The 61,519-nt window shown below is 36.0% G+C and overlaps 3 protein-coding genes across 6 annotated transcripts; all 3 read right to left on the bottom strand.

Annotated features, from left to right (window-relative positions):
- Positions 1–8,016: 8,016 nt before the first annotated feature.
- LOC122290382 (GDSL esterase/lipase At5g62930-like) lies at positions 8,017–17,109 on the bottom strand. Of its 3 annotated transcripts, XM_043098027.1 has the most exons (6): positions 16,917–17,107; positions 16,722–16,799; positions 14,331–14,471; positions 9,459–9,535; positions 8,800–8,964; positions 8,017–8,405 (listed from the first exon to the last, which is right to left on the bottom strand). In XM_043098027.1, the coding sequence occupies exons 1-6, from the start codon at positions 17,013–17,015 to the stop codon at positions 8,237–8,239; spliced, it is 729 nt and encodes a 242-aa protein (XP_042953961.1). In that variant the 5' UTR covers positions 17,016–17,107; the 3' UTR covers positions 8,017–8,236. The 3 variants fall into 3 exon arrangements, 2 of the variants coding, with proteins under 2 accessions (XP_042953961.1, XP_042953962.1); XM_043098028.1 differs by lacking the exon at positions 16,722–16,799 and having other exon boundaries at positions 16,917–17,109; XR_006236371.1 differs by lacking the exons at positions 8,017–8,405; positions 14,331–14,471; positions 16,722–16,799; positions 16,917–17,107 and adding an exon at positions 10,191–14,324 and having other exon boundaries at positions 8,844–8,964; positions 9,459–9,549.
- Positions 17,110–36,721: 19,612 nt separating this feature from the next.
- Positions 36,722–42,641, bottom strand: LOC122289853 (probable boron transporter 2). Of its 2 annotated transcripts, none has more exons than XM_043097201.1 (12): positions 41,289–42,641; positions 41,018–41,062; positions 40,673–40,865; positions 40,446–40,584; positions 40,006–40,171; positions 39,600–39,766; positions 39,302–39,475; positions 39,079–39,174; positions 38,490–38,627; positions 38,052–38,371; positions 37,427–37,697; positions 36,722–37,242 (listed from the first exon to the last, which is right to left on the bottom strand). In XM_043097201.1, exons 1-12 carry the CDS (start codon positions 41,353–41,355, stop codon positions 36,946–36,948), a joined length of 2,073 nt encoding a protein of 690 aa, XP_042953135.1. In that variant the 5' UTR covers positions 41,356–42,641; the 3' UTR covers positions 36,722–36,945. The 2 variants fall into 2 exon arrangements, with proteins under 2 accessions (XP_042953135.1, XP_042953134.1); XM_043097200.1 differs by having other exon boundaries at positions 41,018–41,100; positions 41,289–42,640.
- Positions 42,642–60,243: 17,602 nt separating this feature from the next.
- Positions 60,244–61,319, bottom strand: LOC122289304. Its single transcript, XM_043096291.1, has 2 exons — positions 60,986–61,319; positions 60,244–60,653 (listed from the first exon to the last, which is right to left on the bottom strand). The coding sequence occupies exons 1-2, from the start codon at positions 61,317–61,319 to the stop codon at positions 60,244–60,246; spliced, it is 744 nt and encodes a 247-aa protein (XP_042952225.1).
- Positions 61,320–61,519: the final 200 nt, after the last annotated feature.

The raw sequence follows: 61,519 nt of genomic DNA, 5'->3' as shown, positions 1-61,519 counted from the left end.
ATATTGTCATTTAATATTTTCATTTCAGTTTGCATCTTGTAGAGTTTCTTTCGATTCCCTGAGGATCGACACCCTGAACTATACTATAATACCACGTAACAATTTGGATCATTGGGATATCCCGCCCAGTCAGCATCGGAGAATGCAGAAAGTTTAAAGGTCAAAAAAGCAAAAAAAAAAAACTAAATGTTGTGTGTTTTGAAGGTATTTGGGAATTCGCTTAACAACTTACCAGTGAGACTGGTGAGAACAATGCATGTACTGACAAACCTTGTTTACGGCAAAAGATATATCAGGACAGGTAAAGGACAAGTATTGAAGACTCCCTACTATACTATGGTATAGTTAGGGGTCTTCAAATGTATGTCCATCAAGAGCAGAAAGCTGAACAGAGGTATAGGGGTAGAAATAGATTTGGCCTTTTGCATGTTAGTATGTAATAGAAGATCAGCAATGTATTTTGACTGAGATAAAAAAAGACCAGAGGATATACAATTGACTTCAACCCCTAGGAATTAAGGCAACAAAACCAAATCTTTAACTAGAAAAGACAAACTTAAAAGAGGCTATAAAATAAGAGATAAGAGCAAAGCTTGAACTAGTGACAATTATTTCATCAACATATATTAATAGATAAACGCACTCAGAGTGAATATTCAAAATAAACAAAGTACTATCAGAATGAGAACCATGAAACTCTAAATCAAGTAATTTCTCAGTAAGCTTTGCAAACCAGCCTAAGGGGCCTGTTTTAATCCATAAATGGATTTTCTTAACTTACACACATGGTTCAGATGATCAGGATGGAGGAATCTAGGTAATTGTTTCATGAAAACAACTTCCTCAAGGTCTCCATGAAGGAATGCGTTCTGCACGTCTAATTAGTGAAGTGGCAACTATTTGGAGACTACAAGAGAAATAAAGAGTCGAACAGTTATAGGTTTGATAACAGAACTGAAAGTTTCAAAAAAATCTACCACAGGCTACTGATGGAAGCCCTTGGCCACGAGTTGTGTTTTATGGCATTCCAAAGTCCCATCAGCTCACCTTTTGGTCTTCAAGACCCACTTGGAACCCAATACATTAAGATCAGAGGAACGGGGGATAAGTTCCAACGTCTAATTTTGAATCAAGGCTTGAAACTCAAGCTACATAGCAAACCTCCACTCTAGATATTTTGAAGCTTCAGAGAATGGAGTGGATTCTTCAGGGATGACACTCGAAGAGAAAATAGAAGGAGTGATGTTGGAGGTGGAAGGGTCGCGGAGAAGGCTAAGATATGGTACCATCGACGTGCTTTTTTGGACTGTGTATATGAGCCTTTGATCGAGTAACCATTAGGAGTGTAACTAATCCGGTTTAATTAGTCCAGTTTTAGATAAAATTTGGAACCGAACCGGTATGAACCAGTTACCCCCCTAAACTGGTTCTTCAGGTTTTACCAGAGTGGACAGGGGGCTCCACTAGGGTATTTCTGTATCCTAGCATTTGGAGTCGTAATAAAACACGCTTGACTCTCTCTTTAAAAAAACATGGATCCAAATGCATGAGACATAGACTCATGATAACACACTTATTTTACTCATGCAACATGAAAAGCCGAACCATATAGCTCAAATAATAACATGCATCCTGCAACATGGCTTGAAAATATTAGAACATTCAATCAATGTCGAATACATGCAAACATAAACATTTCATACTTGCCAACATCAAAACAAAATTTCTAAAACCCTAAATGGGTCTTGGCCGATTCATCCAAGCCTTCCAATACGTGGATTTTCATCATCACAACTTATAAACTCATGTTTCCACTCAATCTTACATCCAAACAAACAAGCATAGCACATATATAAGGTAAAACCGAAACCCTTATATAGCATATTCGAAACCTTCTTCAATCAAAACATCACAAAACATAGCATTTCATCACGTTTAACTAAAAACCGAATTTAACATCATAGAATAACAAGATTCAAACAACAAAGTTCATACAAAGGCCTACACATCATATAAATCGAATACATACATGGAACAAGATGGCAATATTTAAGCAAAATAAATAAACCAGAGTTTACACAAAATATACAAGTGTTATCAAGAGTATGTTGGAAGTTTACTCACAAGAATCCACCGATAATAATAGGAAAAATCTGAAATTACAACATAGCATATTAGAAACCAAATACACAAAGAAAAACCCTATATTCCAAAATGTGAGTGAATGTGAGTATAGGGGTATCTTTGAAATATTTTTCTTTAAACTAAACTGTAATGTTCTAATGGAAGGCCCAAACCACATTGCCTATATTTCAAAAGAACTAGTCGATGATACAATTAGAGCTCCATTGGAACCTTATAAAGAGCAAGAACTTCTCATTCCCAAATAATGTGGGATCTCATACACCACATACTCATATCCTTATCATATAGGGTATCATAATCTACCCCCCTTAAATTTTCAACGTCCTCGTCGTGCCTATCTGTTGTAGGTAGCACAGCTCAAGTCTCACATTTCTTGTTGAGATGGGCTTTGATACCATTTGTAACGCCCTAATAGAAGGGCTAAACCACATAACCTATACTCCAAAAGAACTAATCAATTATACACTTAGAGCTCCATTGGAACCTTATTTAGAGCAAAAACTTCTCCTTCCCAAGCAATGTGGGATCCTATACACCACCTACCCATATCCTTATCATATGGGGTATCACAAAAACCCTAAGGCTGAAACCTCTTGAAGGTTAAAACCTTAAACCCAGGTTTTCTTTCCAATTAAAAACTAAGTCACAAATCCCTCTAAAACTCAAGTTCACACGTTTAAAAGACTTAGGACACTTAGGGTTCCATCTTCCTTAAAGAGAAAACCCTAGTTTCTAGAGTGAGAGTGTGTGGTTGTGTGAGAAAACCTAAAACTGAAAATGAAGAGGTGATTTCTTCACTTAGGTTGTGCATGCTCAACATGAAAGAGTGAAAAGGTCCCTCCAAGTGTTGAGCTCCTACTTGAAATATTGAGAGTGGTTTCTAGGTGATATGCAAAAATGGTGGTATTTGTGGAAGTGTTTGGCTAGTGAGAAAAATGAGAAAAAATAGAAACTAGAGAGAGAATGGGTGTGGTGGCCTAATTACACTAGGGAGACAAAGAGACTTGCGAGCAAAAAGACCTCCCCAATTTCAACTATCTCCTTATATAGGGCATCTCCATGTTTTCTCCAACCATTGCATGAAAGACAAGTGTCAAAGCCCCCTTCCATTTCCCTCATGATGGGATGGCATGGGAAAGACCAAAGGTTGCTTGTGTTGTGTGGCCTTCCTTCCTCAAAACCAAAACCCTCTCATGCCTCCATTTCCCATTTTGTCCTTCCTCCCTTGTCCAGGTTCAATGTACTTAAGGGTCCATAGGTCATTTCACTAAAAATCCTAATCTTCATAATATATTCTTCCAATGCATGGGTGACAATGACAAGTGGCACAAGGGTGTGTGTGTGTGTTCTTGGGTGCCGAAATGGACATGTCACTTGAGGTGACTTTTTGTTCATTGCCTAGGTGACCCTTGAACCATTTTTCCCCCCCTTTTTACCATCGGCTACTTCCCTCTTGTCCTTGCCAAAATTCTTCTAGAAACATGCTTTTTTATCTTCCCAAGTATGACACATCTTAGAACTCTAAAAGTCTCTTTTGCTCTAAACTTGACAAGTGTCTATTTTAGAAGCTTGTGCCTTGTAAAGTAGCGCCTAAAACCCTTCCAAATTCCAAAACCCTATCTTGCTTCTTCCACTTTACTTCTAGAATCCAATGCATGCTTAACAAGTATCATCCTTGCTTTTTCCCAAGGTTCTAAATGATGAGTTCTTTTCTAAAATGATAAAAAAACTCATTCTTATGCCAAGTGGTGCCTCTTCCTTATCCAATGGCTAAATTTTGGGCCTTCTAAGCAAATGCCCTCATGTGCCTACTTCCTTGGGCCTATTTCTTCTTTTGGGCTAGAAAACCATTTACCAAATTAAAGATCCAAATCCAACTTAAAAATAGAAAAGACCTATTGAACTCTTCCAACACATAGTCAAAAATTCAAAGGCAAAAATCATCATCCATACAAAATGTAAACAAAGTTCCTGATGAAAAATCCGGGGTGTCATAGTATGCAAGTTATGTGCAATTATTTTTTTAAAAAATAGATAAATTTTAGATTTACATGGAAAAATTATTTTTTAATAGTGGAGTACTTCACTTTTTTTACTCTAAAGTATGAATTTGTAAAGATCAACAATCGTGCCCAATAACTTATACAAATATATAATTATCATTAAAATGCAATTACATATAGTTGAGCACGTATTCACAAGGTTTGCATTTATTTTGTTATGATGTATATTTTCTCCTTACCACACTGCATGTGATCACCAACTCTTTCCCAATCTTAAAGTACTTCTGTATCACAAGGTAAACTAGAAAAAAACTTCAGTCTATGCCCACCAAAAAAAAAAAGGAAATCTGATGCCAAATCTCTCTCTCTCTCTCTCTCTCTCTCTCTCTCTCTCTCTCTCTAAAGCCCCTTGAGTTGGAAGCCTAATGTTAATATTTATAGCAAACTAGCTTCTAAGGGCATGCACATGATTTGACTTCAATGATTTGAGAGATCATCTCCACCAAATCCAGCTCCTTGTTCAACTCACACTCTACCTCTGGATTCATATCCAGTACTGGGACATCCATCTCAAAATCTTTCTCATCCACAACTAGATCACAAATCACATTCTCCTCCTGATCAACCACATGAGGAGTAGAACTAGTCCCTTCCTCGTCCAAATCTTTCTTGTCAGCAGTTAGAGCGCAATGCATGTAGTCACCGAGAAGAGAACCAATGCTACAGCTTTCACGAGACATGTTTCCATCGAAACAAAAATCCAGGACCTCATGAAAATCATAGTACCCCGAGTTGTCAGGGTGATTAAACTCCGTGGTGATGACCTTCGGCTGAGTAATTAGTGCTTTGAGTTTGAGCTGTGTGTTATCATGAATGGTTGTGGCGTCATTACTAGCATTTGTTTTTGTCCGGTTTTGCACCGTGTTTGAGTCCAAATTCAAGCTCTTGATGTATTCTTGTAGAAGGGAGCTTCTAGGGTATTTTGAACGACATTTTCGTTTCGAGAATTGCCTTCTTTTGGTTGCATTCCAGTGGTTTTTGATGGAGTTCTCGGTTCTTCCAGGCAGCCTCTTTGCAATCTCTGCCCATTTGTTTCCTACTTCTGCATGCGCCTGAATGAGTACCTTGTCCTCCTCTTCACTCCACGTATCCTTCTGCAAAGTAACAAAAAAATAGAAGATGAAAACAATAAAATGATGTATATATTGTGTACGTGCACAAGTACTCCGGATCCCTCATATTGGTGGTGTATTCTCTCTCTGATCAACCAAGATTTTGAACATTTTCATGCATGCGTTTGGTGTCTAATATTCATACATATGTATCCGATGTTTTTATCAGAATTCAATTATATTATATATCCAGAAAGGAGATACATGATGTGAAGATCGAATAATGTACCAAAAAAATGAATAATTAAGAAACTTAAACCTTGATATCAGGCCTAAGATGGTTATGCCATCTCTCTCTACACTGCTTTCCTATCCTCCCAGCTGGCAACATTTGAGCAATATGAGACCATTTCCTCACTCCATATTGCTGAACCAGTTGAATCAAGATCCTGATATATATGGAATGCACCAATCATGGAGAATCATATATATAAAACTATAGTATATAGCATAACTTTATATATCACGAGAAACTGAACTTTGATCTCTACCTGTCTTCTTCAATCGTCCATTGCCCCTTAACCAAATTAGACTTTTTCCGGCCTTTATATTCCCTTGTAGTTGTTGGCAATGCCCTATTCTTATTCATGCCAAATTTTTTGGAGGACCCAATTTCCGCTGTTATGCATGAGACTTCATCTGGTACGACAAAATTTACAGGTTTCACATCTTGGAAACTAGTTGTGAAGGCCATCGGACCCTGATGATCTGTTGCCATAATATCGCCGGGATTTTTCTGAGGAAAACTCAAGTATCCTCCATTTTGGAAATTGTCCATAACATGACCATCCCCACCATTTTCTGCAAATGGCAGCTTACACTGATCTGTTGAGAATCCATAAGTGAAATTATCTAAAGAATCAGAACACTCATGAGTTTGGACCCCAAAAATGGGATTGGATGCAAACCCATTAGGATGAAACTGATCAGGATGGTGAAAATCTTGCAAGAAACACTTGGATGAATGAGTTCCAAACGAAAATTCATCTTTCATGTATGGTTTCAAGCAGTAAGTTGGAGAGAAAAGCATGGGTTGGGAGCCAAGATTTTCCATCAGCTTAGTTTGATCAAGCTCCATGGGATCAGAGATCGAGGAGCAGAAACTGATCGTGAAGAAAATGGATTTGTGGTTTGGAGCTATCACCTTTGTGTTCCTTAATAGGTGACCTTGAGAATTAGGCATTAATTGTTGAGGTTGAAGACCATGCACATTAATTCTAACTCATCCAATGGTCAAGACACTAGTTTTGTGACCAAACCTTTGCACTCAGAGGTCTCTTACTTTGGCAATATTTCTTAGTTTTTGATGGGTTCTTTGGCAACTGCAATATTTAATTAAGAATGAAGATCAATGACGAATTAAATATGATCCAGCCGTTATGTACTTTGTCGAATGGTCAAAGAAGTTCATGGTTTCAGACATCTGAGGATCATAAAATATTTATCCAGTGAGAGTAGTCATGCACGTTATGGGATTCTACAAAATAAAACGCTCTTGCCAACATTTAGTAAAGATAATGAAATATTTATGATCATTATTTAATTAATTCTGAGCTTTTTCTCAACTTAATATAAATGATACATTAATTTTCAATTTACCATGGCATTGAAATCAAGATATGCAGTTTCAGTTGCTCGAGAAATCGTGTCGATGAAAGCAGAGAACCATACACATAACTTTCTTTACAATAATTATGTATCGAGATAATTATGTAAAATTTAAAACTCAAGTCAAGATATATTTTTATTTATAAAAGTGATATATATTAGAGAAATTATAGTTGCAGTCATGAATGCGCAAGCGTCGCGCAATTATTTTAAAAAAAATAAATAAATACAGAACCTATATAAAAAAATAATAATTTTTTTAATAATCTCTACTCTTTTTCAAAACGACTATACAGTGCTTACAAATCCCACGACTATATATAAGATTAGGTTCTTATAATTATCCACTCCAATGTTAAAAAACCTCAGTTAACTTTTTATGAAAAATGCAACATCCATTGGTGTTTCATCCATTTTTCACTTTGTTTCCTCTCATTATATATATATATATATATTATTTTCCTGGACACTTTTTCTTATGCAACCTAACCCTGAAAATATCTAAAATATTATACACTCCAAGTCTGAAATTTGTTCCGAGTAACTGAAATTGAATTATGACACAAAATGAGGTTAAGGTAAAAATTTAATGGCCATTTTGGTGGTGGAAAATGAAACACAACAGAAACATGTCGCATTGCATAACCACCAGTATTTACTAATTAATAAGGTTATGATAACGCCATGCATTTAGTTACCTTAATTGTACAGAAACTGTTTTTAAAGGAGACTGAGAATTGTGCGAGTATTTCCACAGAAGTATTGTTTTCACAGTAATAAGTGTCAAATTTTCCGGCAGCCAAATGCTGTACACTTCATCCAAGAGCTTCAAAATATAGAAATGTTCAAAATTTAATGGCCATTTTGGTGGTGGAAAATGAAACACAGCAGAAACATGTCGCATTGCATAACCACCAGTATTTACTAATTAATAATGTTATGATAACGCCATGCATTTAGTTACCTTAATTGTACAGAAACTGTTTTTAAAGGAGACTGAGAATTGTGTGAGTATTTCCACAGAAGTATTGTTTTCACAGTAATAAGTGTCAAATTTTCCAGCAGCCAAATGCTGTACACTTCATCCAAGAGCTTCAAAATATAGAAATGTTCATTAAATTAACACAGTAGTTCATTTTTCAAAGAAATTAGATTGTAAGGGCACACATGATGCATTCATCAAAGATCATGGACTTCTTAACTATTTCTATTTGGGGTGTAAAAAGAGATCTTATGTTGTTTTGTATAAGCATGGCTCCAATTTTGATCAAAGAGTAAAATCAAAACAAAAAATAAAGGTATTAAAGACTAAATGCATTGCTGCTGGAAAGCTTTCTCGGGGTTCTTCCCATCGATTTCTGAGTGGCTAGGAAAATCATATGGCATTTCTGCAGCAGCAAGCCATGATTCATTGAACACTCTTACGACTTCTTCATGTACCACTGCATTGCCTTCTGGTGTCAGATGCAGCCCATCACTGTAAAGTGAAAACAAGTGAAATTGAGAACATTCTGTTCACGTTATTTCCTCCATGATGAAATCTTCAGCAGATTTCTCAGAAGGGCTTTCTATATTTAAAACACGGTACATGTTCTGTGTAATCCAGATATCCCGAACAATGATGCTTCCAGAGAATAGGTGAAATTAACCAGAAGTTTTTTTCTTCTGTTTTTTTTCAGTATAAAATCATGAAGAAAAGTTTAACCCAATGAGATTCTCGTGCCAGCCTCTAACATAATCACATATTGAAAAAGAACTTCTCACCAAGAAAAATCTGGTTGGACCCAGTTTTTTCTGAAATTCCAGCAGAATGTCAAATGAATTTTTCTGCCAAATGGCTTTGTTTCTTTAAAGATCCAATTATAACAAACCTTAGGAATTTCTTCTGCCAGCCCTCTGTTTCCTGCATTTTTGACCATAGATCAATGGAGCAGAGACCCATTTCCTTGGCCAGTTCAACACACTGCTTGGCATATAGGCCTGTCACTTCATTTGTCCTCTCTGGCAGTTCCATCGCTTTCTCCCCGTACACAGATCTGCTGAATCCATTTACAATCTTACCTCCAATAAATTAACAAACAAACAATATTTACAAAAAAATAAAATGAGACCATATCTGTATTCCAACATTCTACCAGACAGCTATGACTGATAATGGCATTGATTAAGAAGAGGCGAAGCAGTAGCTGCAGTGCATGTGGCATCATGATATTGGAGCTATTAGAGATTGATGGAGCAACTACGAAGGCATTGCTGGAGATTTTTTTTTTCTTTCTTTTTTTTTTTTTTTTTTGTTTTTTTATGATAAGTAAAGGCATTGCTGGAGATAGCAATTCCAAGTTTTCAACAATTAGTATGCAAGTTTTCATTATTGGAGATGCCAGCAAGCTTAGCTGCTAAAGTGCCTTTCTACCAGGGCCTAGGATTGATTTCTACCTTCACTAGGTATCCCCGCCCTTAGACTTGTGAAGCCCAAGTTAAACCAATAAAAGAGAAGCATCTATTGCATTCATATGCGAAGGTTACATACCGAGCATAATCTCTACGCCCAACCTCGTCAACTGGTGGAGGAGTAATAAGCACAACTAACATCGTGGGGGAGCATTCCTGCAACCAAATCCCTAAACACAATGAGAAGAGATTTAGCAATTGACCACTCACCACGCTTGCCTCTTACTAGGAAAAAGATGGAGGGTGAGTTGCACTAATCGACAACAGGTGAAAAAAAAAAAGTGAACCCTATCAATTCTACTATCATCTTTATTCGTTTCCACAACATTTTTACGTCAAGATGCATCCTTTAAGATAAGATATCAGCAAAGACAGATCTGTCATGAAAAACTCAATCTAAAATGATAACAAAATTCTTATAATGCAAATCTTTCAAAGGACTTTGGAGTATATCTTGTAATGCTCTGATTAGTTAAGTCCTAAATTGGATAGGTGAATTATGATAATATTGAAAGAGTCCCAAGTCCTTCATTGATTCTTTACTAGGTGGAACTAAGCTTTATAAATTACTTCAATGAACTATGATTGCAACATTGACTAGTCATTCTGAAGTATATATGCACAAAATGAGGCAAGAATTTTCCTTAATTCGTTACAAATGGTTTCAAAGTCAACCTAATAACACCATGTAACACCACATGATGCTAACACATTACAGTGTAAGGGGGAACTTGACAAAGATGTTCAGGATATTAATAGGTGAGATTGGATGGGTGAAGCATGGTAGAGTTGAAAGAGTGTCAAGTCTCACATTGGTTCTTTACTTGGTAAATGATCTCAAGGACCTCCAATTGTAATCTTGATAAGTCGTTTTGGTATGTATAAGCACAAATGCGACTTGTGCTTTCTATAGGTCTTTATGCATATACTATTTTCTGCATTGATATAAACATGTAAAAGAGAAAATTAGGTGGATGCAGAAATCATACACTTCCCAAAGTCTCTCACAAAGGAAAAATAGCATAGAAACCAAAATAATGTGAGAAAGCAGCGACAAAATCATTTTGGTGGGAAAGTTTGAGGAAAACTTGTGACTTTAGAAGTTCTAAAAGGATCCAAACGAAATCAAGGGTTTTCGGCTAATGTTTGTAAACACTGAATTTTGATGGCTTTGAAGTGGCTGGAAGTAGGAAAGGAACTCTCTATTTTTTTTATTTAAGCAAACGTCGGAAAGGAACTCTATATTTTTTTTTTTTTTGATAAGTAATAATTTTATTGAAGAAATAGGCATAAGCCCAAGTACACGGGAAGTATACAAAGGATAAACCTACAACTTCCTGAAAACAAAAAGAAAAAAAACCCAAAAACTAAAACAGATTCAGGAAATTATCCACCATTACATAAACTTTCGCCCAATAACCCAAAGTACCCATGAAAAAAACCCTAAGATCTTCCAAAGTATGTTCTTTATCATCAAAACATCTCCCATTTCTTTCTATCCACAAGCACCACATGAGACAAGGAGGAATCATCTTCCAAACAGACGCTGCATTCTTACCGCCCTTCAAACCCTTCCAACCTACCATTAAATCCACCAAATCTTTGGGCATCACCCAATGCAAACCTGTCCAACTCAGAACCTCATCCCACAAGAGTCTAGACACTTCACAGTGAAGGAAAAGATGATTTACAGATTCTCCATCCTTTTTGCACATAACACACCAATCAGCAATAAACAGTCCTCTCCTTATAAGATTATCAGTTGTCAAAACTTTGCCCAAAGAAGCCACCCAACAGAAAAAAGCAACCTTGGGAGGAACTTTCACTTTCCAAATACTTTTCCATGGGAAAATGCAACTACCATGACTTGACATAACTCTATAGTAAGAAGAAACTGAAAACTTAGCATTTCCAGCAGAAGACCATGCCATACTATCCTCCCTTTCAGTTACCAGCTTTATACTGTAAAGTTTAACCAACAAAGCCTGAACTTCATCCGCTTCCCAATCATTAATATCCCTTTTGAAAATAACATTCCAAACAACCTTATTATTGCTTACACAGTAGGAATCAAAAACAGCAGCATTTTGATCCCTTGCAATTCTGAACAGGGCAGGAAATTCCATCTTGAGAGCAGCATCCCCACACCACAAATCATGCCAAAAGAGGACTCTTTTACCATTTCCAACCTTCAATCTAAAATTACTAGAGAAAAAATCCCATCCTTTTCTAATAAATTTCCACAAACTCACCCCATATGCTCCACTAGAGGCTTTTGAACACCAACCTCCCCTCAAACTTCCATACTTTACATCAATCACATTTTTCCATAGGGCTTCACTCTCCAAATGATATCTCCAAAGCCATTTGCCTAGTAAAGCTTTATTGAAGACCATCAAATCTTTAATCCCCAAGCCACCACCATCCAAAGGTTGACAAACTTTCTTCCAGCTAACCAATCCAAAACAATTCCAAAAATATACACATAATCTTCCTTCGTGAAATCCGAACCGCAACAACTCTAAAGACTAACTGAAGGAAAATCTCAAACAGCTCAAGAATCAAATTGCTGTTCTCGAATTTGTCCACTGCACCCAGAACAGCAGCCCCTGCACTTTGCCTCTTTCTAACTAATTGGGTTTCTCTAAAAGTATTACTTTGAACACCATAAACGAACCTCGAATCAACATAGTTTCCAAGCTTTTTCTGGTATAAAACTCAAAGCCTTTGCTATCTTTAAACCCTAAAACAACTGCAACCCAGATTTCCTGAGTCATTTCCAAAAGTCCCAAAAAGAAAATTGGGAGTTTATTTCGGAATTTCTTATGGGGTGGTGTAGGTGAGGAAAAGAAGTTTCACTTGGTCAGTTGGAAGAAAGTTTGTCAACCATTGGACGGTGGTGGTTTGGGGATTAAAGATTTGACGGTCTTTAATAAAGCTTTACTTGGCAAATGGCTTTGGAGATATCATTTGGAGAGTGAAGCCCTATGGAAAAATGTGATAGATGTGAAGTATGGAAGTTTGTGGGGAGGTTGGTGTTCAAAAGCCTCTAGTGGAGCATATGGGGTGAGTTTGTGGAAATTTATTAGAAAAGGATGGGATTTTTTCTCTAATAATTTTAGATTGAAGGTGGGAAATGGAAAAAGAATTCTCTTTTGGCATGATTTGTGGTGTGGGGATGCTGCTCTTAAGCTGGAATTTCCTGCCCTGTACAGAATTGCAAGGGATCAAAATGCTGCTGTTTATGATTCTTACTGCAGCAGCAATAATAAGGTTGATTGGAATGTTATTTTCAAAAGGGATGTTAACGATTGGGAAGTGGATGAAGTTCAGGCTTTGTTGGCTAAACTTTACAGCATAAAGTTGGTGACTGAAAGGGAGGATAGTATGGCATGGACTTCTGCTGGAAATGCTAAGTTTTCAGTTTCTTCCTATTATAGAGTTATGTCAAGTCATAGTAGTTGTGTTTTCCCATGGAAAAGTATTTGGAAAGTGAAAGTTCCTCCCAAGGTTGCTTTTTTCTGTTGGGTGGCTTCTTTGGGCAAAGTTTTGACAACTGATAATCTTAGAAGGAGAGGACTGTTTATTTCTGACTGGTGTGTTATGTGCAAAAAGGATGGAGAATCTGTAAATCATCTTTTCCTTCACTGTGAAGTGTCTAGATTCTTGTGGGATGAGGTTCTGAGCTGGACAGGTTTGCATTGGGTGATGCCCAAAGATGTGGTGGATTTAATGGTAGGGTGGAAGGGTTTGAAGGGCTGTAAGAAGGCAGCGTCTGTTTGGAAGATGATTCCTCCTTGTCTCATATGGTGCTTATGGATCGAAAGAAATAGGAGATGTTTTGAAGATAACGAACGCTCTTTGGAAGATCTTAGGGATTATTTCTTGAGTACTTTGGGTTTTTGGGCGAAAGTTTATGTAATGGTGGATAATTTTCTGAACCTGTTTTAGTTTTATGGGTTGTTTTCTTTTTGTTTTCTGGAAGTTGTAGGTTTATCCTTTGTATACCTCCTGTGTACTTGGGCTTATGCCTATTTCTTCAATAAAATTATTACTTATCAAAAAAATAAAAAAAAATATTTCCAAAAGTCCCAAAACTCCAAAATGTCAAACCAATGTTTTACCTGACATTTTTTTTATTGGCACCGAGTGTCCTGGAACATCATCCCGACTAATCCCGAGAGTACACAGGTCCTCGGCAAGGAGTTTCCCGCAAGTGCACCTCAGGTAATTCAAGGGGAAAATCCCCGAGTCCAATGACCCTTAGAGATTGTTTGCACCTAGTGGGATTCGAACCTAGACCTTGGAGAGAGCATACCTACCTGACGTTTGCTATCAATTAACCCTACAGGCATCCCATGACAGCTGTTCTATGGCAGTGACATAAATGATCCCAAACATAATAGGATTAATGTCAAACCATACAAAAATGAAAACCCAGAAACATGCACCATGTGTCATTATTGCTCCAGAAGCTGCTAAAGACTACATTTCAGCAAGTGTATAGGGGTTCTGTCTAGGCAGAAATCCTCCACACCTTGGGGAGGGGGGGGGAAGGAAAAGAAAATGTGCCGAAAAAACTTATATGTTCTTGAGTTGAACAAAAAGGTGTTAGCCTAAAGAATCAAAATATCTAGCTTACACACAGCTAAATACAATATAGAAGTACCAATAATCCAATCCATGCATGTAGTCCTTGAAAGACACTAAAATGCATAGTAGGAAGCAATATTCTGACTATTCTTTCAGGTCATTTTGGCTTATTTTTCTTGAAAGCTTGAGCCAAAAAAATATCAGTTGGCAGATCTGGTACAATGAATGGACAGAAAAGAACACATTACTAACAGATCATAAGTCAAACCAAAAGTATAACATCTAGTAGAGAGTAAGTTTTCGAAGCGGGATTCAAGATACTAAAATGGTTATTAAAAGTAAGAAACAAAATTTGAACCTTCAAATGATGAACGACTTTTCTAAGATTCTCTTTGTACTCTTCAATAGGAACATGTTGTCGTTCACTGGTTCTTCCCAAAAGAGCTGCATCATTAGCCCCAAAGAAAATTGTTGCAGCAACAGGGGGTTTTGTAGAGTCCTGCAGAGGAAGCTATAAGAGTGACCTGCTTGAAATTAACAGTATCACAGTGGTTATACTATTTTTTATTCACATGCACTGTTCACTTTTAAGAAAAAACACCAAGCGCCACACAGGGCTGCAACAAGTTTACCAAAGGGAACACCTAAAACAGGGAAAAAAAAAAAGTAAAAAAGCAGGCAAAAAAACAGATAAAAGATTGACCAATGAGTACCAGTTGCAGGTAAAAAGGAAGAAAAAAAAAATCTCTTAATTTTACTATTAGAACAGTTCATCCCTTTCAATCCTCAGCTAATCTGCAACATCCATAAGTACCAAAGTACACATAAAGGTGTAGCTCTAGCGGAGGCAGTGAGCAAAGCCCCCCCCCCCCCCCCCCCCCAAAACACCAAAAAAACAAAAAAATGTATATAATCAATAAAACTCTCTGCCTCTCTTTAAAATTGCCAAAAAAAAAATTTTGATCCCTAAAAACCCCCAAGCAAACCTGTCCACTACTCTCCTAAAAAGTTCTAACCCAAAAAATCTAACAAAACGCTCCTCTATCTTTAAAAAAAAATTAAAAATAAAATAAAATAAAAAAAGCTTAAAAAAAATTCTTTGGCTTCCCATGGCTCACAGGAGTGGAACATTGGCCTTACTCGGGATGCACATGATTGGGAAGTGACTGTTCTGGTGGAATTTTTTAACCTGCTGTATAACACTGCTATTGCTGCCACAAATGAAGATAAGATGGAATAGAGACCTTCTAGGAAAGGGGAATTTTCTGTATGCTCTTTCTATGACTCAATTACCATGCAACATAGGCACAATTTTTCTTGGAAGAACATATGAAGGAGCAAAGCGCCTACCAAGGCCGCATTCTTTGTTTGAACAGAAGCCTTAGGAAAGATTATGACTATCGATTACCTTAGAAGACATGTCCTTATAATCACGGACTGGTGCTGTATGTGTAGAAATAGTGGCGAAACGGCAGACCATCTACTCTTACATTGTGAGTTTGCTCGGGAAATCTGGAATTACTTCTTCAGTAGAATGGGTATAACATGGGTAATGCCGGGAATGGTGGTGGAACAACTAGCAAGCTGGAGTGGGATCACCGGAACACCACAAATTGCAGCCGTATCGAAGATGACTCCTATATGTATTCTTTAGTGTATTTGGAGTGAAAGAAACAATAGACATTTTGAGGATCATGAACGCTCTTTGGAAAAGTTTATGAGTTTTTTCTAGAAGACTTTATTTATGTGGGCCACTGCTTTAGATTTGAATGGTCTCAGCTTCCATGATTTCCTTGTAACTATTTCTAATTCCTAAATAGGTGTATTCACATATATACTTACAGTGTACCTGAGCTATGCCTATCTTTATATCAATAAAATATCTTATTACTTATCCAAAAAATAAAAAGTTTCAAATTCATTTGAAACTTTTTTTTTATTAAATAAATTTGTTGGCATGTCATTAAGGGGACACTTGTCAACTTTTTATTGGCTGATACGTGTCAAAAATGCCACACGGAAAAATGCCCCGTTAGTGGATTAGATGAAGATGGACGGAAGTTATTAGTTGCAAACTTTAAAAATCTGAAGTATAAATATTACCGATGTTGTGGTCATTTGCAAATGGACGAAAACCCAAGTTATTTAAAAAAGGTGTAAAAAAAAACTATTTTTTTATTAGTTAGACCTGCTTTTTTACATATGGCTTGTATAAGGCTTGTCTATCTGAGGCTTGTACTCATTACTCTTGTAAATAACCCTTGGGGAGTGCTACTCCCACTGACAGTTGGTACCGAAGGGTACCTCTTCAGTACCGATTAGTGTATTCAATGTATTGTTTTTTTTTTTTTTAAGCGTTTTTTGTGTATTTTTTTCAATATTAAAAAATAAACAAACACAATACTAAAAAATAAAGAAACACAAATACTAAAAAATAAAAATAATTCGATCTCATTTTCCATAACCCTTATTATAATATGCGCCACTATCTGTAAGCATATAAATATTATGAGCAAACCTATCACTCCACCTGGTATTTAAAGCTCATTAAATTTTGATCTCCATGTATCATGACCAACAGGTCAAAAAGAACAAACAAAACCCATCCAGAATCAATACAAATGGACGAAAGAATTAGTACTTGCCGATACTTTTGCAGTGCAAACGGGTACGATCTGAATTTAGAGCACCGACAACCACCAAAAGAAGGGAGTTTTTCTTTTAGGAAAAAAAAAGGTGGAAAACTTACAAAAGGGAAAAGTTGATGCAGCAAGAACAAAGCCCATCTGGTATTGTATCCACTATACCCACGATTCACTATATCAGCCTTGACACATAACAAACAAAAAGGGCGAAACTACAGTTAAGTACATTTCCATCAAATCTTTCCCAGAAGAAAACGAAAAGAAAAAGAAAAGCAAAAAATAATGAGTAAATGCGGAACCTTGCGAGTGTAAGTGTCAGCAAGAGCAGCTCCCCATCCACCTGACCTGAACGACTGCTCCGTTATCGAATCTCCAAACAGCACGACCTGAGGCCTCATTCTTTGGCGTCTCAAACACGGCCAGAGACAGAGCGCACAGAGCAGAGCATATGATTAGTGAATCGATTCTTGAGACTTGAGAGTGGATCCACCGAAAAAAAACAAAAAAAAAAAAAAAAGACGCTGTATGCAAGCGGCTTGGGAAACGCCGCGTAGTCGGTGCCAACGTGGCATAAATGAAACGGTTCGTTTCATTCCATTTTCTGTGTTTTATCACTTCAATTTCTTTCTTCCTTCTTCCTTCTCCATGTCTTCAGTCCCCATCCCCCTTCTTCCCCTCTCTTGATTTCTATTTATTATTTATGAGTAACAAATAAATCTATAATGAAAAACAATATTTATCATAATGACAAAATAAAAGTCAGGCAACATAGATTTGAGCAAGTAATATTGTTTCAATATTGCTACATACAACCTACGGTAGGAACCGCCGGGTAATCACCTCTGCCACATCAACCGATTAAAAACAAAAGATAAAGTAAACGAACAAATTTAGTATAACTATACTAATCGTAAATTCATAATAACTAAATTATTATAAATCTATAACTATATATATTTAGTATCAATGCATTATTATACTATTTAATGTATAACTATTAACTATAATATATAATAATACTATATATTAATATATTATAAGAGTTATAGTATAAATTATAATATATCATATATGTATAAATTTATAATGTATTAGTATAGTTGACTTAATATGTAATATATTCGTATTAAATCACTATAACTACATAGAGTATTAGTAATATAGTATTAATATAATTATATAGAGTATTAGTAATAAGAGTATTACTATTATTTAATATAGTATGACATAGAGTATTAATAAATATATGGTGTTTGAAGAGATATAATAATACTAGTATATTACATATAGTTATTAGTTATAGTATTAAAACTAATGTATTATTAATTATAGCAAATAAGTTAATAACTATTACTAATTTACTATATACTAATAGACTAATAGTAATAGCATATTACTAATATATATTAATATATATAATAGTATACTATATATATTAAATATATCACAATATAATTACATAAGTATTAAATAAAATGTCATATGATTAAAAAAAAATATTTCAACCGTGAACCGAATGAACCGATCGGACCGGACTGGACTGAATGGGACCGAACCGTCCCGACCCTTAGGGAGTTTGGTCCGGGTCCGATCCAGGGTGGGAAAACCCTGAACCGAATGGGTCCGGTCTGGTCCGCAAAACCTCCCTAGACCGGACCGGACCAGACCGAACTCACCCCTAGTTTTCATCTTAAGTTCTTATGTGGATTCTTGAATTGTTCTTGAATTTTCCTAATTGTTCTTGTTCATAATTCTGATCACTGGATTGGAGGAGAAGCAGGTACGTAACTATTGGTATTAGAGAGGCCGATCCTCTCACGGTAAAGAATACGTGTTTAGCGGTTTTGAAGGCACAGCAAGAAGGTTCTTTGAGGCAGCAAGAAGGGATTCTTAAGCAGTTGGAAGAATATCATCATGCCATCAATGGAATTACAAGCATGTTATTCCAACTTACTGACATGATTAGATCTTTAGTAGAAAATCAGCAAGTTAATTCTATTCCTTGTGGTTCTGCTGGGGGTATAGAAGAAAATTGTGAAGAAGGGTTTTATGGTAGGAGCATGTATCATGTGAGAGGGCATCATTGCCAAGGGGAGCTAGATTGGGCTTTCCACACTTTGATAGGTCCAATCTTGCTGGGTGGATTTTTAAAACTACCCAGTATTTTGAATTCATCATACATCAATGAATCAAAGAATTTTGATGGTCTCATATCACATGGAGGGTAATGCCCTTGTGTGCTATCAAGATTCTGTCAATTGTGGCATTTTTACAAGTTCAGATTCCTTTGTGAAAGCCCTTCAAGTGAGATTTGGCCCTATGGCCTATGATGATCTTATGGAACCTCTAACATATTTAAAGCAAGTGTCATATGTGGCTATTTATAAGGTACAATTTGAGGCTTTATCGAATAGATTGAAGAGACTGCATAAAAACATAAGTTGAGCTATTTTATGAGTGGGTTAAAGGATGAGATTTGATTACTTGTTCGAATGCTCAATCCTATTAATCTGAATGTTATCTTTGGTCTTGCTAAGATTTAGGAGGAATATTTGTTGGCTTCATGGAAGTCTTGGAGAAACAATATAGTGCATGGGGATAAAAGTCATTCTGAAGTTGGAGAGGATAGTGCCAAGATACTGAAGAGTAGTGTGCATTTTTTCACCTCAAATGAATGAGAAAATGAGGAAAAATCTCTACTATCATTGTGATTAGAAGTTGAGTCCAACCCACCTTTGCAAAAATCCCGAAGTGTACTTATTGCAAGTTGAGTATAATGATCTGCAGCAGTCTATGTTAAAGAGAGTGAAGGGTTGTCTAGTGTTGAAGAGTTGTGGGAAGATAAGGCTGAAGGCTTAGAGGTTTCTATCAATGAAATTTTAGGTTGTTCTAATAATAATGCTATTAGATTGCATGGTCGAATTAGGACATGTGCTGTGGATATTCTAGTAGACTCAGGAAGTACACAATTTTTTTGGATCCTTTAGTTATTCAAGAAGCTAAACTGAAGATTGAGAGGGATTCTAGCTTGTAGGTTAGGATTGCTAATGGGGATAAGATCTTAAGCCAGGGTAAAGGTGAAGAAATAATTAGAATCCAAGGATCTAAGTTCTCAGTGCCTTTTTATGTGTTAACTCTAGGGGCTATAATATAGTCCTTGGGGTTCAATGGCTTAAAACTTTGAGCTCTATCCAATCGGATTTTAGAGATATGTCTATGACCTTCAAGATGGGTGGAGAAGTGGTGAGATTGCAAGGGACAAAATGTGGCAGTGTGGATGTGTTGATAGGCAACAAAGAGTTAAAGTCTGATTTTGTGAGGAAACAAGGGTAGTTTTTACAACTAATGCTTGTGAATGAGAAGTTAAAGGCTAAGAATCCTAAAGGTTTGATGATTAATTATTCAGTGAGTACAAAGATGTCTTTGTAGAACCTACGAGCTTACTATCAAAAAAATCCTTTGATCACCCAATTAACTCAAGGAGGGCACTGCTCCTATATTAGTACGACACTACAGGTACCCTCATTATCAAAAAACATAAATAGAAAAGATAGTTCACGATTTATTGTAGTTTGGGGTGGTGAGACCCAGTCAAAGTCCATTTTCTTTACCTGTTTTGTTGGTGAAGAAAGTTGATGGTAGTTGACGTATATGCAGAGACTATTGTGCACTTAACCAAAAAACCAACAAGCACAAGTTTCTCATACCTATCATTGATGAGTTGCTTGATAAACTTTTTGGAGCTAGGGTGTCTTCCAAGCTGAATTTGAGGGTAGTTTACCATCATATTCGGGTTAGAGGAGATGATATTCAAAAGACAACCTTTAAAACTCATGAAGGCCATTATGAGTTCTTGGTTATGTCATTTGGACTCACAAATGCCCCTACAACTTTCCAAGAGTTGATGAATGACATTTTTAAACCTTTTTTGAGAAAGTTTGTGTTAGTTTTTTTTTTTTTATGATATATTTATTTATAGTCAGAATGTGTCTGACCATCTTTTGCATGTAAGAACTGTATTGGAGGGGTTAAAGCAACATACTTTATATGCTAGGATGTCAAAATTTAAGTTTGGTGTATAAGATAGAATATCTGAGCCACATCATTTCTGGTAAAGGGTGCAAACAAATCCTTCTAAGATAGCAGCTATGGGGGAGTGTCCTGTACCTAAAATCTTGAAGTCTCTGAGAGGATTTCTTGCTTTAACAGGCTACTATAGAAAGTTCATAAGGGGCTATGGGTCTATAGTAGCTCCATCAACAAAACTACTGAAGAAGAATTCATTTTATTGGGTGAAGAAGTTAACACAACTTCTGAGCTGTTAAAGAGGGCTGTTAATAATCCTCATGTCTTGAGGTTACCAAATTTTACTAAAACATTCACTATTGAATGTGATGCTTTTGGAGTGGGGCTTTGGGCTATACTTATGCAAGAAGGTCATCCTATTGCTTTTTATAGCAATGCTTTGAAAGGGAAGACCTCACTTTTGTTGACATATGAGAAAGAACTGCTAGCTCTAGTTTTTGCAGTCCATAGATAGAGGCCCTATTTGTTAGGGCATCCTTTCAAGATCAAAACTAATCAATAGTCCTTGAAATTCTTGGTGGAACAAAAAATTGGAACCAAAGCTCAACACAAGTTGATATCCAAACTGATTAGATATGATTTTACAATTGATTACAAGAAACAGAAGGAAAATATTCTGGCTAATGCTCTTTCTAGAAGGAATGAGGAAAAACCAGCAACTCTTGCACTAATCTCTTTCCCAACTCCTTTATTAATTGAGGAATTAAAGGCCAATTATTCTTTATGTCCTAAAATTTTTTAGATTGTTTTCAAACTGCAATAGGGATAAGAAGGGCCAAAGCATTTTTCTATGCTACAAGGGTTATTGTTGAGGAAAGGTAGACTAGTGGTCATTCCTTCTTCATCAATTCAAGCTAAGATTCTATAGTATATTCACCATAACCAACAAGCAAGCCATGTGGGCTATCATAAAACTCTACAGAAGGCAAAGAGGGACTTTTATTGAGAGGTTATGAGCAAAGATATTAAAAGCCTGGTCAGAGCGTGTAAAGTATGTTAGACCATAAGTATGAAACTATCCATCCATCTGGGTTGCTGCAGCCACTGCCAATTCCTAAGTCTCCATAGTTAGACATCTTCAAGGACTTTGTTAAGGGGTTGCCACTTTCTAATAGATATTCTGTAGTTTTTTCTATGGTAGACAGATTGACCAAGTTTGCACATTTCTTCCCCATTTCTCACCCTTATACAATTAGTAAAGTGGCTCAAGTTTTCTTTGCTGGAGTTTTTAAACTTCATAGGTTGCCTAAGTCAATTACATCAGATAGGGACCCAATTTTTATTTGCTCTTTTTGGAAGCAACTATTTCATTTTCAAGAAATTTCTTTGGACTTTAGTTCAACATACCACCATCAATCTAATGACCAAACAGAAGCACTGAATAAATGATTGGAGAGTTATTTGAGGAGCTATAGTAGCCAGAAGCCTAAGGAGTGGAGCTCAAGGTTGCCCATGGCTAAGTGGTGTTATAACACCATAACACATTCTTCTAGAAGACTTAACCCTTGCCCTCTATGGGTATGGCCCTCCTAAATAGATGTCATACATTCCAAGCACCTCCCCCTAATGATGTAGTTGATAGACAATTAAGATCAAGAGAAGAGCTACTGCCTTTGTTAAAGGACAACATGCATAAGGCCCAACATAGGATAAAGTTTTATGCTGATAGAAACATAATTGAAAGGAGCTTCCAGGTGGGAGACTAGGTTTTTTTAAGACTCCAACCATACAAATAGAAGGTTGTGGTGATGAGGCATAATATGAAGCTCACTCCTAGGTTCTATAGACCTTTCCAAATTATACATAAGATTGGTTCAATGGCATATAAGCTAAACTTGCCAGCCTCCTCTAGGATAAACCTAGTTTTCCATGTATCCTGTTTGAAAAAGAAGATTAGCCAGAATTTCACTCCCTTGCCAACATTACCTCCAATAAACTCACAAGGACAACTCAATCAGAACTTGAAGAGATTTTAGACAAAAGATTGGACAAAGAAAAACCATACAATGACAGGTGTGGGTAAAGTTGCCTTTGATAGGGAGGGAGCATGTCAGGGCATCGTGGGCAAGTCCTTTAAGGGGGAGAATTTAAGGGGTTGTAGAATGTAAGGCGGGAAGAAGAGAAATGTAACAGAAAAAGCTGCTATTGGCAAAAGGATGTGTTGCAATTAACTGGAATGGGCCATTTTGGGATAGAAGAAGTAAGAGTAAGGTTGAGAGTTGAAACTAGAAAACCAGCCTGGAAGTTAATCTAGGACCGGTTCCATGATTCCATAAACTGGATAGAATCGATCCAATTCCAGTTTTAGGATTTTCAGGATTGGACTAGATCGGTTCCTGTTTATATATATAATTAATATTTATGTATATTATATATAATTTTATATGAAATCATTTTACATTATAATTTATATCATAAAATTACAATATTAAACATGAACATTTGTGTGATTATATGTTATTAATATAAAATACATATATTAATTACATTTTTAGACCTAATAAATTCTCAACATATTCCTTTGAATCTTTTTGATAAATACATAATACATTAATAATACTAATATATATTAGTATAGTAATTACATTTCACTTTAATATTAATACTAATACTATATTAAATTACTATAACTTATTAATATTAAATCACTTTTATATAGAAATATTAATACTAGTACTATTAATATTAATACCATACTAGTACTACACGATATTTGTACTTAATGATTTAATATTAATACACGTACTATATTAAATCATTTTTATATAGTAATACTAATAGTCTAATATTATATTAAATCACTACAACTTATAATAATATAGCTATACTAAAACTGAAAAACTGGACCGGAACCGGTAAAATCAGAAGTACTGGTTTATGAGGGTAATTGATGCAGAATCGGTTCTTGAAAATTCAAAAATAGATTTAACTGGTTTGGTTCTAAAAATTGTATAAAACCAGACCGAACCGGACCAGTTACACTCCTAAGTAAGAGGCCTTGAATGAGACAATGCGTTGAAGGGAAATATGGGCAGCAATGGTTTTACTAATACGGTGGCATATTGAATGTAATATTTGTAACAAAATAGTGCATTGTAATAAGAACTAGCAGTAGGTATAAAAGACACCAATAGTGTATTTTGATTCTGGCTTGTGGATGTTAAGTGTGAATTCGTTGGGAATTTGGAAGATTACTCGAAAATCTCTTCCAAGAAATGAGAAAGGTTTCTTGGTTTTCATCTTGAGTTCTTGTGTAGATTCTTGAATTGTTCTTGAATTATCCTAATTTTTCTTGTTCTTAATTATGGTTATTGAGTTGGAGGAAAAGCGGATATATAACAAGAAAAACTCCCTTAAGCATCTCTTTGTGATTCCTATGAATTTTTTACCATTGAAACCTTTTCCATGTGCCTATGCTTCTTTGAGAACATAAAATCAGCGGTTTAAAATGAACCAAATTTATAAGGAATTAGTTTTTTTTTTTTTTTAAGAAATAGACTTCATTTATTTATAAAAGCGAAGTTACATCTGTGACCTAATGGTCCTGATATAATTACAAGTCAACTACTCACAATTGAGGCTCCCCTAATCCATAAATTCCTTTGTAATTGGTATGATCTTAACTTCTATAACTCTCTATAGACAAACAACCGTTTGAGAAATAACATTCTGCCTAAAGCAAAGATTTGATCCCCCACCCTCCAGAGGAGGAAAGGGCTTCCAAACCTCACCCTCCAGAACAGGAAATGACTTTTACTCTATGGACAAAATGTCCAAGAGACTTTTTTTTTTTTTTACCTAAACAAAAGCAAATAACAAAAATAAAAAAGATAGATGTGAAAATGACGATTTTCAACTTTGCAGAAAAAAATACAAAAGCAAATAGACTGTGGTGGCGCGTAAGGGACGCGCCATCCTAGAAGTGTAGTTGACTATCAGGTTTGAAGAAACCAAGGGCCCTGGTCCTAGAAATGCTACGCATGGCGACAATAGGAGTTTCTCCATACGATGGCGCGTGGAACTCATGCTCACTTTGACCCGCACATGTGATTCACACGCCATTCTGTTTGACGAAATTCTTCACCCATCTGAAGGATCGGTGGCTTGGAAATCTTGCAGTGGGGCCCGTGTTAGTCACTGGACTATGGAGAACAACAGATCGGTGTTTCCCACACTTTGGAAGAAAAACACAACAAAAAACTAGAACAAAAAATCACTACACACTTTCTACTCTAAATAGATGGGAGGAGGGAGGGAGGAGCCGAAGCTCCACCCCCATTTGGCTTGGTTTTTGCTAGAGACGAGACGAGAGAGAAAAGGAAGAGAGAGAACTATAAGGAATTAGTTTTGAATGTATTTCTTCTAGACACATTGAAATAGGGGAGAAAGTTGAAGGGATCATAAAGAGATGCTGAAGGGAGTTTTTCTTTCAATGAAAGAGGAAAAAATGCAAGAAAGCAAGAGGGAGAGAGGGGAGAAAAAACTCCCAATATAAAGGGTTTTTTTTTTGTTTTGGGGGGGGGGGGTGTTATTTTAATTGAGTGAGGTGAGTTATATCTATTTATTTTCTATGGAACCATGACATGGCAGTGGCTTATTGGACGGTGTAAAGAGGGTGTTTACACAATAACCTGTTTGAAGTTAGTCTCTTTTCCAAATGGTTTATAGCATAGTCATTGATGTGGGAGTCTGGTATATGATTCCTCATGTTGTTTAACGGCAAGTTTGATACTTGGAGTAGACATTGTAATCGAGTTAGCATTATCCTGGTTTATTTACAAAGGTCAATTCAATTATGTATTTTTGTTGAACGATTTTGTATATAATGTGACTAAGTATGAAGTTAAGACTACTTTTCACGGCCAAGGCCCTTCTAGCCTCCCTATCAAGTTTTCTAAATGGTTTATTTCAGAGAAAAACATTCTCATATCTTCTTCAATATTTTAAATTCCATTTAGATGATTATTCTGATCTAAGTACTGAAACGAAATATTTCAATATCAATACGTTACAGGATACTATTTTAAGATTAACTATCTATAAACTAATAATAAATAATAGAAATGCATGTTTATGTAAATGTGCTTGATAGAGGGTTCATTGTACCCAAAGCCTGCTTATACACACTTCGCCAACTACTACACACTAGGGGTGAAAACCGACCTATCGATGCAGTTTTTCGTACAAAACCGAAACCGCACCGATGGGTGAAAATAACACAAATCTCGACCGAAACCAGCCGGAGAATGGGGAGGAAACTGTCGTCCTCGGTCTTGGCGTAACTCTGGTCAGTTCGTCGACGTCATCGGTTGCTGTGTGGGCCATGAGAGAGAGCGAGAGAGGGCGATGAAGCTGCGGTGACTGAGATTTTTGAGACAGAGAGAGAGAGAGAGAGATATATATATATATATATATATATATATATATGACATCGAGGTGAGATTAGAGAGAGAGGGAGGGAGCCGGCGACGGAGCTTGCCTTGCATGGCTGCATGTGCCTTGAGAGAGAGAGAAAGAGAGAGAGAGCGAGAGAGAGGAGGGGGCGGCGGCAAAATGTCTGAGAATAAAAAGAACAGAAACGGGAAAGAAGAGGAAGGGAACGTGCGCTGTGTTAACCCTAGGGTTAAACGGCACCATTCGTTTTATTATTTTTTTCAAATACTAAGTCCTAAAACGATGCCGTTTCACTTCAGTTTAAGTGAAACGGAGTCATTTAAAAAAAAAAAAAAGATTTAAACCATCGGTCGGTTCAGCAGTCCGGCCCAAGTTCAAATCGGGACCGAACCGCTGGACATCAGTTTTGAATAAAATCTACCGTGCGCCGACCGGTTCTACTCCGGTTCTGGCCGGTTCCGATCTCCAGCAGCCGGTCTGAGTCGGTTCCGGTCGGTTTTTTGGTAATTTGTACAGTCCTACTACACACTACACTTTGTTCTCTCTCTCTCTCTCTCTCTCTCTCTCTCTCTCTCTCTCTCTCTCTCTCTCTCTCTCTATATATATATATATATGTGGAAGAATTGAGATTTTTTAAAATGAATTTATGTTGAAAACATTAAATAAATATAAATATATTGATATCAAAAGATAATATTAAAAAATCTCAAACTTGAGTTGAGACACAAAAAAATAAGGAGTCGAGAAATTAATAAAAATAATTAGATTTAAAAAAAAAAAAAAGAGAAAAGAAGAAGAAGAAGGGGGCATCTTTAAAGTTACAAAAAAAATTAAATTATACAAATCTCTTTCAAATTTTAAAATTACATTAATGTCATCTAGATTCAGAATTTACAAAAATGTCATCCAAATTTAAAAAAATTACAAAATTGTCATTAAAGCAGCCTGAAACGGATCGGAATGGTTTAGAATTTGGAACAAAACTAAATAAGAATGTACATAGTATATTGAGTAATATAGCGAAACAAAAATTTCCAACCATTCCAATGAAATTCAAAACTATGATCTTTTCACCTTTGCTTACGAAATCGTCCCATTTTCTTTTCATACACCTTAATGTTTATCTTCAAAGTATTAGAGGTTTTAGATTTCACACAAATTGGAACTATCAAAATTGACATTGCACTACTCACCTATCCAAAACTGACATATATGTTGCTCTTGTTTTATTTTGTCAAAATATGGACATGTGACCCTATTGAATGGTATATACATATAGATCACAAAGAAATTACATAAAATTAAACCTACAAATTAATGTGACTTGATGTGGTACGTCAGATTGTAAAATTACTTTTATTATAAAGTAGATCTAACAGATTTCATGAAGCAACATCAGTTTGTGAATTTATTTTGTATAATCTCTTTGTATCTGTAGTAGATCACATATAGTTCTCTTTGTGTTTGTGGATATATTGTGTATATATATATATATATATATTGTTACTTTGATAGTTTGCAAGTGCAACATGTTAGTTCTAATGATTTTATGTACAAGATTTAACTAGGATTAAAGATACGCTTGCAATTGCAATATGTTAGTGTGATGATTTTATGTACAAAATTTAACTAGGATAAAAGATATGTTGTGATTGCATCATCTTTGAATTTTTCTCATCCATTGTGTAGAAAGCTTTCAAAATAGAGATGTGCAAACAATAATTTTATTTAAAAGTCTTTATGCTACACACAATCATCAACATGACATAATTTGATTTGGAAGCTAAATTTTAAAATTTAAATCTTAAAAATCAAATTATGCCATATAGATCGTGTGTGGTGTAAAAGCCTTTAAGTAGTATCACTCGACATGGAAAGTGTATATTATAGTAGGCCATGTAAAGTTCCTATGCTGGTATGAACAAATAATGGAATCAATCCTAATCAAAAGTGTCTTACATCACTGCTGATCCAAAAACTTCGGCCCCATTTGGATACAAGAAAATTTTTATTTTATCTCATTTTATCTTATCATTACAACTTTTTTAAATTTTTACACAAAATATAATAAACAATCCAGCTTTTTCAAATCTCAAAATAATAATAATTAAAAAATAATATTCTTTTTTTTTATAAGTAAAAGATTTTATTGATCCACGTAAATAGGCAAAGCCCGAGTACACAGGGGATATACAAAAGAGAGAGCCTAGTTACAAACTAAGTGCTACGAATAGTAGCATAAAAGTCGTGAAGACTTGTTCCGTTCAATACAATAGAGGACGCCCAAAGTAATAGGGTGTGAAAGAAAAAAGCCTTGAGACCGTCGAGGGAGCGTTCCTTGTTCTCAAAGCAGCGTCTATTCCTTTCGATCCATGTGCACCACATTAAGCATAAAGGTACCATCTTCCAAATTGCAGCTATCTGACGATTGCCCCTTATCCCTTGCCAACAAGACAATAGTTCAATCACCCTCCTAGGCATAACCCATGCAATACCTAGCCTGGTTAGGATGTCATCCCACAAGGTCTTAACTACTTCGCAGTGAAGGAGGAGGTGGTCCACAGATTCACTATCGTGTTTGCACATGAAGCACCAATCCATTAAGTAGAGTCCACGTTTTCTTAACTTGTCTATAGCCAGAATCTTACCATGAGAAGCCACCCATCCGAAGAAAGCTACCTTAAGGGGAACATTGCACCTCCAAATGCTCTTCCATGGGAAGACGTTGCAGGGGCGATTTGTCAAGGCCTTGTAGTAAGAACGGACGAAGAATTTCCTATTTCCGGTGCCTATCCAAAGTAAGTTGTCCTCCCCTCCAGCCCTTAGTTTCATTTCATGTAATGCGCTATAAAAATCAGTGATGACTCCCACCTCCCAATCCTGGGCAGCTCTAGAGAATCTCACAGACCATTGGATAGGGTCAACAGTACTACACATATTATCGGCTACCGAGGAACCCTGATCAGAAGCAATCCTGAAAAGAGAGGGGAAAGCATTTTTCAGGGCAACATCCCCACACCAAATGTCATGCCAAAAACGGATGCACGTGCCTCTCCCCACCGCATATTTGCAGTTACCGAAAAAGTTATTCCATCCATTCCGAATAAATTTCCAGACTCCCACGCCATATGTCCCTCTTGCTTCTTTTGTACACCAACCTCCCCAAATGCTTCCATATTTGGCATCTAAGGTATGTCTCCAAAGGGCATCTCCCTCAAGGTGATACCGCCATAACCATTTCCCCAGGAGTGCCCTATTGAAGGTGTGCAAATTTCTTAAGCCCAACCCACCGTAAGACAACGGAGTGCATACTTTATCCCATTTGATCAAATGACATTTCTTTTCATCCTCCAACCCACCCCATAAAAAATCGCGGAAAGTCTTCTCTAGTCTATTCGCCACCCCTGCAGGCACAGGAAATAAGGAGAGGAAATAAGTTGGGAGGTTAGAGAGCGTGCTCTTAATAAGAGTGATTCTTCCCCCCTTAGACAAGTAAATTCTCTTCCACCCTGCCAGTTTGCTTTCAATTTTCTCAATCATCCCTTCCCATATTGCTTTGGACTTATGAGGGGCTCCCAAAGGGAGTCCAAGGTATTTCATAGGCAAGGAAGAGACCTTGCAGCCCAAGATGGCAGCTACCTCACTTAGGTTGATAACCGAGCCAACGGGAACTACCTCTGATTTTGCTAAGTTCACCTTGAGGCCAGAAACGGCTTCAAAGCAAAGAAGAAGAGCACGTAGAGATCTAAGTTGGGCTGGATCCGGGTGGCAGAAAATCAAAGTGTCATCAACAAAGAGGAGGTGGGAGATTGTCAAGCTTCCATGAGGAGAGCCACCTACCGAGAAACCCGAGACGAAGCCGCTTTCCACTGCCCCTTCCAGCATTCTGCTCAAGACATCCATAACAAGAATAAAGAGGAGTGGGGAGAAAGGATCCCCTTGTCGCAAGCCTCGAGAGCTGTTAAAGAAGCCTTCCAGAGTGCCATTGACCAAGACTGAGAATCTGACTGTTGAGATACAATGTTTTATCCACTGGCACCATCTTTCCCCGAAACCATACCTACTAAGGATATACAATAAGAAGTCCCAGTTCACATGATCAAAAGCCTTTGCCATATCCAATTTGCACAAGATACCTGGAGTGCCGGATCTGATTTTGCTTTCCAAGCATTCATTGGCGATGAGGACCGAGTCTAGAATTTGCCTTCCTTTCACGAAAGCATTTTGGGACTTCGAGATGATCTTTCCCACAACACCACTCAACCGCTTCGCCAAAACTTTGGAGATGATCTTATAAACCCCACTGATCAAGCTTATGGGGCGAAAATCGTTCACTTCCACCGATCTTGCCCTTTTGGGAATAAGAGCAATGAAAGAGACATTTAGGCTCTTCTCAAATTTCATAAAGGAGTGAAATTCGATAAAGACCTTCATGAGATCCTCCCTAATGACATCCCAGCAGGCTTGGAAGAAAGCCATGGGGAAGCCATCTGGACCTGGAGCTTTGTCTTTGTTCATACCTTTTAGCACACCAAGCACTTCATCTTCATCAAAAGGCCTCTCCAACCAAGCCGCACTTGTGGGATCGATGGAATCAAGAGCTAGTCCGTCTACCTTGGGTCTCCAAAAATACTGTTCTATCAAAAGCTGATCATAGAAGTGGACAATATGGTCCTTTATCGCCTCTCTACCCACTACGACCCTGCCCTCCTCATGAAGGACCACTATGGCGTTGCTCCTACGATGAGAGTTGGCAACTCTATGGAAGAACTTTGTGCTTCTATCCCCTTCTTTCAGCCAAAGTGCCCATGACTTTTGCCTCCACGAGATCTCTTCCATAAGGGTAAGTTTCTCCAGCTCGGCAACAACAGTTAATCTTCTTACCCCCTCATCGACTGACAAGGTCCCCGTCGCTTGTTTTGCATCAAGCTGCTGCAACTCTAGGAATAGACTGTTACGCTGGTCATTAATGTTCCCGAAGACTTCCAAATTCCATTTCTTTAGGTCCTGCTTCAAAGCTTTTAGTTTCCCTGCGAGAACAATGCTAGGAGTACCTGTGAGTTGATAAGATGACCACCATACCCTAACCTTCTCGAGAAACCCATCAACTTTCAGCCACATGTTTTCGAACTTAAAATACCTCCTTCCCTCATGGAGACCCCCACAATCTAACAAGATAGGAAAGTGGTCTGAGCAAAGTCGGGGAAGTCGCTTTTGGCATAGAGTGGGAAAGTGAGCCTCCCAAGAAGAGAAGACAACAAACCTATCCAACCTCGACCAGGCCCTTCCGTTTGACCAAGTAAAATCTCCCCCTGCCAAAGGGAGGTCCACCAAGTCTAGGTCAAAAAGGAGTGACGAGAAATCAGTCATAGCTGAACCCGTGTTAGAAACCCCGGACCGCTCACTTGGAAACTGGGTGATGTTAAAATCACCCCCAATACACCACGGGATGTCCCACCAACTGCAAAGGCCAGCCAGTTCATCCTAAAGAAGTTTTCTACTACTGTCATCGTTTGGCCCGTAAACACCTGCAAAGCCCCAACAAAAACCATCGTCCACATTGGAGAAAGAACAAGCTACAGAAAAAACACCGATGCATTCCTCAATACAAGTGACTACACGCTTATCCCACATTACCAAAATACCCCCTGAGGCACCCTTAGAAACGAGGGTGGTCCATCCTGCATAAGGACAATTCCATAAACTTCTAATGATATGCCTCTCAATGAGCTTTAGTTTCGTTTCCTGAAAACAAATGACATCGGCCTTCCATTCCCTTAAAAGATTCTTTATGGAGAGACGTTTGTTCGGGTCATTCAAGCCACGAACATTCCATGTTAGAATTTTGGGCTTCATGGATCACCAAGGTTCACCCTATCCTTGTGTCTCCCTCTACCCACGCTGCCCTCCCGAGCGTCATAGTTTATAGAGCATGTCAATCTCTTGAGTTCCCTATCTTTCTTGCCTCCAGATCTAGCAAGAGAAGGCTGGCCAGCTTGGATGGCTAAGAGGAGAGCTTGCATTTGGTCCTCAAAACCTTCACAGGACATGCCCAAGCAATGCCGAATTTCATTGGCCTTCTGAAGAACCCACTCCGGGTGTAAATCAGTCCCTGTATCAGCTGGTGGCAGTGAACAAAGAGGACTGAGTAGATCCTCGGGTTCACTTGGATAAGCTGACAAAATTTCAGTCCCTACTTCCTTGCAAAAAAGCTATAAATCTGACCCATATATTGACCCTTCCTCCGAGGACCCTCCCTCCGTAGAAAAAGCATCAACCTCCTCCACCACAGTGCATAAAACCCTGGATAAAGACTCAGAAAGTGCTAAAGAAAGGATTGGGTCAACAGAAACTGCCCCCACTGTTGAACCGAGAGTGCACGATGCCCCCGTTCCCTTAGAACTACACTCGGTGGGTTCGTTTGTCTTCAAAAAGCATTCCCCAGGTTCGCCGAAGCTAATCGGCCTGTTCTGCGTCGACGGCGAGTCGCCGGCGGCCTAGGATGAGCCGGGATGGTTCTTCGCAGCCGGGACCTCTTTATCGGCACTTAAAGAGGACTTCGAGTGCTCCAGCACTCTCGTGGATGGTTCGCCGGCGACCGGCGTTGCATTCTGTGTCGTCGGAAGGGGGGCTATGTTCATCGCCGGCGGGGAGGGCAAGCAGTCGCCGGAGGCCGAGGCGTCGATAGCGCGTCCAGAGGAGCTGGTAGCTCTGTCTGGAGGGCTTGGGGCCCGTGGCCCATGAGGAGGCCCGTGAGGGAGGCCCTGGGGCCTGTGACTCAGGGGCTTGGACCCAGCCCTGGGTTCGCTGTGCATTGGGCGAACCTGGACTCAGGGGCTCGTTGGGCCCAGCCCTGGGCTCTACCACATTCCCCCCCTACCCGGTCATGCAGGGGCCTAAGTGAAGGGCCCAGCCCATTGAACCCTTTAGTCCCAATTACCCCCCCTTCCTCTCCCCTTAACGTAGACTTATCAGCAACCCGGGAAAAAGAAAGCGTAGACTGTTTCCTCCCACCACCTACGTTGTCCAGTCCCATCCTCCCACTACCTACGTTGTCCAGTCCCATCACCATGTTCAGACCCAAATCGACCCTTTTCATCAAGGAGGAAACTTCTTGCAACACTCCAGAAAGTTGAGCTCTGACAGCCCAAAGGACACCCTCGACATCCCCCATACTTTTACAGTCGTCAGAAGATCCTCCTAATACAACTGGGCAAGAGTCAGGTATGTTGGAACCACTGGGTAAAAGATTGTCTGGCAAAGAACCAGCTAAAGCAGCTGCGTATGAGGTGGTTCCTGCCTCTACGATGGTTCCATCTCGTTTTACAGGTGTTACCACCTGCTCAGCCACCTTCCTGAGGTGATAAGAGAACCCCTCCCAGCCGCTGCCCTTAACTCCTTCGGGGATGATCAATGAACCCCTTCTCCTGCCATTAATAAATTCCTCTAGAAGGAGGTAACGTCCCCTAAAATTTCTAAGCAGTTGCAAAGTAAACAGCCCATTCCCCATTCTTAGTTTCTTAAAAAAACCTTCTCGCAGAGGAGCATCAATGGCTTCCATGACCATCCTCACAACCCAGGAGGCTGTAGCACCGTTAATGAGTATGAATAAAACCATACGTCTATTCTTCTCAGTAATACGAAAACTGTTAGCTCCTACCTTCGAGAAAAAGAAGGATTTTGACTCCACCATAAAACGTCTAACTTCATCCATCAAAACTAACTGTAAATGATACTTAACAGAGGGGAAAAGAAGGAAAAGAAGCAGAGTAAAGGATGTCAACTCCGGCGAGCAGCGCCAGAGAGGGGGGTGCGTGTATGCATGCAGGTTGTACGGAGAGAAAACTTTTTTTTTCATCTCATTCCCTAAACATTCTTTTTTTTTTTTTAAATAATATTCTAACAAAATTTTATTCAATTTTCAACTTTCATTTCAACTCACTATCTAAACCGCATGTTAGTTTAATAACTGCAGTTAGGGTCCACAGCAGCAAAGGCATTGGTAAATAGTAAAGGGAAAAGATATTAAAGCTTGATAGAATTAGACAATGACAAAACACATAAGCACAAGGCTTAAAATTAGGGGTGGAGTTTAGTTCGAACCGGAAAAACCAATCAGATCATACCAAACTCTAGATCGGTCAGTTTTCATCTCATAATTTATGGATCAAAAAAATTCGGTCAGGTCTCAGGGTCTATAAATTTTGGACTAGACCTGACCAAACTCCTATATATATATATATATATATATATTTAAAATATTTTTAATAATTTAATATATTATTTTTATATAGTAATTACATAATTTAATGATGTAATTTTCATATAATTTATTATCATTGACGATATAAATTTTTTTTATAAATTAATTACATATCTATATTAATAATTCACGTAATTTTAATTTAATAATTTGAATAAATTTTTTTATTAATTTATTTGAAAAATAAAAATAGAAAAAACTAATTGGACTAGACCAAACGGATCGAACCGATAACTACCGGTCCGGAAAAAATGATGGACTGACCCCCCAAACTGAATCGATCTACACCCTTACTTTAAATTGATAACGATAAGAATAAAGGAGGAAAGATTGAAGGGCGAAAGGAGGGAAATACGAGATAGGCAAGGGACCGCACTTTGGTGACCTGACTTTACCTTTTCTTCTTCCTTATTCTTCTTATCCATGAATATTGTATCAAATAGCTAGAGAGACCTTGAAAGTTTGTATTAAACCATATTTATAGTAGATTTCACTTCTCCAAGCTCTATTAATATCGAATTACGTAAATCTATATATTTTCTTTTTTATTGTTATTTATTACTCTGAAAATCATTAATGTTCATCTCAAGCACAACCATCAAACACCATCAAAAGACCAAGACATGGGCCATCAGACCATACTGCTGGCCAACGTGACTGAAAATGACTTAAAAATGAGAAATTGATGACTTTGATATCTTTTTTATTTCTATTGTAACAGTTTTTTATATTCACACAAAAACAAAAATGACCTTACCTCAGCATACTTGAATGCCTAGATTTATGGGTATCATGGTATAACAATTAAAGATGGGTGGTACTCAATTTCTATCATCTATCTCTGTCTTGAAAGGATGGCAAATATTTGAGTGACACGAGGATCCAGTAGTAGAGAGAGCAGGGTCCAGATAATGGAAGGAATTGTATGCATGCTTATTCCACTAACTTAGTGTACCCGGAGGGACAACCTATCTAATCAATCACCAAATCTCTACCAACCAAACTTCCTTATCCTTGTGAATGATGAGGCTTTTACTGTGGATATAGACAGAGAACTGAATTTATAGTGACATTCAGATGTAGAATCCATGAAGATTTGCATAAGACAAGAAAAAAAAAGGTTATTTAAATCTTCCAAAACAGAGGTTAATTACATCTTATAAGAAAGGAGGTTGATAGAACTAATGCAGATGTAAAAGGTAGCGGTAGATTTGAATCCAGGATTAGAAAGTGATGCAAGGAAAAGGAAAGAAAAGTTGGGAAGTACAAAAACAGCTAGTAGCTGGCCTACTCCATTATAAAGCTAATAGTGTGGTGCTCTCAATGCTATATAGGAAAAGATTCACACCCCCCCCCCCCCCCCCCCCCCAAAAAACAATCATGAAGCCATGAGTGGAAGCCTGATCAACATGAACTTCATCAAACTTGCAATGCAATTGGCACGGCTTTCAAAATCTGGTAAAAAGGCTCACCTTTGATGTACTGCCTTTTACGGAAGATGATATAGGTGTCAAATCCCATGAATTCAATGTCCCTGATGACAACCAAGACCAGGAGTGTAAAACAAGTTAAAATTAGAGTTAGAATGGCCTCCCTGAATTTTCTACTATAGCATGAATTAAAGGACCTCAAGTAATATATATCCATGTTTTACCCATTTTCTACTACTTACAATCCTGCTAGTGTGTAAATATAACACTTATTATGAGACCCATTATAATTATTATAAAAATAAAAACATAAATACTTCTTTCCACATCAGTAGGGTGTTGATGTGTCAATAGACAAGCTTGTAAATGAGTTTTTTCCTCGTGTCATACAAATAATTTAATGAATAAGCCTCCTACATCAAGAACATATCCTCCTTTCCCAAAAGTTTACCATAGAGGGGCTTTGATTACCATAGATTTAGCAGTATAACTGTTATTTGTAAATCTCATAATTTGATTTTTGGATCGAGTGGAAGGGTAGTAATTAAGGTAATTGACATGAACATATCATATATGAATGCTGAATTCAGTAATGAATCGCCCCCACACAAATGAAAGATGGGAGCACTAGTGTTTATGATCAATGCTGAACAGATCGAGTAATAGAAGCACACTTCTATTGATACTTTTTATTTTTATTCAACTTGGAAAAAAAAAATTATATGCTGCTCCTTGCAGCCCTATCAAAAGCTAGTTAAATTGATCTTCCCTCTATTCCATCCCTTCCTGATCCCGTACCACTTTCAGAATGCAGATTACTTAAAGAGGGAAGTATATAAGATGACCAACCAACGGAAGCAGTGAAAATAAATAGACCTGTTATCCATTATCGTAAGTGTACATTCTCTGCCCAGCCTATAAGAGGGATACAAGGAGTAATTCTTTTTTTTTTTTTTTATATATATATAAGTAAATACAAAGCAAGAGTAGTATTAGTACTGACAATCAACCTACAACAGCATAGAAGGTTGGACGAAATAAAAGAAACACGCATCTGCAAGATAACACTTGGTTACATGATTTAGAACAGGACCTCTCGAGCACCCTTGACTACTAACCTCACAATAATCACAAATTTAGGTTTTAGCTTAAAACTTAACTACGAGGAGGGCTTTGTCCAAGAATAGATGGCCCGGGACTGGGAGTTTGTTTTGCTTCAACTTCTTTTCCTTTCAATCTGGGACTCTGTTCCCCCCTCAGTTGATTTACACGGGGGCTGTATTTTCTTGGTGATGCCTGCAGGCTATGAGTAGGCCTGATATCCAAAATAGGGGTTGAACTTGTTACCTTAGCACTCTGAGTGAGACGGATCTCACCACGGCTTCTTGTGATGATTTCATCAAGAATTTCCGCACCATCAATGTTAGGAATTCTTGCCTGAGCATCCTGGTCCTGATAGTACATAAAACATCAAAATGTGGTGATAAGCATCAGGAGATTAGCTGATAATGGCCTGTTTTAGAATGGAATGCAATTTTGAATCATCATCATGAAAGGGAATGCAAGAACGACATTTAGTCTAGATATTATGTTTCAATATGTCTACCTAAATGAACAGAATGGTTAAGACACTTACTTGAACTGACATGTTGAAAGCAATCGCAGGGGCTTCCTCATATTCTGCAGCATCCAAGTCATGCAGATGGGCAGTTTTAAATAACTTGGGGAGAAAATACTGTCGCACTGGCACAAGAAGCATGATCAACAGTGGGAAAAGGACCCCAGCTAATGGTATCCATGTTATGCCAAAACATACAAGCAAGTAAGCTGTCTGGAACAAGGTGAAGGTGGCAATTGTTTTGAAGGGCACAGTCTCGACAAAGGTTGCATGATACTCCTCCAGCACCCTAACAAAATTATGTAAATATCATTTGTTTCATCTAAAATTAAGGCTAATTATGTTCATAATGTCACACACACATGGAGCAGTGAAAAGCCATCATTTGAAATTATAAAAAATCCCATGGATACATAAGAAATTAAAACCAAAAGAAAAAATATCCATGGTTGTATACGAGACCATTCTACATATGAGAATTAGAATTATAAAGCCATTTTCTGAGGAAAAAAAGAGATAAGCATTAGAGATCATGAAGATATGAAAATATGTTGGAAGTATAATTCCCCAGTATGGAAGAACTTGATGTCCTCAAACCCATGGCGATTAACAAGAATAACTAGAAATATGAGCAGAAACTTACTTGTATCTTCGACTTGGAGCAGTGAAAAGCAACAATATCCTCTCCCAGAACTGATTTCCAGGCAAGCTTTCAATTGCCATGAAAGCAAAGTAGCCCCAAAGAACTGAAGTTGGGATCTTCCTTAGAAGAGGCATCGCAGCAATACAACTGCCAACCATTAATGCCTGAAGCAGATTACTAAGGCGTTGTTCTTTAACTTCGACAGGCAAAAGATCATCAATATCCTTATCCACATCAAAAACTGTCTCATCAACAGGGGCACCAAGATAGCCATTACTGGAGGCTAATTGAATAGTGGATTCTTTCAGCTCTTTAAGACCCTGTTTGAAGCATGGACCTAAGACAAGAAAATGTATATATATGTGTGTGTGTGTGTGTGTGTGTGTGTGTCTGTGTGTGTGTGTGTATCTTTGCATATATATAAAATCATAAGCTTACCAGAGTGGATGGAATTTGGTAGGTTAGCGGAGTCTGCATTTCATTATATGCTTCTTGCATGTTCTGGTATAATTGACCCAAATTTGAATTCTTACACATACTTTGTCGGGCTGTCACTACAAGCTTATTCCGCAAAAGCTGCTCCAGAGAAACCAAAAGGCCCATTGTATTTATTAATATATACGTCAGGAGAAAGAAGAATTCAGAAACAAAAAGAATTCAGAAAGCAACTAACATTCAAAGAGGAAGGCAAAAAACAAAAAGGCAAGGAGATGCATTCTCATTGCAGGATAAGTCAAAATTGGAAGATGGGACAAGGATTATATTAGAGTTCATAACTGTCAGACAGATATTCTCAACTGTCCAATTAGTACCAACGCAACGAGTACACATATTATCAGATGATTAGGATCATTGGAATGAATTCAAAGAATGGTTGGATTTTGGTTTGTCATTTGTGCTGGGATTGCAGAACTTTTTTCTAACGATCTGAATTCTACGCTCTGATAAACTTGCAAACAAAAATAAACGGATTCTAGAACTGTAAAATGAGACTCATTAACTTCCAGAACACAATAAGGTGGTTTACCTGATGTTTTAGAGTGGCTAAACTTTTTGTATGCATTGGAGATTGTGGGATTACACCGTTGGAAGGAGGAATGCCAATAAGCCCACATAATATTACCTGACAAAAAATAATACAAAAACTAGAATGAGAAGTTTCCTTGGATAGATTAATAAAAATTCTTTTATAGATGGGAGTATTTCGACAAAATTACAGGTGAATTTGGTATTTCTTAGAGACAGCTCACCAAGAAACCCAGAAGAAGAAGGTCATAGTGATATGAAGCGGGTTTCTTCAGATTAAACTCCTTCTGCTGGGCAAGTTGGGATGCAACACTGTGATCAAAGTAGTAAAGTACAGCAATCATAGTTGCTGGTATAAATGCTCCAACTATATATAATGGAGGAACGTTCAACATGTCCTGCACAACTTAACAACATGAGTTTGTAGCCAAGCTTCAGATATAAGGAAACAAAATTTGGGTGTCCCTGAAGCAGATGCCACAGAGGAGTCTTAGCAGCTATTTGACAAACCATAAGATTCACCTTTATAACCGTCCAATTTGAGTATGCCCCTGGAGACCATGGATTTGGACTGAAAAGACGCCTGGGGATCCCTCTTGGGACATCATTTACAGGGATGTAAGAGACACCAGTCCATACAAGCACCATTAAAGGAACTCCATAATCCGCAATAAATCCCCGTAGCCAACCTATAAATTTGAAACACCTATAACATAAGAAAACTAATAACATATATGATCCACAGCATAGATAAAGGAAAATATTTCTTTCACCTGACAGCACGAAACTAACAATTTCATTAAAAAGACAATCAAAGGGGAAAAAATAAAAAGATGATATCAAATTTACTAATTGAAGAACATTTGGAGCAGATCAAATTTAATCATTTGACCCTATGCTTGATACTTCAAAAGCAAACTCCACATACCAGTCCCATAGCGCCAGGATCTAGCTTTACGACTGCTTAGTGCAGTAAGAAGAAGGCCAAAGGACAGAACCAATGCAAACATTCCATTGCCAAATCGCCAGGATAGCTGGAATGCAGTCTGATTTGGATTCTCCCTCTGGGGTATGCCAAACTCTTCCACAAGTCCCTGTATCATAAGATCCTTGAATTGAAGGTACAGCGAAAAGAATTTTTACGAAGTACTGATAAAAAATAGAATATTAGCAAAGCAAATTAGCTTGTTAAGTCACTTGGGGAAAAGGTCTGGTATTTGAGGACTTATAACCACCATGAAAATTACTCAATACCGTAGAAGCTTTTCAACCAACTTTCAGATCTAATGTTATTTCAAGAACCTTCCAGTCCTCATTAGTCAAAATGAAATTACTATTTAAAAAATTAAAACCATAAATGATATTCACCCGTATGGCCTGCTGCATAAATAGCATTGCAATTAGCAGACCAAACAATTCACCAGCAAGGCGTGTAAATCTATTGATAATCGAGCAGGCACCCAGAATGGCCAGCAAGAAGAGCAAAAGCGCCGTCCACACACAGACCCTGAAAACCCAATTATGTATAGGGTGTCAAATATCACTAAACATCAAGCCCTTTGGATTGTTCAAGTACCCAAGTGTTTATGTGATACCATCCAGTCCAGGCTAAGAAGAGCTCCTGCCCCAAATCCTTCCGGTCCTTAACAAAGTTGAACATGAATGTATACATCAGCACAGTTGGCTCAGCCACTCCTAGAATAAGTAGGGGCTGTCCTCCAACAACTGAGTGGATAACACCACAAAGTGCTGTTGAGGCAAGAGTTTGCACAGCAGTCAAACTTCCTTCTGCAACATATAATCAAACAAACAATGTCTGAGAAAACCATTCCCAATTTATCAGCTATAATAATATGTTTGCGTATTTTATATTTGGGGAGATGGGGGGATAAGTAACTAGAATAGGAAGTTGGCAGCCAAAAAAGGAAAATCCATCACACCTGTATTTCTCTCCAGCTGCTCCCCAAAAGATATAACTGGAATTGCTGAAGCAAAAAATATGTACGTTGTTGGAGCCAGGATCCTAGTGATTGGAGATAATGATAATATATTCATAGTAAAAATATAAAAGTGGCAATATCTACAGAATTGAAAGTTATCCATGGACCAGAAACTGTGATTCCTAGCAAATTGCGGTAGTAAGTTCAATATCTTTAACAACATTATTAGTCAAATTGTTATATATGGATAAGAAATACAAGAGTCACAAACCTGATACCCGCTCGGATACCACCGGTCCAGTCTTGTTTATAGCACAAAAGTCTTCCTTTGAGGTCATTCTTGATCCCACGAAGGGGAACAAATGTTTCCTCCATGATACGTCGAATAGTTTGTGAAGAAGGGATGATAACTTATTTAGTTTTTTGTTTGAGTAACAATTAACCCGGGAAATATGTGGAATGAAAGATGCTTAATTCAGGTTTGGATTTTAAGGGACTCGAGAGGCCAACATGGTAACTAGACTTGCATGAGAAAATATATCTGTGTATGTATAGGCAAAATTATGGGCAGAGAGGCAATGATTTCTTCTTCATCGTTGGAGTTTGAGAGAAAAGGAAAAAAGAATGTCGACTCATCAAGTATAACAGACCCTTGATAATATCCATGGGCAAATAATTACAATTACAGAATTTACATCTCAAGTGACTTATAAAGAATGTGGGAGTATATTGCTACGAGGAAGAGCAAAAAAACTAGTCGGTAATGGATGCAACTACATGGATTCCTTATCTTGGTAAAGAATCAAGGATATTAACGAATGGAATTCATAGTGAATTAGGAAGTTCTAAACTTTAATAAAATTGACAGACGCTCTGCATATGGTCAGATCAGAAGGTTGACTTTGACAAAGCTCAGATCCATCACCGCCCCTTTCTTCTAACTATCAAGAAAAACATCAACAAAACAAAATGAAGCGGAATGCTAAGAATTAATTACAGGATATAACTTTACATGCTTAAATTGGTGGAAATCGCAGTCAAGCTCTAGAGTTGGGAAATTAAAAAGAGCAACAAGCACCAAACTAAGGAGAACCCATTAGTAAAAGCTGCATTTGCGATGGTTCAGAACTATTTGAAGCAAACGGGTATCAATAGAAAGATGAACATAGATTATCTATTCAGCAAGACTAGCGAGAACCCATGATTAAAACCACAAACAAGATTGATTCAGAACACTTTTAAGCAAATGGGCATCGACCAAACTGGGAAAAGAACCAATCAGAACAGCTAAACCAAAGTTACATTATTCAAAGAAGACCCTTCTTAGCAACAACGCGAACACTTGGAGAACTGGCAGATAAAAAAAGGCTCGGAGTTACAAAAGGCGAGAGACCGAGAGCACAGAAATATAAAAGAAGGCAGGAAAGGTTCTACTGACAACTCAGGCAATTAACGAGCAAAGAACGTGAAACTTATAGATCTTTCAGGCTTTCAGCAAACTTGCGAGGGATTTTCGCGTGAAAGAGATAGTGTACGATGACTAAGCATAAATAAGTCTCTCAGGCTCTCAGCAGTGGAGTAGAACAAACAAAATGACGAGAGAAAGCGGAGAGAGAGACAGAGACAGCCTACTGGCAGAGAAAAAAAACCACAAAAAACCTGCCTTTTGCTGAGAAAATAAGAAAAAAAAAATTTGACCGAAAAAAAAAAAAGATGTTTAACTTTCTTCGGATTCTGTTGAATTGTAAACTATCGGTAAATTATTCAGTGTGCTTTCAGTCTTCCCTTCTCAAAAACATGTTATAGTACAGGTACATAATTTTTAATGAAGTCATTATTTCAAAAGTATATTATTTCTCCTAATCTTTATTTTGAGGCCTCAAATGCTTGGTTACCACCATACGCTCCATTCTTCGAGGGTTGTGATTAAACAAACAGCAAAGAGCGAAAAGTTTTGAGTCTCAAGGAGCTGCCTAGAGGAAGACAAAACAGTGATGAACTGAAAAGCTCTAGCCACCAAAGCGACCGAAATTCGAAAAGACCCAAGATCAAGGAAAGTTGAAACCCCCGTCTCAGGCTTTTCTAAGCTTGTGGCTATAATTTTGAACTCTTTTTATCTTTTTTTTTTTTAAAAAAAGGTTTTGCTATCAGATGAACACACAACACCTTTTTCATTTTAATTTTTTTTTCCTTTTCGTCCATTCCATGAATTATACAAAATCCATTTTTTTAGTCACTGTGGTATATTTAAGTTTTTATCTTAAGATTACATACCCATGTGAAATTCTTCTAAATTATGAATGTTGATGTGCATTATGCTTTCTTAAAACTCTAAAATTCAATCAAGTTTCACTTTTTTAGTATTATTTTAGTTTTGTATAAAATCCATAGCATTCAATAAAAATAAAATAAAATAAGAAATTAGATTACTATTGTGAAAAATCAGGAGAATAATAAAACATTCCACCATAAAGATGAAGCTTTTGATATCGTAACTGTTGGTCAAAGAGTTATGAAATAAATAAATAAAAGCTTTCAAAACTTTGTGTGCGCTTGCGCATATTCCTTTGGTAGTTGGTACCATACATCACCATTATCATAAGATTATTTAATCACTCACATACCTAACTCTTGAATTTTATTGCAACTTTATCATCACCTTATCATCTACAGCACATCTTGAGTTTAACTTCCTAATCAGCATCTTAGTACAGTCATCATATCCCTTATCCTTGCTACTGCATTCTTACCCTTTAGGCAGGGCTAAACCAACTTCTCCCAATACCATTCAATAAAAAATTTATTTGTAAATTTGCTTATTAACACACTAAACACACTAGTCATATAGTAGTATGCTATATCAACTAGCATAAAAATATATATATATGTATCTTGATATTGAGAGTCTCTATTGTCTAGATATGGTGTAAGATTTAGTTTACACCTTTTGTTCACAAGTTGGCACATAAAGGCATGACATCAAATATTTTTACAGCAGATATTTTTAAGAAACAGTTCCATTGCTAAGCAGTCGGTCTGATTTTTCAGTAAAACAACCATCTACTTAAAAGTTGCCACCTCAGCAATCACTCTAAATTCATGCTACACTTGTACATATGGGATAGCTTTCTTTATGCTTAATTTCTCTTGAACGAACTTGATGATAAAATAGCCAGTAGACGAAAAAGCACGCTGAGCAGAACCAACAACCACTAGACCTCCACCACCAGCATCCACTACCACTAGTCCACCACCAGGTGATGTTGGAGCCGGGCTACACTTCCCTGGAGACTTGAGAGTTGCACTACCACTGCCTTCGAATATAGAGGAGCTGGAAGCGGCCGTCGATTGCTTATTCTCAAGACAACACTCTTCCAATTTTACCTCGGCCATCTCACCCTTCTACAAACATAATCATCATTAAAACCCAAAATCCTAATGAACAAAAATAGTAATCCAAAACTAGATAAATAAATAAATAAAAAAATATATAACAAAACAAATCATAATTAAAAGAGAGAATATAAGAGGTGAGAGCAGGATACATGACAACCCATTTACAAAAAGTGTATTTATTCTTAAAATTGGCTTTGATGTCATTTGTAATTATTAAGAAAAACTCAAGTAACATTCAGGCTTAAACTGTAAAATGACTACTCAAATTATAATTGGAGTTTAAAAGTCATTACAAACATGGGTACGAACAAATTATTATTCTATCCACTTTTTAACAGTGTACTTGACCTATTATCTTACACGTGGATGGACTTGCACCATGTCACAACTTACACGTGGACAAAAGCTTGTAAATATTGGAAATGCGCGCCTTCATCGTCAAATCTTAATATTACAACCCAAGCCATGCACTATATCCATCCCATTTCAATAACATCGAAAGACATGATCTGGTTCTTCTTCCTCATATCCCTTACTTTCGAAGAATAGACGTTTAAGGTTTTTGTTTGGGTGGTCCAACGACATACAACGTTATAATTGCGGTGCTCCCATCGACAAACAGATTAGTTCTCGATGCTCGTAGTCTAAGACTTTGAAATCTCGTCACTTTAGAGCATGTCTTCTATTTTAGGAGTTAAGAAATTGGGACGTCTGCAAATTTGAGGCTTTTGATATAATTGGTACCCCCACATGATCATGATTTCAATGATGTTTATTAATTAATACTGGTTTTTGCATCAATACAAAGCTTTTTAGAGTCAGTCATCGACTTGGTAAATTAATGTACATATATATAAAACATGAATTCTTCTTCTCGAACATGAAATTTTGGTGAGAGAAACTAATTAAGTCACGATCCTTTTGCTTCCAACCACCTGCAGTAGCACGCATTGTACGTCATGTTTAGTTTGCTTTGGGTTGGTATTGCTTACACGTTTTGGATGTCTTCTTTGCTTACTTGCACTAATGACTATTTTTTATATAAATTGTCGATCTCAAACATAAATCATCTACGTAGTAATGAGAGTTATTTTTCATAGAGTAGTGATACATATACTTATAGTTTTATTTACAATTTTACTTATCAGATTCATTTAGCTAGTTTTAATTTTATGATTTTCAACATATCAATAACTGACGTGTAGAGAAATAAGTTTTTTGTAAGTATTTCTCAAGTATATTTAGCATTTTTCTTTTTTATATTTGTTTCATGAATCGATTTGTGGAAATTAAAGTGATTGGGTAATTTAAATGTTGTCTTGGGGATTAATCCTCATTCAAGATAGACACATAAGGTTTCTCCTATGGCATGATTTTGAGCAATATTTAATATTGTTGTTTAAAAAATAATTCACATGATAGAATTAATAAATATATATTGTGGAGTTACTTTTTATGTCTTTTTTTCTTAATCTAGATACTAGAGTTTGGCCGGCCAATAAATCTAGAAACCCATCTTTTCTAACTTTAATGTTTAGGGCTATCAATTTTTAAAACAACCTCAACTTAACACGACCAATATGACAGGCAATAGTAATTAATAGAGTTGAACATATAACCGAGAGTTAGGATTAGTTCAAGTTCACCCATTAGTGACTTAATTAGGCAATCATGTCACATTCCGTTTAATCCTTAGGATTTATATATGATTTGACCTAAGAGTGACCCTATTAAAAAATAAGTTACCCAAATCATCCGAGTTAGTCGATCAATGATACGTTAGTGTTTGCCACATTAATTTTGGCCAAAAAATGAGTTGTAGATTATTTAAAAAAAAAAAAAAAAAAAGCCACTCATTTTAATCTTTTCATGCATGGCCTTTACCTTCTCATATATACAATAGCAAGAGGGATCCATTAATGTTTGTTAAACAAGTCAAATAAGGTTGATGTATGGGTCAAATCAGCACCCAACAATTTAGTCTTAAGATAATTAAGGTCAAAAATCAAATTAAGAGATAAAACTAAGTAGAGATAAGACAAATTGAAATATCAGACTCTTGAAATTAGAAAAGGGACTCAAGCTCTAAAAAGGAAAATGTTTCACAAGGCAAATTGAACTCAATCATTCCAAGAAAATAGATCTCTATAGAAAGAGGAGATCTTCACAAATCTGACTGACTCTAACAAACTCCATGCATAAGCTCTCCAGAGAAGCTAATCCCTATGCCCAAACTCCACCACACATTACAACTCCATAGGATCTTTCTTAAATTTTTTCATTGTATTGAAAGATACGTGAGACCATGAGAGAATATAAAATCATCCATTATAGTGGATTTCGCCTCCAAACAACTCGTGGACGTAGGCATTATACCGAATCACATAAATTCCTATGTTTCTATTTATTTATTTTTATTTGATTATTTATTATTTATTTTATAGATAAAAACGAAGAGCACCTTATCGAGGCCCAAATCACCATCGTGGGTCGAGGATAGTTCATTTTTCCATTCCAGTTTGTTGCGCAAATTTATATATTAACAGTTAATATGACCCAATTTGGATACATAAACAGTTAAATGACAAGTCAAATTGTGAAATAGGCATGTCGTGTTCATATTAAGTTGATTGATTTATTTAACAATTCGTGTAAAGTTTGTGTCAACATAGAAATGAAGTACTTACTTGAATTATTAATTAACACAACACGACGCAATTGACATTAACTTTTTAATTTATAATGACTCGATCATGATCAAATTATTGGTCATGTAAGGAATTGGTAATTTAGTACGTGCAAGAAATTCTTTAGAGGCCGAGCCATGAGGGCCACGTACGTACGCAGTTCCTTATTTTACACGAAAGAATAGAAAGAAAAGGATGAATTGATTTCTTTCTCTTTGGGGCAAAAATATGTGTTTTTATGTGCACTCATGATCCGATCCATGTGCGTACGTATTTATATATTGTATGCATGGTTACATCAACAACTAAAGTGATATGAACTTAATTTAATGGTCCAAAGTCTAGCAGATTAAGACTTTTGTTTATGAAAAAATTAGGTCGTGTCCTAATATTAATGGGTCCCCCAATTCAAATAAGTTATGAGTATAAAAGTTTGATACGGGACTCTCTTTTTCTCATGTGTAATAAAATAATGATGCATTATTATTGTCTTTTACACGAAAAAGATGTATCTTATTATAAAAGGAATATATTTATATATAATATGAATCATATAAATAATTTGATTGGATGGGGCAGCAAAAACCAGCCGCAAATATCACTTTCAATTGGTTAAGGATGATGATCTAAGATTTCTTGTTTTTTTTACTATATCTTTTGTAACGGTCATGACTATATGCATGCATCCATGCTAACCTTGCTAATTGATTTGATCTTCTTCTTCTTCCTTCATGTTGTTTGACTTTTGATTCTGTGATCAATAATTGTTGAGAAGTGAGAAACCTTTGCCACCCTTTTTCACTCATTTGCCATATATATATATATATATATATATATATATATTGCTACGCACTCATTTTAAAATAAATGAATAAATATAAAATTTACATAAAAATAATAAATTTTTAATTATAAATTTTATTTATTTTTTTAAATAAGTACACGACATTTGCACATTCTAACACAATTTATCTAACACTACTTGTTTATATAGTAATAAATTAATAATGCATTTCATCATTCTTTAATCAGTACTTATTGATACGGTCATATAAAATAATTGGAATATTTTTCTAATTTCAGTTTTCCATCAATTATCTAGTTCCACTTCACAGGATGGTGAAAGGATATTTGATAGTTAGAAAAAGAAAATGAATATTATTTTTTAGAGAAATGCTATTCATCATTTTATTTTTCATCATTTCCTCATTATTCCATGATGTGGTATTAGATGATAGGTTTATAAGTTAAATATAATAAATAATCTCTAATCATTTAACGACACATCATAAGATGATAGAAAAATAGATGATGAATAGTTTTTTTTTTATTTTTTATATTATTAATTGAAATTTTTTATTCATTACTTTTTCACAATCATATTTTTTTATCATCTCTGATTAGGTATTAAATTATTAGAATTATTTGCTAATTTTTAATTATTTACCAATAGTTTTATGTCATATAAGAAAATAATGATTGTTAAGACAATGATAAATTATATTTTTTAAATTATAAAGAAAAAGAAGACTTTCTCCATAATTTTTCTTTAATTCTATCTCCATGGCAGAAAGTCCTTTTGCTCGTCGGTTGCACCAAATATTTGGCAGTTTTCTTACATTAATTTTGCAGGCATTTTAGTTGGATCGTTTTGCACGTTAAAGTACTGTATGTGACAAATTGTGCATGACATGATGGGACAGTGCTTCGAAGTAATTATCGGGCATTAACATACATAGGGTCCTGATACAATCACATACTACAGTCATAGACAAGGGACAGTGTTACTCCCACAGGGGGTCATAGAGGGAGTCCACGAAACATTCACCGAAAATGTAAAATATTTTTATCTTTTTATTTCTATTTTTTGTAAATATTTTTTAAAACTTAATAAAAAAAATTTTTTAAATAAATAAAAATTATAAATTCATTAAAAACTATTTAGTTAATTATTAAGTAAAAGAAAATAAAAAAATAAAAATAAAGAATCGATGAGCACCATTTGTATACATAACATTTCTCTATAGACAAAAGTCATCGAAAGTGGCCACCAAATAGGGGTTTTTTTTCCATACATTTTTTTTATATCTTTAAATTTTAAAAAAAAAAATTCATGACATTATTTAAAAATACATTTTTAATCACTAAATAAAAAATAATTGGTGACCATTATCAGTGGTTTTGTAGGTGGGATAATTAAGCATTACCCAACCTACATATACATACATCATACATGTATGTATGTATGAATTACGAATTCTTTTGAAAATCATTTAAACAAATATATTTTAAATTATACTATTTTTGTAGATTTTTTTTCTTAATGTCAGGAAACATTTTCAAGACAGGACCCTTCAGCTCCAGTATCCTTACAGAGTAAATTTCGGTCCCGTCTACCATGCTTAAGAAGTTTTCCTATAAAAAACTTGTTACATAGTTGACTTTTCACTAGAAGGTGTGTCCCAAAAAATTATTTACACTCATAAGATGTTAAACGTTAGACCATGAAAAGAGTGATATTTTTGTAAAAAAAAAAAAAAAATACTTTTATAAATTATTTTATAAAAATATCATTAATATAAAATTTTATTGTATAAATGGTTGTTAAATTAATTGTGTACTTATAATTCTATATATATATATATAAGAAAACACTGTCGATAGCCTTTTATCTAGATTTTAGATCTCGAATAATAATAAATATTGTAAGATCACTTACTTCATGTACCTATTTTCCTTTTGCTTGGAAATTGAATTCCAAATAAAAATTAGAGGGTTGTGATGCCTATATTTATTATTAATTATTATTTCAAAAATATTCTTTCTATCGATAAGCATGTTAATAGGCGGGTGTCCTTAAGGTTCAAAATCTTGATCAGGCACTAAAGCATGTGCATGAGGAGGAGAAGTTCCTCACTACAATAAAATTATTCAGTTATGACTAATTATTTTTATAAAAATGATTATTTTATATAAAAATGAGTCTATTTTAATTGTAAATAGTCATTTTTATCACATATAATTCATTACAAGTGATTATTTTTCTTATCGTGCCTCTTCGACGCCTTTATTAGCATTTAAATTTTAGAAAAAAAATATAAAATATAAAGAAAAATGTTAAGAGTTTTACAAAATAATTTTAAAACTATAAATTTATAAACTGACGTTATCAAGCATGATGGATCGCATTATGCTATATCGGGTTATAAATTTACTTATATTTTTATAACATCTCGTTATGAAATTATGGGGAAGATATTATTTTTTATAGGTACTAGAGATATGGTTTTTGGAAAAGATTGCATTGTGAAGGAGGTTAGGTCAATGGTTTGTTTTCTATATTTTTTGCATGGAGCCCATATGGTTTGTCGAAAAGCTACATTAATGATCCTTACTTACTAGATATATTAATTATATATAAAAATACTCTTTTAGTTAAGTCGTGACTAGTGAAATATAATAAAACATAAATAGAACAGGTTTACGTTGCTCTCATTGTTTAGGACATCATCATATCTTAAATATTTAATTAGTATTGATGACTCATTCAACAACAAGACGTATATTGAATTTTTGGGACCACAATTTTTGTCTCGAAAAACAATTTCACTTGTATTGCGCATTAAAAAGCTAGCAGAAGATTGGAAGATACAAACATTCATAATGCTAAAACCACACCTGGCGATCCTGACAGTGCAAATTTTTTTTAGTTAGTAATTAAGAAAATATTTTTAAATAATATTGTAAATTTTTTAATATATATATTTAAAAGCATTAAAAATATATGAAAAAAAAATTACACTATCAGAATCTCTATATGTGACTGTAGAACTACTCTACAAAATTATATATAAACATACGAACTGCGACGTTTAATATATGCGCTTTTAATTAGGAAATTGATTTGTACGTACAATTCTATGGTTTACAAAATTTCTATACTCATTTTCAAGAAAATGGATAAATCTATGGTCTATGTGAAAAATTTTAATTTTTAATCATCGATTTCACTATTTTTTAAAAAGAGTATACAGACTTACAGACTTTAAAACTGTATATAGCAATACTGATCATTAATTAATTGTGTATTTTGTGGTTACCCATATCAATGGCTCTTAGAAGTAAAATAAATAAAGATATCTTTTCTCTTTCTGATATTCAATAATTCAAACCTTAGTTGTTTCTATATTATTTAATCTTCTTTGGAACTCTTAGATTTTTTTTATCCGTCAGTTTCTTCTTATAGGCTAGGTTACATATTGATTTTACTATTTGGGGTCAACTAATTTGAGTATGAAGATTGCATTTCAGGATAAAGGAACAAAACAATGTACATCATCATGTCGTTTATATATATATATATATATAAGATGGGCGTGATGCAAGCATGATTGTTGTTATAGTAGACAAATTACTTAATAAAATATAACAATAATAAGCTTAATAATAATAATAATAATAAAGGTGACATGTGTAGGCATATGTCGTACGTCTAAGGACTTTGTTACATACAGTCGCCACATACAGTCGGCGTGCAGTCGTCTGTACGGAATGAATAAAAAAAAATTATAAAAAAAATTTTTTATATTCAAGGGGACCTACATGAATTATAAAAAGTTATAAAAATATATTTTTTTTCATGTAGATCCCGTATTAATTTTTTTTTCAGCCGACTGCATACCGACTGCATCTGCCGACTGCAAAAAGTATTTCTCTACGTCTAATTAATTCTTAATTACTTACTATTATTATTGTTGCTGTTTCCTTGTTTTCCGTACCGTCAATTTCTCGTAGGATTCTATCGATGATTTTACTATTAGATGGTACTGGTCAACACCCTTGAGAGGATAAATTAGTCCCTCTCTGTCTCGCACGCGCATGTCTCACGCAGAGATGCGCACGTATGAATTGAAACATATTTGAGTAATTTTAAAATACGTAAATCTCATATAATTTTATTGAAAAAAGGTAAAGTACGTTCAAAATTTACATGAAAATATCTTTTTTATTTATTTATTATTATTATCATAAACCTTACTTATTTTTAAATAAATTATATAAGACTTACGTACCTTAAAACTATAACTGATGTTATATAATATCTTTTATATGCATGTTTTCAAATTCTCAATTATATGATTATGAAGTTGATCGATCACGATAAGGTAGAGGTGGAAGTGTTATATTAAATATAAAAATTTATGGATTATTATTTATTTTTAAAGAACTATTATCTTGAAGAGATGCATTAGTTTAATAATAAGAGTGTGTTGTTTCAAATGAGAAGTTATAGGTTCAAACTACCATACTCCATTTTGATTATTTAATTTTAACAAAGAATAGCCTAAAGGGGGCGTGCGCCAAGGCTGAAGAGGCACCACGCATGGGCCGAACCACGTGTGAAGACCTATTTGGATGGCCGGTGCAATACTTCAAAATTAATTCAATTGAAAAATTGAATAGGTGTGTTTCAAACATCTAACCTCCCTTGAGCAAGGGAGGTGTCCAACCAGTTAACCAAGCATATCATTTGGTTTTTAAGTGAAATATTATCACCTTTAAACTAATAAATGTCAGTTAAAAAGTCACAAGTTAAGAATTTTGATCTTTTATATGGTGCCACTTCATTTTTTATAAATAGAGGTTGAGACCCACGAATTTTATTTATTTTATTCTCTCATTTTTTAGTCATTTACACAATTTTATAGAGAAATTTTCAAGAAAAAATTTTAGAATTGCTATCTGCAGTTGGTGATTTTATTGTATTTTAAAAATGAATTACTTGTAACTTGATAGCAAATTCTTTCAAATAAGAGCAATTATCTCCTAAAAAATAATGCTCTACACGTCTTAAAGTTATATTTATTTTTTTATATTATTATATCTGCACAATTTCCTTCAATAAGAAGATGATTGCAATATGGCCCCATCAATAATACAAACGGGACGTCAATGATGAATTATGATGCAGGTCATGAGTTGCTAGCAATATATCATGATGTTATTGTATACTCTTGATATCTACACATCATTTTCCACCGTACGCACGTGTTGATCAGTACTCTCACACATGTCATTTCAGGCATCATGCAATCAAAGTTCTAGTCCTACCTGTAGAAATTAATATGCATGCCAACCCAAATATTCCATGTGAAGAGAAAAATATATACCAATTGGCTGCATGCATTCTCTACCATATATCAGAAGAGTTTAATTTGAAAAGTGCGTACGTATTACTTCCACTATAAACAAATCTCACAAAAATAAACTCATAAACTAATGTTACTTATTGTGATTGTTAGATTATAAAACTATTTTTATTAGAAAATAGTAAAATTCTTTGTTCGAACTTGAAAAGTTCTCGAGAAAATGATTCCTGCATTTTTTTCATATCAAATTCTATTAAGACGAATATTTTGTCTTTAAAAGTACCATTCGAACAATAAAATGACGATTCGAACGAAATTTACCATTCGAACAATAAAATGACGATTTGAACGAAATTTTCAATCATAATGCTTTTTTAGACGAAATTTAAATTTTGTCTCAAAAGATCACTTTTAGAAACGAAAATAAATTCATTCTTAAAAGTTAAATTTGTTGTAGTGTACGTGTCAGGATATAGGTAGCATGAAAATCCCATGTATATTCCTATGTATGTGTACATGTAGGACAAGATCATGATGATCAAGATAAAGAAGAATATCATTTAGATATATATGTGATGATCTATATATGGGGGTACTGCTTTATATGTTTCGCATTTTCATGGCCAACTGCATGCAGATTTCATTTCACTTGTCTTAGACGTTATTATTAATTATCAGATTCACTATCCCTTCATGCATGCGCGCGAATCCAACTTCCACTAAAAGAGATTTAAGTATGGCCGTATGTTTTTAATTAATTTTCTTTACGCTGAGGCAAACAGGCCACTAGCTAGGACAATATAATATATATGTATAGAGTCCTTCTATATGCAAGTATACCGCGGACGAAAATGCGGACCATTGATGACGTGGCAAGTAAAAAAAAAAAAAACAAACAAAACAGTAAAAAGAGGGAAAACATGAAAGGTGCTTCGGATGAGTCCGCTGTAGCCTCTGCAAGTTCTTCTCTCCCGGACAGACCACACCTTGTATGAAAGTTCTATGGTTTTCCCTCCTATCCGCTGTAACAGTAAGAGTTCTTCTCTCCCGTTTGTCTGCTGTAGCCAATGCGAGCACCTCTGCGAGCACGTCCTCCACATTTTCGTCGTGGCCGTCGATCTTTCCGATGAGTCCACCTACGCTGCCCGTTGGGCCGTCCACCACTACATCCGCCCCGGTGACGCTGTCATCCTCCTCTATGTAAGCCATACCTCAGTCCTCTTCAGTGCCGACTGGGGCTCTATCAACCTCTCCATACTCGTTCATTTCTCAACAAAAATTAACTCCTTTAATACTCATGGCCACGGCTAACTAACCACCAAACCAACCCAATATGCAGCCACCTCCACCGTTAGCTCCACACCTTGAGCCTCCTCCATGCTGCCACCACCCTGCACCGTGAAGCCCCTGTTTCTCTCTAGTCTCTATGCCAAAACAGAGCACTGCCAAAGGTCCTATCCTCCACACCAAAACTCCTCCCTGTTTCTCTCTTCCAAAACAGAGTAATCCCAACTCCTCCCTACAACCACCACCAACGCTAAACAGAAACCACAGTTTCTTTCCTAACAGCAGAAGCCAATCTGTCACCGTCAAACCAGCTCGTGCCGCCATCGACAACACCGTAGCCCAGTCCCACCTCACAATCCCTCGAAGCATCCCTCCGTGGCAGCAACTGGAACCGCGTTACTCCTCGTTCGAAGTCCACCACCACGCACAAAGGAAGCCGACCAGAAATCACCGCGATCTCCTCTAGCTCGAAGTTTCTCCATCTCGCGCAAGAGAGGGGTGACTTTCGAAAAAGTGTGAAATGAAGAAAGGGGGAAAAAAAGTGTTGAAACCATTTAGAAAACGAAGAGGAAAGAATTCCCGCTCTGTACAAAACACGGCGTTTTCATTTACAATGAAAAGGAAACAGACCAAGGGAAATATCCAACCAAAACGTCTCGTTTTATTAATCCACATCAACTGTTGGTGCGCAAATCGGTCAGCGCTATGCCTGCAATAAGAGTTTTCCATATGTATATACACTAGGGAAAGGCCTTGGGTGTTAGTTTTAGGTGCACTTGACATAATGATTTAAATAAATAAAAAATAAAAAAAGTCAGTAACTTATTTGTCTGAAAAAAAATACAAGGTTAAAGAAAAACAAAAAATCAAAATAAAAAAATCTGAACTTTAGTAAAGTAAGAGCATTGGTCTGTATTCATATTGAATTATTTATTTACTTTCTATAAAATAATAAAATATTATTAATTTAATAATTTTTTTAATTTTTATTTGTATCACATTTTATAGTTCTACTAATTAAAATATTAATAATAATTATATTTTAATTAAATTAGTAATTAATATTAGATATTGAGTGTTTTAAGTATTTTATTATTTAAATTTATTTAAAGTTGAATTTTACAATGAGAATGCTTTAAACCGTTTCTGTTTTAAAGAGTAAAGTCATTTTAATAAAAAAAAAATTTGAAACAAAAGGAAAGGAAAATGAATATACTGTTAGAACAAAGAGGATATAAAAAAGAGATGTCAATTTATGTGCACTGTAGAGCTATTAAGGACCTTTTGGTGAAACAAGATCTTTCATTAAATTCCACAAAGAAGATATACGTCAAATGATCAAAAGTGTTAAGAGCCTTTTGGTAAAACAAGACTTAACGACTTAACGGAAAAATAAAAAAAGTTAATAGAAAAATAATAAAAATTACTATTTATAATTAAATAGTCATTTATTATAATAAAATAGATATACGTAAGTATACACACCGCATACACAACCATACAAGAAGAAAAGAGTGTCATGATCAATAAGTGAGGGCATGCATTTGCTTCGGCTCCCCAATCTTGCCATTAGATGAAGAAACTAATGCATACCAACAAAAAAAAAAAAAAAAAAATTCTATTAAAAAGTTGTTTCTAATTTGGTAAACATACATTTAATGCGCTTTTAAAATTAGTTACGGTGAAACTAATTTTTTATGTTATTGTTTTCTTTCTTTACAAAGTGGCCCTATCTCTCTAAACTCTCTCCCCTTTCTCTAAATTATCCCCAAAACTCTAGAGCGCACGACAGAGGTGAGAGCTTCAGCTCACCCCCCCTCTTTTCTTCCCTCTCCCTTTCTCTTTTATTTTGATGCATTTCTTTTTTTTATTTTATTTCGTGTTTTTAGGCAAATTAGAGAGGAGTGCCAATCGGGTCTTTCTAGCCGCCGACCGCCAACACACGCCCCATCAGGATGTTAATCAGCCGGCATCTTCAAGACCACTGAATGCGGCTCCAAACAAAGTGGAGCATAGCCCCCACGCGCAAGACGAAATCTCAGATCTCACCAGAGCATGGCTGTCACGCGCCATTGGGGAGCCACCTACTGACTCAAAACTTGGCTTTTCTGGGACCTCAGACTTCGGGACATCATAGACCGACTGTCGGCTCTCCTCCAAGAGTAGTTTTGCTTTGCATGTACCACTGCCTTTGTTGTGTTTTATCTAGATTTTAGATCTCGAATAATAATAAATATTGTAAGATCACTTACTTCATGTACCTATTTTCCTTTTACTTGGAAATTGAATTCCAAATAAAAATTAGAGAGTCGTGATGCCTATATTTATTATTAATTATTATTAAAAAAAAATATAGAACTATTGTCCTTATTATTCTTTCTATCGATAAGCATGTTAATGGGCGGGTGTCCTTAAGGTTCAAAATCTTGATCACCCACTTAAGCATGTGCATGAGGAGGAGAGGTTTTTCACTACAAGAAAATTGTTCAGTTGTGATTAGTTATTTTTTATAAAAATAACTATTTTATATAAAAACGAGTCTATTTTGATCGTAAATAATTGTTTTTATTGCATATTATTCATTATGAATGATCATTTTTCTTATCGTGCCTCTTCGACGCCTTTATTAGCATTTAAATTTTAGAAAAGAAAATATAAAATATAAAGAAAAATGTTAAGAGTTTTACAAAATAATTTTAAAAATATAAATTTATAAATTGACGTTATCAAGCATGATGGATCGCATTATGCTATATCGGGGTATAAATTTAATTATATTTTTATAACATCTCGTTATGAAATTATGGGGAATATATTATTTTTTTATAGGTACTAGAGATATGGTTTTTTGGAAAAGATTGCATTGTGAAGGAGGTTAGGTCAATGGTTTGTTTTCTATATTTTTTGCATGGAGCCCATATGGTTTGTCATAAAGCTACATTAATGATCCTTACTTAGTAGATATATTAATTATATATAAAAATACTCTTTTAGTTAAGTCGTGACTAGTGAAATATAATAAAACATATATAGAACAGGTTTACGTTGCTCTCATAGTTTAGGACATCATCACATCTTAAATATTTAATTAGTATTGATGACCCATTCAACAACAACACGTACATTGAATTTTTGGGACCACAATTTTTGTCTCGAAAAACCATTTCACTTGTATTGTGGATTAAAAAGCTAGCAGAGGATTGGAAGATACAAAGATTCATAATGCTAAAGCCACACCTGGCGATCCCGACAGTGAAAATATCTTTTAGTTAATAATTAAGAAAGTGTTTTTAAATGATACTGATCATTAATTAATTGTGTATTTTGTGGTTACCCATATCAATGGCTCTTAGAAGTAAAATAAATAAAGATATCTTTTCTCTTTCTGATATTCAATAATTCAAACCTTAGTTGTTTCTATATTATTTAATTTTCTTTTGAACTCTTAGATTTTTTTTATCCGTCAGTTTCTTCTTATAGGCTAGGTTACATATTGATTTTACTATTTGGGGTCAACTAACTTGAGTATGAAGATTGCATTTCAGGATAAAGGAACAAAACAATGTACATCATCATGCATGTCTTTTATATATATATATATATATATATATATAAGATGGGCGTGATGCAAGCGTGATTGTTGTTGTAGTAGACAAATTACTTAATAAAATATAACAATAATAAGCTTAATAATAATAATAATAAAGGTGACATGTGTAGGCATATGTCGTACGTCTAATTAATTCTTAATTACTTACTATTATTATTGTTGCTGTTTCCTTGTTTTCCGTACCGTCAATTTCTCGTAGGATTCTATCGATGATTTTACTATTAGATTGTACTGGTCAACACCCTTCAGAGGATAAATTAATCCCCCCCCTCTCCCTCTCTCTCTCCCTCTCTCTCATGCGCGTGCATATGCACATACATACATATATGGATCGAAATATATTTGAATAATTTTACAATGTATAAATCTCATGCAGTTTTATTAAAAAAAATGTAAAGTATATTTGAAATCCACATGAAAATAGCTTCTTTTTTTTATTTTTTATTATTATAGACCTTTTTTTTTTTCAAATGAACTGTACGAGACTTACGCAACTTAAAACTGTAACCGATGTTATATAACATCTTTTTTTTATAAGTAATAAGAAGATTTTATTCATACGAATGAAATAGACATAGCCCGTGTACAACACCTAATTACATTCTAGCTAAGGAAAGAAAGTCATTGACATTGTTTCTATCAAGTACAATGGCTGAAAACCACAACATTAAAGTGCGCATAAAAAAATTATGAAACTCCTCCATTGTGCGTTCCCTATTTTCAAAGCATTTCTCATTCCTCTCTGACCATGTGCACCACATGATACACAACGGAATCATTTTCCATACGACCGCCACTTGGGGATAGCCTTGAAGCTCCTTCCAATAAGCCAATAAGTCCACCACCCACGGAGGCATTACCCAAGCAATGTTCATTCTTCTAAAAATCTCATTCCATAACCCCCTCATGACCTCACAATGCAATAGTAAGTGATCTACATACTCTCCCTGTTTCTTACACAAATAATACCAATCCATCACTATGAGTCCCCTCTTTCTCAGATTGTCCGTAGTCAAGATCTTCCCAAGGGCGGCAGTCCATATGAAGAAAGCTACCTTAGTAGGCATCCGTGATCTCCAAATCCTCTTCCATGGAAATGATCCATGACCTTGGGTTGTTAGAATCTTGTAGTATGTCTTGATTGTACATTTTTTACTACCATTAGCCCTCCATTGTAACCTATCCACTTGAGCCGTATTATTTCCCAAGGAATAGAGCAACCTAAAGAAATTAGACATAGCCTGCAGTTTCCAATCATGGATATTTTTATTAAAAAAAATATTCCACTGATAAGATCCATGGGAGAATACTCGCATATCTGAAATAGAAACCTCTCTATTAGCTGCAATACTATAGAATGCTGGAAATGCCCTGTGTAAAGCTCACTCTCCACACAAAACATCAAGCCAAAACCTGATTCTGGAACCATCTCCCACCACGAATCGTATGTGACTTTCGCCAACCCCTCCTAATGAATTTCCATAAGCCCACACCATGTCTTCCCCTTACTTCATTGGAGCACCAGCCTCCCTACACACTCCCATGTCTAGAATCGTTAATCTCCTTCCATAGTGTGTCCCCTCTAAGTAGTATCTCCATAACCATTTACCCAATAAGGCTTTATTGAACTTTTGCAAATTGCATATTCCCAAGCCTTCATTTGGAACTGGAGAGCAAACCTTGTTCCAATTAACTAGATGGAATTTTGTTTCCTCCCCCATTCCCCCTATAGGAAAGCAAGGAATAAACTCTCAATTCTAGTTGACACCCCTACAGGTAACGGAAAAAGTGAAAGAAAGTGGGGAGATTGGTTAAAGAACTCTTAATTAAAATGAGTCGCCCCCTTTTTGATAGATACATTCGTTTCCACCTAGCAAACTTCCTCTCTACTTTCTCCACCACCCCATCCCATATGGCTCGAGCCTTAAAATTGGCCTCCAGCGGGAGACCCAAATATTTCATAGGCAAGGAATACACCTTGCAATCCAACAACCGCGCCAAATTGTTAGTATAAGGCACCGCACCCACCGCAACCAGCTCGGATTTGCTGAGATTAACTTTACATCCCGACACTGCTTCAAAACAATGCAAGAGAGCTCACAGAGATTGAATCTGACCAGGATCCGCATCATAAAATAAGAGAGTATCATCTGTAAATAGGAGATGAGAGAATGAAGTAGGCCCATTTGTGCCATTACCCACTGAAAAACCGAATAAAAAACCTCCGCCAATAGCAGCCTTCACCAACCTACCAAGTACCTCCATAACAATGACAAATAAGAAATGAGACAAGGGATCCCCCTGTCTCAAACCACAAGAGATGTTAAAGAACCCAACATGAGTTCCATTAACTAACACTGAAAAACGAACGATAGATATACAATACCGAATCCATGAAATCCACTTGTCACCAAAATCACACCTACCGAGCAAGTAGAAAAGGGAGTCCCAGTTCACATAATCATAAGCCTTTTCCATGTCAAGCTTGCAAAGAATACCTGGGACTCCTTCTCACAACCAATGATCCAGGCACTCATTGGCTATAAGCACCAAATCCAGGATCTGTCTCCCCCTAATTAAGGCATTTTGAGGCTTAGAAATAATATGTTCCATCACCAAGCATAGCCTATTTTCCAGGACTTTGGAGATAATTTTGTAGACTCCACTCACAAGACTTATAGGGCGAAAATCTTCAACTACCTTAGCCCCATGTTTTTCGGGAATAAGTGTAACGAACGTCGCATTGAAGCTTTTCTCAAATTTATGGAAAGAGTGGAATTCTGCAAAAACTTGCTTAATGTCACATTTCACTACATCCTAACAATCCTAAAAAAAAAACCCATCAAGAATCCATCTGGGCCCGGTGCCTTGTCCTTTGTCATGCTACGAATAAGCTTAACCACTTTATCTTCCTCAAACGCCCTTTCCAAACCATTTGCACTTTGTGAATTAATAGACTTGAAAGGCAAGCCATCAAGTTTTGGCCTCAAGCCTACCGGTTCGGAGAGGAGGTTCTCAAAGTACTGTACAATATGGTTTTCCAAATCATCAGTGGATGAAAGCACTTGAGTACCTGAGTAGACTGACTCAATCGTGTTGTTGCGTTGATGTGAATTCGCCACTTTATGGAAGAATTTCGTACATTTATCATCCTCTTTTAGCCAAAGGGTCATGGATTTTTGTCGCCACGAAATCTCTTACATCAAAAGCACCCTCTCCAGATCAGTTATAACTGCCATTTTTCTAGCAAGGGCCTCCTCTGAAAGGTCTCCCGTCAATTCCTTATTCTCAAGATCTCGTAGTTCCTCCATAAGAGTATTCTTTTGATTGTCAATGCTACCAAACACTTCCAAATTCCACTTCTTTAAATCCT

Source organism: Carya illinoinensis, chromosome 12, assembly GCF_018687715.1.
Source record: "Carya illinoinensis cultivar Pawnee chromosome 12, C.illinoinensisPawnee_v1, whole genome shotgun sequence".
Lineage (NCBI taxonomy): Eukaryota > Viridiplantae > Streptophyta > Magnoliopsida > Fagales > Juglandaceae > Carya > Carya illinoinensis.
The sequence above is the reverse complement of the archived record's forward strand: the minus strand, read 5'-3'. Positions and strand labels throughout refer to the sequence as shown.

Excerpts from the sequence above, each read along its gene's own strand:
- LOC122290382 (XM_043098027.1), bottom strand. The coding sequence starts at position 17,015 with ATGAGGCCTCAGGTCGTGCTGTTTGGAGATTCGATAACGGAGCAGTCG. Across the intron at positions 14,472-16,721 it reads TGCATCAACTTTTCCCTTTT|GACTCTACAAAACCCCCTGT; the intron begins GTAAGTTTTCCA and ends CTTCCTCTGCAG. Across the intron at positions 9,536-14,330 it reads AAGTCGTTCATCATTTGAAG|GAATGCTCCCCCACGATGTT; the intron begins GTTCAAATTTTG and ends ATTTGGTTGCAG.
- LOC122289853 (XM_043097200.1), bottom strand. The coding sequence starts at position 41,392 with ATGGAGGAAACATTTGTTCCCCTTCGTGGGATCAAGAATGACCTCAAA. Across the intron at positions 41,101-41,288 it reads GGTATCCGAGCGGGTATCAG|GATCCTGGCTCCAACAACGT; the intron begins GTTTGTGACTCT and ends TCCAATCACTAG. Across the intron at positions 39,476-39,599 it reads CAAATTGGACGGTTATAAAG|GACATGTTGAACGTTCCTCC; the intron begins GTGAATCTTATG and ends TAAGTTGTGCAG.
- LOC122289304 (XM_043096291.1), bottom strand. The coding sequence starts at position 61,319 with ATGACCCTTTGGCTAAAAGAGGATGATAAATGTACGAAATTCTTCCAT. Across the intron at positions 60,654-60,985 it reads CCCAGATGGATTCTTGATGG|GAGTCCCAGGTATTCTTTGC; the intron begins GTTTTTTTTTTA and ends GGTTGTGAGAAG.